General features: G+C 42.8%; 1 protein-coding gene and 1 pseudogene across 3 annotated transcripts in view; both read left to right on the top strand.

Annotated features, from left to right (window-relative positions):
* The window catches only part of LOC100453601 (golgin subfamily A member 2-like), a 10,347-nt pseudogene extending 667 nt beyond the window's left edge, over nucleotides 1–9,680 (top strand). The window contains exons 3-17 of the transcript XR_008510858.2: nucleotides 3,937–4,100; nucleotides 4,231–4,311; nucleotides 4,505–4,592; nucleotides 4,978–5,161; nucleotides 5,404–5,545; nucleotides 5,813–5,893; nucleotides 6,936–7,158; nucleotides 7,243–7,320; nucleotides 7,752–7,843; nucleotides 8,075–8,182; nucleotides 8,224–8,322; nucleotides 8,421–8,523; nucleotides 8,605–8,680; nucleotides 8,811–8,995; nucleotides 9,077–9,680. The product of XR_008510858.2 is annotated as a golgin subfamily A member 2-like (transcript). The remainder of the gene's footprint in view (nucleotides 1–3,936; nucleotides 4,101–4,230; nucleotides 4,312–4,504; nucleotides 4,593–4,977; nucleotides 5,162–5,403; nucleotides 5,546–5,812; nucleotides 5,894–6,935; nucleotides 7,159–7,242; nucleotides 7,321–7,751; nucleotides 7,844–8,074; nucleotides 8,183–8,223; nucleotides 8,323–8,420; nucleotides 8,524–8,604; nucleotides 8,681–8,810; nucleotides 8,996–9,076) is intronic.
* A 15,058-nt stretch (nucleotides 9,681–24,738) lies between these two features.
* MTPAP (mitochondrial poly(A) polymerase) lies at nucleotides 24,739–61,840 on the top strand. 2 transcript variants are annotated; one of them, XM_024254138.3, is made up of 9 exons: nucleotides 24,739–25,129; nucleotides 32,613–32,785; nucleotides 33,809–34,033; nucleotides 37,297–37,521; nucleotides 47,788–47,999; nucleotides 51,928–52,154; nucleotides 58,500–58,592; nucleotides 58,674–58,747; nucleotides 60,698–61,840. In XM_024254138.3, exons 1-9 carry the CDS (start codon nucleotides 24,913–24,915, stop codon nucleotides 61,055–61,057), a joined length of 1,806 nt encoding a protein of 601 aa, XP_024109906.3. In that variant the 5' UTR covers nucleotides 24,739–24,912; the 3' UTR covers nucleotides 61,058–61,840. The 2 variants fall into 2 exon arrangements, with proteins under 2 accessions (XP_024109906.3, XP_054378107.1); XM_054522132.2 differs by lacking the exon at nucleotides 24,739–25,129 and adding an exon at nucleotides 25,156–25,389.
* Nucleotides 61,841–71,178: the final 9,338 nt, after the last annotated feature.

Here is a 71,178-nt window from a genome sequence, read left to right as displayed (position 1 = left end):
CCCTGGGCCTCAGTTTTCTCCTCTGTAAGATGATACTGGATAAGATCAGTGTCTTTAAAACTTGTTTTTTAGCTGAAGTCCCCTTTGTTCCAATGAACCCTTACTCAGAAGTCTGTTTTTTTTAAATGGAGATGGTGGTCTGGAGCTCTACTAGATTCATTGCCCATATCCTGGGCCTGAGGAGAGGGGTCCAATGAGCAGATTAAGAGCTGCATTGGTCAGGGGACTCCACTCTGTGACTGCATTGCTCAGGAGACTCTTCTATTTGTTCCTGCCCCTGGCAAGGCAGCAGGTGGCCATTTGGAAGAATGGCACAGGCCATGGTTTTCATCTCTGCTGTTCCTCAGCATTTTGTTTCCCTGAATCCACATTTTCCTCCTTCCCTGACTTTCTTGCTTCTCTCTAAGCCACTTCTGTCTCTCCCCCTGCCCTTGTTTTTCTCTTTTTGCCTCCTGTAGATTCAGGACATTCTGAAGGTGCTGGTGTCCAGCCTTAACCATTCCAATGGGGTAGTGCTCTCCCATTGGACAAATGGAAGGTGAAGCAGTGCTGAGACCCCTCTCTGGCTTGCCCTCTCCAGCTGTGCATGCCCCTGAGGCTTCTCTGGTTTGGGGGATACTTTGGCTTATTTTATGTTGCTGCCATTAACCTTCAGCCTGTTTATGTCTGCTTCTTCACCTGCTTGATTAATTGAGTTTTTTTCTTCCCTGCATGTTTTATCATCTTGGAGAAGTGAGACATACCTTAAAGTTTAAAAGTAATTTGGGAATAATGTACAGAGCAGGCATGTGGGATCTGGGGCTTTTTGTTGTTGTCGTTGTTGAGACAGGGTCTCACTCTGTCACCCAGACTGGAGTGCCGTGGTGTGATCTCAGCTTACTTCAATCTCTGCCTCCCGGATTCAAGTGATTCTCTTGCCTTAGCCTCCTGAGTAGCTGGGATTACAGGCATCTGCCACCATGCCCGACTAATCTTTCTATTTTTAGTAGAGACAGGATTTCTCCATGTTGGCCAGGTTGGTCTTGAACTCTTGACTTCAAGTGAGCCACCTGCCCCCACCTCCCAAGGTGCTGGGATTACAGGCATGAGCCATCGTGCTTGGCCTGGGACTTGGGCTTTTGAATGCCCAGTGTGGAACTCTTAGACTAAGAGAGATGAAAAAAATAAAAATAAAAATAAACAAAAATAAAAAACGACCTTTAGGTTTTGCCCTAAAGGCAAAGGTCTATAGACCCCATAAAAGTTTGAGCTTATTTTGGATTAATTCACTTTGGTTTAAGAGTAGGGAACATAGGGTTAAGATAAAATGAGTTCACATTAAAGCTGGAAGGGTTGAAGCTATTTTTTCAGAGGAACTAACTGTAAATGATGTGAGGTTAACCAAACAGATGAGTGACTAAGACCCTCATCTCTTGAAAATCAAATGGACACTTAGCATATTTATTGGGCTTTTGACAACAAAGGCACTTTGCTAAATAAACAGTGGAGGGAATAGCTGAACAAGCTAGGGTGCAGACTGAAGGAAGCAGACTCCTCTGAAGGAGGCAAGAAAGAAGTTTGGAACATTCCAAATGCTCAGCCTAGTGGGAGGTTGGTTCTGAAAGGACTCGAGGGTGGAGGAGGTGACATTTGAGGTTGGCTGGAAGATTAAAGGTGGGTAACATTCATCCATATGGGGACTGGGGGAGGCAGGGGGAGCAGTGAGGTCATGGCCATCATTATGAACTCATAGAGCACCTTTCAGGAGCACAAAGAGCCTGGTGGGAGGCAGGGCATAGGGACACATGAGCTTGGAGACGACCTCCTCTGGCTGTGATTTGGCATTTCCTCCATGTCTAACTTGCCTGGGAGACTTCCGCCAAGCCAAAGCAGCAAGGCATGAATGGAGGCAGATCATGCTGGAGATGGGCATGGGGAGGGGCACTGACAGAGCTCCTTTGGCTGCTGTTAGAGAGTTGTTCAGTCATCACACCTGTTACCCCCAGTTGGTCAGGTCTATCCAGGTGCTGTGACTCACCTTGCTGGCTCAGAAGAGACATTGAATGATACTGTGGGGAGCACAGGCCTAGGGGAATCCTGCAGCTGTGCCCAGCCCAGGTCTCTCTGTTCTGGAAACAAAGGCCCAGATCTCCATATTTCCTTCTTGCTATTTTGTTTTTGTTTTTGAGATAGAGTCTCGCTCTCTCTCCTGGAGTGCAGTGTTGCGATTTTGACTCCCTGCAGCCTCTGCCTCCCAGGTTCAAGTGATGCTCGTGCCTCAGCCTTCCAGTAGCTCAGATTACAGACATGCACCATCATGCCTTGCAATTTTTTTTTTGTATTTTTAGTGGAGACGGGGTTTCGCCATGTTGCCCAGGCTGGTCTCAAACTCCTGGCCTCAAGTGATTCACCTGCCTCAGCCTCCCAAAGTGCTGGGATTACATGCATGAGCCACTGTGCCCAGCCCCTTGCAGTTTTTATACTTTCTCTATAGCCATAACTTTCTCCCATGTAAGTTTTGTTTATTTGAATTTCTTATCTTTATTACCCGTGCATCATCTGCTACCCTGAAGGATCCACAGGTAAGAGGCCCTGGGCCAAGGTGCAGTGACCATGTAGGCCAGCCCCCCAACCTCCTCCCACGTGGGGGCTGGGTGCCCCTCTGCCAGCTGAGACAGCTCATACACACCCCAGCCCTAATGATTATTCTCTCTACCTCTCCCCACAATCCTCCTCCAATTCCTCCTCTCTGCATGTGCCTCAGAGCCAGTACCAAGAACTAGCAGTAGCCCTGGGCTCGAGCTCCACAACAATCAGTCAACTCAATGAAAACACCGAGTCATTGCTAAGAGTCCAGTGGGGTCCCCTGATACCACGCTGCCAATCCTGGGCTTCAGTTTCCCTTTGGGGCCCTGAAGAAAGGGTCTGGGAGCCTCTGGTACCAAGGGTAAATGGGGAGCTGGGGTGCCCAGGCCTCACCTGGAGGGACCGCAGAGCATGGAGCGTGCAGCATGGCTCTTCTGTTACTGCCCTCTTTGCTGCAGGGTGGACTGTCCTGCCCAGAAGGCAGCATGGCCATTTCTTGCTGCTTTTGTGTGTGGTTGTTAGAGGCAGCCTGGGGCTGAGTCAGCTGCTGTGGGTTAGTTGGGGGGCACTGTGGGGAGTGAGCACTGGATGCAGAGCTTGGAGCCCAAATGCCCACCCTGCCGTTACCTGGCTGTGGCCTCGACCAAGTGCTAGGTGGGGGATTGAGTACTGGTACTGTGAAGGTACAGAAGAGTACCTTTAGTATGTTACCATTTGTGTAGAGAGGGGGAACGTGTGTGTGTGTGTGTGTGTGTGTGTGTGTACGTACTATGATAATATACATAAAACATGTCTGCAAGGATTTGTAAAAAATTCAGCAGAGAGCAACAGGGTGGCTGGGAGATACTTCCCGTCTGTACCTTCTGAGTTTTGGACTATGTGAATGTATCATCCTTTCAAAAAGTGAATAAAAGATTAATTTCCCCCTTCCTATCTGTGCCCCCACCCCCAGCAAGAAAAATGAGCTTAGAGAATAGGATATACCTGGGTATTCAAATCCCAGCTCTGTCTAAGTGATCTTAGGCAAGCACTTAACCTCTAATACTAATAATAGAAACTCTAATACTCTAATAGTAACTCTAATACTAGTAATAGAGGTAATCATAGTAACTGTCTCATATGGTGGTTATGAGGATTCAATGGGATCGTTAGCATGGTAACTGGTGAAGCACTCAATAAAGGTTCAAATAGTGGCAGTAATAAGAGTAATAACAACAGCAATATTATCTGATCTCTCTGGACCTCGGTTAGCCAGCTGTAAATTTAATCTTTTTCCTTGTCCCTTCCAACCTTACTGAGTTCTTTTAAAAACCAGACCACGGGCTTAGAAATGCCTTGACCTTTACTGACCGAGTTGTATATTGAGCCTAGCCCTAGCCCTTTTAAGGGGCACTGTGTGGAATGGCCCGGGCTCCCCAGATCGAAACTTCTCACTCTTCACCATCCAGTCCTCCAGCAGCTGTGAAGCAGTCCTCGAGCAGCAGTTACAGCAGTCCATAAAGGCTCGGGCACAGCTGGAAGCACACGTGACACAGGTGAGGCTTTGTAGAGGGAGGGATGTGGAAGGAAGATGACCCCAGGTGGCCAGGAGCAGGTGAGGACCAGTGACAGCCCTTCCTAACTTCTCTGCCCATTCTTGCAGATGATGGAATCACTTAAGACCAGCTAGAGAGAGATGAATATGCTCAACATCTAAAAGGAGAGAGGGCCTCGTGGCAGCAGAGGGTGTGGAAAATGTCAGAGGAGGTGAGACCTGACCCTTAAGCCCTCCACCTTAGATAGGTCACTGGATCTTTCTAGGCATCTGTAAAATGGGAATAGTACAGCCAGAGGTGGTCATGGGTCTGGGCTTTGTGGAGGTGGAGGCAGAGAGGGAGATGGTAGCCTGTCCAGCCACCAGCCCCTCTCTCCAGGGCCCTTTCCCCCGTGCTTTGGGCAGGTTTGCACATTGAAGGAGGAGAAGAAGCATGACATGCATCGGGTACAGGAGATGGAGAGGATCTTGGCTGAACTCAAAAACTAGATGGGTAAGATGGGGCTTGCATGGCCTGGGAGCAAGACTGGCATCAGAGGGCTGAGAGGGTGGCTTAGAATGCCCCAGGGAGGTGGGTAGATGGAAGGGCTTTGAGGCAGAGGGAAAGAGGTCTGTGCCAGGAGACGGCAAGTCTTGTAACCTCCATGAACCTCAGTGTCCCCATCAACAAAGAGGGAGAAGTGCTCATTGTCAGCCACCCACAGTGCTCTCTATCTGAAAGTGGCTTGGAGGATTGGCTACCATCCAAGAGTGAGGAATCGTTAGCAGTGAGGCCAAGTTTGGGGAGCCTGAGAGGAGCTGTGCACCAAGAGAAGGGCTTTTATTTGTTGTTTTGTTTTGTTAACCCAGAGGCCCTTGTTGTCTGCTTCCTTTCTCAGCTGAACCCCTGCCCCCAGAGCCCCCAGCAGGGCCCTCTGAGGTGGAACAGCAGCTACAAGCTGAGGCCGAGCACCTGAGGAAGGAGCTGGAGAGTCTGGCAGGACAGCTCCAAGCTCAGGTGCAAAACAATCAAGGCTTGAGTCACTTGAACTGGGAGCAGGAGGAGAGGCTGCTGGAACAGGAGACTCTGCGGGAGCAGGAGAGGCTGCAGGAGCTGGAGGAGAAGCTGCAGGAGCAGGAGAGGCTGGGAGAGCGGGAGGAGAGTCTGCGGGAGCGGGAGGTGAGGCTGCGGGAGCGGGAGGAGAGGCTGCGGGAGCGGGAGGAGAGGCTGCGGGAGCGGGAGGAGAGGCTGCGGGAGCGGGAGGAGAGGCTGCGGGAGTGGGAGGAGATGCTGCGGAGCGGGAGGACAAGCTGCTGGAGCTGGGGCGGAAAGCCAAGCTCTGGGAGGAGCAGGCAGAGATGCGCATGCAGACCCCGCGGAACCGCACCACCATCAACCGCGCGCTCTCTCAGAACCGGGAGCTGGACTAGCAGCTGGCTGGGCCACAGAGCTGCTTAGAGGAGCTGGTGCGTTGCCCTGCCTGGTGAGCTTGCCCTCCTCCCTTGCCCTCCAGGCCTTTGATTCCCCACCTGTAAAATGGGGCAGTGTAGCCCTCACGTGAAATGGTACTTCTAAAGGCACCTGTGAGCCAGAGCCCTGCTCTGATGGCTGTGGGAGAGAGGGGATGATTTTTCTAACCTGCCTCCACCCTTCCTGGTGCCATGGGAGGCAGACACCAAGTTCTGGGGTCTCCAGCTGCAGTGGGTGGCCACTGATTGCTTCTCTCTGTCCAGAACAATGAGAATAAGAGTGCACTGCAGTTGGAGCAGCAAGTAAAGGAGCTGCAGGAGAAGCTGGGCAAGCTGAAGGAGACCGTAACCTCTGCCCATCTAAGAAGGGCTGGGAGGTGAGCACCAGTCTCTGGGGAGGGGAGGTTTGAGGTCAAAAGCAGCTCCAGCCTGGGGGCAGGTGACCCCAGCTCCCTCCAGGGCAGTCCTGTGACTGTTTCTTGCTTCCTGCCCTCTGACTTTTAGAGGTGGGTAGCCCTGGGCTCCTCCCAGGTGTGGACATCATCATCCCAGCTAGAGGCATGGAGCCCCCCAATCACAAGGGAAGAGTCGTGGTATAAGAAGCTCCTTATGCCAGGCATGGTGGCTCACACCTATAATCCCAGCACTTTAGGAGGCTGAGGCAGGAGAATCACTTGGGGTCTAGAGTTTGAGACCAGTCTGGACAACATGGCAAAACCTCATCTCTACTAATATCTCACACACACACACACACACACACACACACACACATTAGCTGGGCATGGTGGCGCATGCCTGTAATCCCAGCTACTCAGGAGGTTAAGGTATGAGAATCGCTTGAGCCCAGGAGGTGGAGGTTGCAGTGAGCTGACATTGCACCACTGCACTCTAGTCTGGGCCACAGAGTGACACTCTGTCTCAAAACGAAACAAAACAAAATAAAAACAAAATAGGCTCCTTAGATTCAAACTAGATTCCAGCCTCAGTTCCACTGGTCACCATTCAACCACTTTGCATCTCTAAGTCTCTGTTCCTTTAACTTCAAAAGGAAGTTAGCATTTTCCTTGCAGAGGTGCTGAGGATTAAAAGAGATAATACATGGAAAGTATTAGTCATATAGCACACTTAGCAGATGGTGGTTGGCTCCCTCTGCTTTTCCACCAGCCTGTGGCCTACAGTTTAAATGGTGGGAAAAAGGGTGTAAGAATTGAGGCTGGGGAAGGAGGCATGGGGTTCTAGGAAAGGGAGGCAGTCACTTAGGCCTGGAGCAAGGGGCCAGGGGCCTGGGCGGGCAACAGAGCCCCACAGTGCCCTCAATACCCTATTAATGGGCCCAGAATCTGGAAGCCAGCCACCACATGCCCTCAAGCCCAGGGTCTTCCTGCAGGTGGAGCTGAAGAGCCAAGAGGCTTAGAGTCTGCAGCAGCAGGGAGAGCAGTCCCTGGGTCACCTGCAGCAGTAAGTGGCTCCCTATCAGCGGCTGACCTCTGAGAAGGAGGCGCAGCACAGGCAGTTACTGCTGCACACCCAGCTCATGGACCAGCTGCAGCAGCAGGAAGCTCAGGGCAAAGCAGTGGCTGAGGTGGCCCACTAAAATTTGCAGGAGACCCAGGGGAGGGAATTGCTGAGGACGGAGCCTTGAGGGGGATGACCTGGCAACCTCTGTGCCTTCTCACTCTCTTTCCTGGCCCCTTAGGAGCGCCTGGAAGGTACCAGCCAGCAGAACCAGCAGCTACAGGCCCAGTTGAGCCTCATGGCACTCCCTAGGCAAGGTACAGGAGATCTCTCAGAGGAGGAGGAGAGAGCCCCAGAAGGAAAGGGGGACTGTTAGCAGCATAGGATTGAGGAGTTGGAAGAGACCTTTTGAACAGCTGGTCAATATGCTGACCAGGTGTCTGCACTAAGTTTGACATCAGTATGGTGACCTCCTGGGGCTGGGGGGCCACCAGGTTGCCTAAGGATGGGTGAACTGGCCCAGGTCAGAAAGGGAGCAGGTCGGAACTCCTGCACCAACTGGTAGTGGGACTGTGCCTGGGCAATATAGCAAGACCTTGGTTCTCAAAAGTAAAAATAAAGAACAGCAGCTCATTCCCCTCTGGGGAGGGGCTGGCTCAGGATTACACAGTGAGGGTGAAGGCAGAGGTGGGCCTGTAGTACCTTCCTTGTTGGGTGGTCTGAGGACCCCTCTGGCCACCCCTCACAGGAGATGGAGGAGAACATCTGGACAACGAGGAAGAGGAGGTGCCTTGGCCCATGCTGAGCATCCCAGAGGACCTGGAAAGCAGGGAGGTAATGGTGAGCCTGACTCCCCCTGCCCCTGCTTTGCCACCTTCCTCTGTGGTCCCCGCCTTCTGATTTCTGTGGACCCTCACCCCTTCTGGGAGCCAGTGGTCGGACATCATTTCACCTGTGCATTTCACCAACAGGTGCACTCTCTGAGGCCCCAAGGGAAGGGGCTGCGCTCTACCTCCCTGCCCCATTTGTTCTGTATATGCCTCTATAAGAATACTCACCTCTTGCCTTCAGGTGGCATTTTTCAACTCCACTGGAGCCAGTGCCCAGGAGGAGCAGGCATGGCTATGTGGGCAGCTGAAGGAGCTGAAGGAGCCAGTGCCCAGGTGCAGGCATGGCTATGTGGTGCCAGCACCTGACTCACCCGGGTGACCTTGGCCCAGAAGGAGCCAGAGGCAGTGGAACCAGCCCCAGGGACTGGGGATGAGTCTGTGTGTGGGTAGACCCATCAGGCCCTGCAGGGGGCCATGGAGAAGTTGCAGGTGAGTGAGTCCTGGCATGCGCCAAGAAGGTTGGGGGCAGAGCAGGGCAGGGCAGGGCAGGTCGCTGTCAAGATGTGACTCCATTATTTTGGGTCCAGAGCGGCTTTATGGACCTCCTGAAGGAGAAGGTGGACCTGAAGGAGCGGGTGGAGAAACTGGAGCTTCTACCCATCCACCTCTCAGGACAGACAGACACCATCAGTGAGTGAGAGGCCAGGGAAGGCAGGGGGAGCTGCAGGGCCATCGGAGGGGCTCCGGCATCTGAGGCCTGTCCTCCCACAGGAAAGTACATCACAACATATTAGAGCCAGAAGGCAGCGCCAAAGACGCGGCACCAGGAGGAGGAGGACATCATCAGGCTGGCATCATCAGAGGACATCAGAGGACATCAGAGGACATCATCAGTACAAAGAGATGAAGGTAGGGGTGTGCAGCATCTCTGCAGGGGTGGGGGTGGGCGTGAGCATGGGCAGGGGCACTGGCACCAGCGTGGCAGCTGAGCACCCCTCCCTTCAGGTGAAACTGCTGGAGCTGCAGGAGCTGGTGTTGCAGCTTGCAGGCGATCACAACGAGGGGCATGGCAAATTCCTGGCCGCTGCCCAGAACCCTGCTGATGATCCTGCTCCAGGGGCCCCAGCCCCTCAGAAGCTTGGGGCTGCTGACAAGCAGGGTGGTGAGTAGAGCCCTCAGGTGGGGTGGGTAGGCAGGAGCAGGGGAGGCTTGCACTGTGCTCAGATCCACCCCCCCCCCAAAGATTTTTGTGAGGTGAGCCGACAGCCTGGAGCCTGCCCCAGGAGAGGCCAGGGAGGGTTGTCCCCATGACAGCCCCACTGCACAGCAGCTCATGCAGCTGCTTCCTGAGATGCGGGACCCCCAGGAGTACCCAGGCTTGCGCAGCAGCCCCTGCATGCCATTCTTTTACCAGGCTGCCAAGAACAGGGAGCTAAACACCACCGTCATCTAAGAGCTGGTCAAGAAATTAAAAAAGAAGAAAAAAAAGTTATGGGGTTAATCTCCTACACAATTCATTTACTTCATTTGAATGTTAGAGTCACTTATGATTATTTGTGTTTCTAATTTATAGTTTACATTTATTTGTAAAAAGTTAAAGGAGAATGGGTCTTTCCCTGATGTTCACTCTGGCATCCCTTAGCATTTTTCTTTTTTAATTTCATAATTGTAGGTCATTAGAATGCATATTGAGTTCGCCCTTACGTGGTGGGAATTCAAACACACAAAGACTCACTATTTGCACAAAACTATTCTTTCTGGTTTGGAGTAGGCCGCCATGCTTTTTTAATGTTCTTGCAGCATGTATATTCATTACAGAATTCAGATAAAATTTGCTTATGTTCTGCTATTATGTTTGATCCAATTCTAATCACGGTGAGCTCATTAGCTCAATATGTGGTTTGCCCTCAAGTGCACACTGTTTATTACTTTGTAATATGCCATTATGAGTACTGACATTTAGAGTTGTTTGAAGGCCAAGACTGGAAACAGCCCTGCCCTTATTTTCCATGTATTGGGGATGGGAGTAATAACATTTTGGGGAGCTTTTTAAATCTCACAGAAGAGGAAAATGGCCTGCTGTGGCAGGTGTGTGCAGAATAGAGTATGTTTCATTTGTTCCTGTGCCAAGAATGAGCACTGTACTATGGTAGTTCCCTTAGGATTTGTATGTGCTCTGGGCTCATGAAGATATTGCATCATGAGTTGTGGCCTTGTACCCTTTTTTGATTACCTAAAAAGGGATTATTTCTGAGACATGAAAGCCTCCCATCGTTGACTGAGGATGTGGAAAACCTTTTCTAGCTTAGAGCATTTATATCTATAATACATTTTAAAGTTAGAGTTCATGTTCCCTGTTTTAATCACGTGACTACATGTCCCAGTACACAAAAGGGCACTTGTTGGCATTCTTCTTAAGGTATTTAGTAAAGATCATAAGAAATCCTTTAAGAGTTTTAATGTCTGGGATGTGAGGAGCGCCTCCGCCCGGCCGCCCCGTCTGGGAGGTGTACCCAACAGCTCCAAAGAGACAGCGACCATCGAAAACGGGCCATGATGATGATGGCGGTTTTGTTGAAAAGAAAAAGGGGAAATGTGGGGAAAAGAAAGAGAGATCAGATTGTTACTGTGTCTGTGTAGAAAGAAGTAGGCATACGAGACTCCATTTTGTTCTGTACTAGGAGAAATTCTTCTGCCTCGGGATGCTGTTGATCTATGGCCTTGCCCCCAGCCCCGTGCTCTCTGAAACATGTGCTGTGTCAAGTCAGGGTTAAATGGATTAAGGGCGGTGCAAGATGTGCTTTGTTAAACAGATGCTTGAAGGCAGCATGCTCCTTGAGAGTCCTCACCACTCCCTAATCTCAAGTACCCAGGGTCACAAACACTGCAGAAGGCCACAGGGACTTCTGCCTAGGAAAACCAGAGACCTTTGCTCATGTGTTTATCTGCTGACCTTCTCTCCACTATTATCCTATGACCCTGCCATATCCCCCTCTCTGAGAAACACCCAAGAATGATCAATAAACACTTAAAAAAAAAAAAGAGTTTAAATGTCCCAGAAAGGCATACAGGCTCTAGTCAAGTATGAATTAGTGTGAAGGAAAGCTGTGTGACACCTGGTATTCTTCTCTGTTCATGGAGCTTCTTTGAGGCTAGAAGATTGATTTTACCATCTCTGGCTAATACCTGTTCTTCAACCACATTGGTTACTCTGACATAGGAATTTACTTCTTTTACTTGAATGGAAAACACTTTAAAAAATAATAACAAACATTATAAACTAATATATTTGAGAGTACTTGGTTGAAACAAAAAAGAGTTTTAGTAGACAGTATTATACTGTATTTGAAAATCAAGGAGAAGTTTATGCAACTTAAAATGTTTACAAACTGCAGTGCAATCTACTGTTTGTGAATGTTTAAGTATTATCAAGAAAAGCATCTATACAAACACAGAGTTATATTTCCTCTCAAAGTTCTTTATGAAGAGTGAAATATGTTTTCATACTTCTCATTTTCAGTTAGAGGCATATTTTGTGCAATATTTATGTTAATGTGCCTATGCATTATGAATGAATTATTTCAGTCATACATTGTCTAAATGTGTGACTTTATGATGCTTGGGAAAGAATCAACAGTTAAACTTATGAAGTTCTAATGTCTGTGTTCCAAAATACGTCACATTATTAGGATATAGGGAGATATGTATGTGTGCTCCCTGGGGTGGGGATTTCTAGTTACTAGACCATCTCCATTTTTAGCATTTGGCATCCTCATGATACTTTTATAAATATGACATTAATAGGAGAGCAATAATATGATTTTATAGATGGAATTACAGATTTGCCTGCATTCACTGAAAGAGTGCAAATATTGGGTCCTTTTGACTTCAACTGACTCTTCCAAATTATGTGAATGTATCAATGTATTAGATAAAGCCAGTTTCAGAATTATAAAGAAAAAATGTTAGACCAAATAATGTGGCCAATTAACAGTGGTGTGATTACTAGCCCAAGGGTTTAAAATGGACTTAAAGTCCTGTTCTTGCCTTTTGTTTTCTGAACTTGCCACTTTTGCATTCTTTGAGTTCAGTTTAAAGACAGTTAATTTAAGTCCATTTTAAACCCTCGGGCTGGAAATCGTACCACTGTTAATTACACATTATTTGGTCTAACATTTTTTCTTTATAATTCTGAAACTAGGTTTATCTAATACATTGATAAATTATTTCAAAGGTATTTTTATAGTTCAAATCACTTCACTTCTACCCTGATAAATATAAATGACTGGGAATGACCCTCAGATACCATTTGGCATCTGTAACCAATCTGACAATAATTTGTTCACCAGGTACCTATGGATTAAATCACATACTGGCATATTTAAGCTGGATGTCAGTGTGGAAAATAAATTTAATATATTAACAGAAATACCACTCTGTGTAGGTATTTTGTTGTATATTTAAGAAAAAGCTAAAGAGAATGAAAATCGTATGACAATAACAGGTCTTTCTTCAAAGTGCATGCAGTCTTTTGCAATACCTCATTCAGCCAAGTATTCTTTTCCTCATTCAGTATAAGGCAGATTTCAATTTCCTTAGATGGCAACATTAGAAGGTTAGAGTTCATCAGAAACATAGAATTTTAAAATGTGAGTTCAATTGAAAAAAACTGAATTTCTGTGGGAAGTAAAGAATCAAAATACCTATTTAAAGATTGCAATATGTGATAATCATTTTTAAAGTGTATGATTAAACCTGATAGGTTTTCCAGAAATGAAAAAAAATCAGTTCTAAAACCAAAGCTGATTTTTAGAAAATTTGAAAATGTAAATCAGCCCTATCCATAATATAGTTTCTCTAAAACTTTACCTTAAAGAGTCATTTTAAAATAATATAACTATTAAAAAATGTAACTGCTATCTTAATGTTTTGAAATTAAAACATTTTAAAATATGAATACTGGGTTTAAAAGAAACAAACAGGTGGGGGAGGAGGAGTAGAGAAAGAAATGCCAATTCCAGTCCAAAGCTTTATTTGCCAAGTTTTCTTAGAATGACTTTTACCAACTTACGAATTCTTGTAAACAGAATGTATAATGGAAATACTGAAAGACGTTTGCCTTAATTGGTATTATTGACTGCTGCTGTGATGCTACTGTAATATAATAAATTATTAAATTATTGCAAAGTGCTGGTTTTGCCTTAAAATTTTATTTTGTATGTCTTGAAAACTATAGTGTTAAAGGAATTGAGACTGCAAATGCTGGGCAGGCTTGGCATGAGATAATCTGTTTTTATTTTTACAAAATTGTAATATAACTATGCAAGTGTGTTTATTAAAAGAACACAAACTAAAAAACAGTTACAGGATTTAAAAACTTATGGGATGAAAAAGTTATGGGATAAAAAATGTTGTGGAAAAGTTGTGGCAAAAAAATTGTGGAAAAAAAGTAGAAAAAAGTTTTGCGAAAAGTTATAAAAAAAGTTATGAAAAAGAAGTTAAGGGATTAAAAAACAAGTCGTGGGATAAAAATAAAAATCAATAAAAGCAGGCCCCTGTCAGCAAAGCCTGGAGAAGTGGGGCTGGAGTCTCCACCCCCACCATGTCCCTAACACCCCTTCCCAGTCACCCCTTTACCATTAGGGTAGCAAGACAAGACCCCTGTTTAATGGGGGCAGACAAACAGATCCTTTGCCACCTTGACCAGGGCTGAGTCCTTAAATTTCTGGATGATGATGTTTGTTATTTACGAGCCAGAGGCTGGTGGAGTTGGTTTGTTTGGAGGAGGCCTAATGGCCTTCTTATTCACACTGAAGCAACTTTTCCCTCTGGGGGGCTCCCATCTTCCTATTCAGAGGCACAGCTGAGGCAGGTCAGTGGGTCTAACTGTAGACTAGGTGAGGGCATAGGCTGCTGGGGTGGCCCCCCTTCCCCAGTGTACATATTGTATCTGTGTAACATTTTGTATATTCTGGGGGGTAGGGCCGCCCCCCTGTATTGTACCTAGCAGAGGTTGGAGCTGGTATACAGGGAGGAAGTTCTAATAATTATTTGTGGCTGAGAAACTTATTTATTGATAGCATAGGACAGAAGAAGGAGGTGGGGATGGGGTCGTGGCTCCCTGGTGATGTGACTCCTGTTTATTTTGCTTTTTATTTTGGAATAAATGGATTTAGCCATACTGCTTGGCCTGGAGTGTTGCTGTTTCCCTCACTGGGTCCTGGAGTTTGTGCCACTGAACAAAACCCCCAGAGTGTCTGAGTATGTCCAGCTGGGCTGTTGGGACCTTCCAGGCCTGTTACCTGTATGCTGCCTGGTGACACCTGGGGGATTCCACAGGGATTACCATGACACCTATGGGGCAGAGTCCCACCCTGACAGCCAACAGGCTCAGAAGCCTGATCTAGTAGTGACTGGGAAGGCAGGTACCAGCATCCAAGGGCACTGACTTCCATCCACCCCAGGCGTCTTCCATTTTGTCCCCTTGCCTCCATCTCTTGTCTGCACCTGGTGGCCTGTCCTGTCTGTCCCTCCAGAGTGCCAGCTGCCCCACAGGCTCCCTCCAGGCTGAGTTCATGGCCCTGCCCTCTAGTGGCCAGAGCCAGCTTCACAGGATAAGAGCCAGCTAAGTTCCAGGGGCTTTCCAGGAAAAGTGTCCCTTGGAAAGGGTGTGGCCTTTTCACCACTCCCAACAGCACCCTAGAAATGGCTTGAACTTTCCCCTCCCCAGAGCTCCGCAGAGAACACAGCCAGCAGAGGACACATTCCCTGTCATCCAGAAATGGGTTTTATTCTCAGCTGAGGTAGAGACTGGTAGAACTGGTAGAGACTGTCAGGCCACACAGCTTCCTGTACAGCAACCCCATGCTTGGTGGGGGACAGGAGGGATGGTGGGGGCTGGCTGTCCACATGCCGGGCATGACAGCGAGGCTCACTGGAGGTGGTGCACTGTGGAGGGGCAATGTCAGGGGACAGCTTTCTTTTGTTGGGCCACAAGACTCCACAAGGACAGCACAGTGACTGATTCCCAGCACTAGAGGAGAGGCAGTTGGCCAAGTGTGTGTGTGTGTGTGTGTGTGTGTGTGTGTAATCTATAAATATATATATATATATGCATATGAGTATTTATAAATTTTTTCTTTTTTCTTTTTTTTTTTTTTTTGAGCCAGAGTCTCGCTCTGTTGCCCAGGCTGGAGTGCAGTGGCATGACCTCGGCTCAGTGCAACTTCTGCCTCTCGGGTTCAAGCAATTCTCCTGCCTCAGCCTGTGAGTGGCTGGGACTACAAGCACCTGCCACCATGCCCGGCTAATTTTTGTAACTTTAGTAGAGATGAGGTTTCACCATATTGGCCAGGCTCGTCTCAAACTCCTGACCTTGTGATCTGCCTGCCTCGGCCTCCCAAAGTGCTAGGATCACAGGCGTGAGCCACCGCACTCAGCCTACTTATACACATTTATAGAACAGGGCAGGGGCATACCACAGAGGGGCACAAGTTTTCAGCAACAGTCACAGCTGGATGTGTCAGCTCTCCACTACAACAGGCTAAGTCACAGATGAAGGGGGCTGGCTTTGGGGCTGGGAGAGCCACTGTCAAGTCACAGAACAGCCGCCCAGGCAGGCTTGGAAAGGGAGGTCTCTGAGAAGAGGAGGGATCTGTTTAGAGGTCGAAGTGGGGCCTGAGGCTCTCAGGATGAGATGGATTTGCCTGACCCGATCGATTGGCTGGCAGTTGGAGAGAAAGCAGAGAGAAAACAGGAGACAGAAAAGTGGGCAGAGAGCTGGTGAGGCAAGCACAGAGCAGGGGCAAGCCGCAGCAGCTGTGGGAGGGCCGGGGAGGGGAGGGCGCAGGTGTGGGTGTGGCAAGGTTCCTGGAAAAGAGGGGCTGGAAGGGAAAGGGGAGGAAGATGGAGGGAGGAGCCGGAGCTTCACAGGTAGGTCCTGGGGGCTGTGGTGGCCCTCCACACCCTACACACACTGGCCTCTCCCACGGCACCCAGGCAGTGTACCCACAGTTCAGACCAATGCTCAGCCCCCTCAGGCTTCCCTCTTCTCTGGTCACCCTGTCTTCCAACCCACTGGCCCAGGGCCGCCTCTCGCCTCGGGGAGCCCCACACAACAGCCACCAGGCCTGATAGAGAAAGAACACTGCTTGAATCAGGGTGGCGAAGCTAAAAGGGATGGATGGCTGGAGGGTGCGCCTGAGGCCCATCTGGGTGGTCAGAAAGCCCAGGACCCTCTGAAGGGACCCTGGGGGAGGCAGGGAGAGCAGGCAGCCGGATGCCACTGGCCATACACTTATAAGTCTAAGAGGGGAGCCTCAGCTGGTTGGGGGGCTGCAGGTTGATAGGTGAGGCTGGGCACTTCCTGCTGGGAAAAGCAGAAGAGGGAGAGTCCATGGCAAGGAAGGCAGGCGGGCTCACTGGGAGGAGCTCAGCTGGGCCAGCAGGTACTGTGGTCCCGTTGGCTGAACAGCATAGGCAATCTCTAGGAGCAACAGGCCAAGGTGCATGAGCCCGCTGGCTGGTGGTAGTGCTTCAGCGGGGGCCAGGGACCCTGCCTTCAGCCACATGCTAGCAGCTATGATGGTACCTGGGAGGGAGAGAAGGGGGCTGTGTGTCCCTGCCTGGCCTGTGAGGTGTGTTGTGGGAAGACCGTGTGCATGGGACTCTCAAGATTTTATCCTAGATCACCACTGGATTGCCAACAGATAGAGGAGGTGGGACCCTATCACCCCTGCTCTGCACTCCCAGGCTGGGAGTTGGATGTCCTGCCCTGCCAGCATGACTCAGACTGTACAACAGGTGTGCCCAAAATGACGTTCATAGGTCTCTGGCCACCTCAGAGTCCAGCCCCGCACATAACCCCCTCCAAGTTCCCAGCCCCTACACTATAAACCACGAGCTCTCTGCCCTCTCTGATAGTTCCAGAAAGCACCCGTGCCTGCCAGCTTGGGCACGGAGTCTGTTCCAAGAGCCCCCAGGCTCAGCCACGGAGGTTGGTGGGCTTTGGGGCTGTGGGGGCCAGCCCTGGTACCTGCGTCCAGCTGGGACGCTCTGCACCTCCAGCCAGGAGTCGTCCATGGGCCCCCATGACCGTGCTGACAGTGTTTGTGCTGATGTCACTGATGACACTGAGCGCCGCCTTCAGCACGTGGTGCATGCGCAGCATCTAGTCACGCCACCGTGCCTGCTCTGCCGACTCCTCCATCAGCGTGTTTTGGTCCCCACGCAAGTACAGGTTGGCCAGCAGCTCCGAGAACATGAACTCCTTGGTTTGAGAGTGGGCAAAAAGGTTGGGACCTGGCCGCCCAGTCAGGCCCTGCTGGGACTGTGTACTGGACTTGGAGCCCCAAGTATGGCTTTTTAGATGTAGCTTCCACATCGCTTAGACTTGAAGATCTGCCTCCCCACCGCCTTTACTCATTCAGATGGGGACACTGAGGTCCAGAGGAAAAGTCACCTGTCCAAGGTCACAGATATGGGAGGGGACCTAGGACCTATCATACCACCAGGACACCTGTCTACTCAGTTTTTCCTAAATTGTTTTTGGAGATAGGATCTCACTCTGTCGCCAGGCTGGAGTACAGTGGGTGAGATCACCACTCACTGCACCCTCAAACTCCTGGGCTCAAAGTGATCCTCCAATGTCAGCCTGTCGAGTAACTAGGAATACAGGCACATGCCACCACTGAGCCCAGCTATTTTTAAGACTTTTGTGTAGGTACCAGGTCTCACTATGTTGCCTAGGCTGGTCTCAAACTCTTGGGCTCGAGCGATCCTCCCACCTTGGCCTTCCAAAGTGCTGGGATTACAGGCATGGGCCACTGTGCCCAGTCCCATGTTATATTTCTATGGGAGCTCTAGTCTGGATGGTGCCTCCCTCCCTGGACCTGGTCCCATAGGGCTGGTCCGCATCTCCCCCAGGCCAACATGGCCACCTGCACCCCTAGTACCACAGGAGCCCCCTGCCCCCATGAGGCGGTGCATGCATGTTGTTGATCATAAGGTGCATGATGGTCTCGGGCATGAGACCAACCACGAGGTCCAGCAAGGTCTTGTTGACAATGGCCATGTAGGAGTCCACCAGGTTCTGGGTGGTCTCCATTTGCTGCTCCAGCTGTGAGTCCATGAAGTGCATGAGGCTGTCGGAGGCATTCTCCTCAGCTTTGCTGGCCTGCCGTGGAGAACACAAGGGCATCAGAGTGGCCAGGCCATGCAGCCAGGCCCCAGGAATCCCCAGGATCTCAGCCCCTCCAACGGTACCAGGAACATTGAGGCACAGAAAGAAGCAACTGGTCTGAACACACACCCAGCTCCCCACACACTCTAGAGCCCCAGCCCCACCCTAGAGATTCTGAGCTAATTGGTTGGGGGACAGCCTGGGCACCAAGAGTTTTCAGAGCTCACCTGATGATGGCAACATGTAGCCAAAGTTGAGAAACACTGCCCTTTGCTGTCTCCACATTGTGTCTGCCTTGGTTTCCCCATATTCCCCCAGGCTCCAGGCTCTGGAAAAACTACAAGAATTGAGAATTAGCCCTCCCACCCAGCCACTTTCCTCCGCTGCTGGGGAGTCTCTGAGCCCTCCTTTTGGCTATAGGCCTCGATGTAAACTCATCAGCCCAGGGATCAGGGGGCAGGAGTGGGGCTTTTGGAAGAGAGGAAAGTGTGAGCTTTACAGTTACACAGACCTGCGTTCATGTCCCAGCTCTGTGATTTTAGGAAAGGATCTGATTTGACTACCCTGCAAAGTGGGAAAATTTCCCCCTAGCAGGTGGGATCCTTTTGAGACTGAAATGAGAGAAAGCTGGGCAACAAGTGAGTCCCTTCTGCCCCACCTCTGTGAGCCTGCCCTGTAGCATCTCATTGGTCCTTTGAGTTCTCAGCTTTAGCTCTCTTGCTCCTGCTCCTTCTCCTCACACTCTCTCTCTTTTCCATCCTGGTTAAGAGCCCTGCTTCTCTCCACAGTTTAACCACCCTCCCCCGTGCCCAGTGGGTGATGAAAGTCTTCCCTGGCTGTGCCAGCATCTCCCTGATACCTCATTTCTCTCCTGCATTCAACCATGATGAAGCCCAACACAGTCTCCCTCTCTCCTGCCCCATTTCCACCACTATGTCACTGTCACGTCTTACAGAGACCTCCCCAGTAGCTTCCACTTTGGCCTCTTCCAACCACCCATTCTGGTATTGCAGCCATATTCATCTTTAAAAGCCCAATATTACTAAGTGACTCTCTTGCTACATTCTGCAATGGCCTTGACTCACCACTGGCCTGCAGGATCTGGCCCCTGCCTGCCTCTGCAGCTTCCTCTTGCTTCGTTCTCTCTCTCTCACTCACCTCAGATCCCTGAGGCACCCTTCCTCCTACTTCAGGACCTTTGCACATGCAGTTTTCTCTGCCAGAAGCATTTCTCTTTGACAGTGAACGCCCTCTCAAATAGTCCTCATTTGGCGTGCTGACTACCCACCCCATCAGATTAGGTCCTTCACTATACGCTCTTATATCTCCTTATACTTTTTAAATTAAAAAAATTTTGATCACGTGATTTATGGCCATCTCCCCAACTAGATCATAAGCCCCATGATGTCAAGGGCCAGGTTGGTTTTCGTTCACCATTGTAACCCCAATGCTTAGCACTGTGCCTGACACAAACTAGGGGCCATTTGGACCAAGTGCATAGGTTGTGTAGGCTTGCAGCCCCTGTGGAAATGTATGGATAAACATGAAAAATAGGGCTGGGTGCGGTGGCTCATGCCTGTAAATCCCAGCACTTTGGGAGGCCAAGGCTGGTGTATCACCTGAGGTCAGGAGTTCGAGACCAACCTGGCCAACATGGTGAAACCCCATCTCTACTAAAAATACAAAAAGTTAGCCAGGAATGGTGGTGGGTGCCTATAATCGCAACTACTTGGGAGGCTGAGGCAGGAGAATTGCTTGAACTCGGAAGGTGGAGGTTTCAGTGAGTCAAGATCGCACCATTGCACTCCAGCCTGGGTGAGAGAGTGAGACTCTGTCTCAAAAACAAACAACCACCACCACCAACAAAAAACCATGAGAAACAGAATGACTGCATCCCCAGCATGGCTTGAGTGCCTACTGGGTGTGTCCAGGCAGGTGTCACATGCTGGGTAAAAACAGAGGACAGCCCTGTTTTTCTTTTATACGAGAAGGAAAGATTAGAGACTATGAACAGTCAGCTGTAGGATCATACAGTGTCTGCCCTGCCCCACTCAGGTCAGGGCCCCTGGGGACCAGGGACATGGGGCAGGGTGCAGGGGGTTGGGGGAGAGGCTTTTGGAGGAACAGCAGTGAGTCAGTTCATTCTTGGCCTGTGACGCTGCCTCTGCAAGCGTGGAAGGTCATATTTCCCACTCTCATCCTCAGCCTATTGGGTGCCTCTAACTTGAGCCTGTGTCACTTGTGGCATTTGGCATGTAAAAGATGCATTCCTGGTTTTTCAGCTTGGATCTCATGGTAGGTGGAGGTTTGAGGTCTGAGGAGGATGAGTGTTTCAGTGGAGATGTCTGGAAAACTTTTAGGATAAGTATATCCCAAACATTACATAGCACATACTCATACAAAAAACTATTTGTGGTTTATCTGATACTGTAGGTTAACTGCCTATTTTATTTGCTCAATCTGGCAACCGTAATCCTGGGGCTTCCTCATTTCCCCATGTGCTGTTTTGCCCTCCCTTCATTACACCACACTCGGCTCTCGGGGTACAAAGAGGAGTGAGACCTCCCTTCCCTCAGGGAACTCAGGGTCACAGGGAGAGTTCCCATTCCTCAGGGAACTCACGGTCTAACATAAGAGATAAGAATATGAACAGAGATCACCAAAGCAATGCAAACTCTATTTCTGAGAATTTGGGAGCCCTTGTTGGAATACGGACAGCTTTAGAATTTAGAAAAGATCACAGATCATGGAAAAGAATACGAAGTCCAGAAACAAATCTGAATTTTTATAAGAACATACTTTTTAGCATGTGATAAAGGTGGAGTTAAGACCCTGTGAGCAAAGAAGAATTATTCAATAAGTTTTGTTAGGGCAATTAATTAACTTCCTGGGAAAAAATCAAGCTAAAATTACTACTGCTTTAAACTTCATGCCAGAAACTAATTCCAGTTGTTGTAAAGATGTTAACAAATAAAACTGTAAACATACTAACAAACTAAGAGATAACAAAAAAATGAATATTTACATGATCTTGGGGATTATGAAGGACTTTCTAAGCGTGATGCTCAGTACTGTACAGAAGGTATAAAGAAAAATTGTTCTATTCATTGTAAATTTTTTTTCTCAATAATTTCTTCTGTCTTTTCATTTGTTTTTCTGGTGTTTTGTAACATACAGAAGTTTCGATTTTTATATAATGAAGTATATCAGTGTGGGTATTCCCACTATGTGAAGGTACTCATCAACAAACGGGAAAAAGACAAACACAGTAATAGAAAAAAATGAGTCAAGGAAATACACCGGCAATTCGGAAAAGAAGAAATACAAATGGGCAATGAATATATAAAATAATATTCATCTAGTAATAATAAAAAAGAAAAAGCAAACTCAGAGTTAGTGAGTGTTAGTGAGTACTATAACGAAATATCTGAGACTGGGGAATTTCTAAAGAAAAGAAGTTTAACTGGCTCACAGTTCCACAGGCTGTACAGGAACCATGACGCTGGCATCTGCTCAGCTTCTGGGAAGGCCTCAGGAAACTTACAGTCACGGTGCAAGGCGAAGGGGGAGCGAGACATCTCACAAGGTGCAGGAGCCAGAGAGAGTGAGGGGGCAGATGCCACACTTTTAAATGACCAGATCTCATGAGAACTCACTCACAATCGTGTGGACAGTGCCAAGGGGATGGTACTAAACCATTCATGGGAAATCTGCCCCTGTGATCCAATTACTTCCCAGCCCCATCTCCAACATTAGGGATTAGAATTCAACATGAGATTTAGTGGGGACACATGAGATTTGGAAACCATGAATATAGTTTCCAAACCATGAGGGTTTGGAAAAATGAGACTTTTGTAACTGCTGTCTGAAGGTAAACTGGAGCAATTTTTCTAAAGAGCAATTTGTATTGAACATCTTAAATCTGACCAGTAACTTCTAGTATTTCATTATAAGGAAATAAAGTTGTATATCAGCTATGACTTAACTGGGGATATTGGCTACAATGTAGCTGATCATATTTTAAAAGCTGAAAACGATACAGATGTCTACAAATAAGGTATTAGTTGAATGCATCAAGCACCATTCCCATTGTGAAACCCCATATGCAGGAGAGCCCAGGCTTGAAGCCATAGAGTATTATTCCTCCCCTTGCTGGGCTTACAGTATCCCCCAGTTTCTGATATCCCTCAAATTTGTAATAAGGCATAAACAATATACCTTAGCTTGAAAACAAAACAAAACAGTACACCTTTGCATTAGGCCCTTCCTGCATCACTATAAAAAAATATCTGAGGCTGGGTAATTTACAAAGAAAAGAGGTTTAATTGGCTCATGGTTCTGCAGGCTGTACAGGAAGCATGGCACTGGCGTCTGCTTCTGAGGAAGCCTCAGGGAGCTTACAATCATGGCAGAAGGCAAAGGGGGAGCAGGCACACCACATGGAGCGAGCAGGAGCAAAATTGAGGGGAGGTGCCACACACTATTAAACAACCAGGTTTCCGAGAACACATCCAATTATCACCAAGGGGATGGCGCTAAGCCAGTGATAAGGGATCCACCCCCATGATCCAAACACCTCCCACCAGGCCGCACGGCCAGCACTGGGGATTATATCTCAACATGGATTTGGTGGGGACACAGATGCAAACCATATCAACCTTATAAAAATAAGCATTTATTTCATTTTAAACATTAAATGCAAAGTTTTCTTTTCTGGAAGATGCAGGCCAGTGAGCTAGAAGTAATACCTTACAACAGAATAGTTCTATAAAAATAGCTACTTTCGACTGGGTGCAGTGGCTCACGTCTGTAATCCCAACATTTTGGGAGGCCGAGGTGGGTGGATCACCTGAGTTCAGGAGGTCAAGACCAGCCTGGGCAACATGGTGAAAACCCGTCTCTACAAAAATACAAAAATTAGCCAGGCTTAATGGCAGGTGCCTGTAATCTCAACTACTTGGGAGGCTGAGGCAGGAGAATTGCTTGAATCCAGGAGAAGGAGGATGCAGTGGGCCGAGACTGCACTAATGCATTCTAGCCTGAGCGACAGAGCAAGACTCTGTCTCAAAAAAAAAAAAAAAAAAAAAGTAGCTACTGCCAAGTGGCTGGAGAACATTTTATTCTGCTAAAGGGATTAAATATCCCCCACAAAAATTAAAAAGGCTTCACATCCATCCCCAAACTCATTGCTTACGCAGGACTTTCCTTGGAAGTGTCAAAATAAAATATACTTCTATCTAACTTTGAGATTCTTCAACATCCATGTGGGAGTGGTAGGACTCTGTGTGGCCTGAGGGTGGCCTTGAGTGTGTGTCCCAGTGGAAGGCCCAGGATCTGGGGACCGACCTGGGGTCAAATGGCACAGCCAACTTTTTTTTTGAGACAGAGTCTTACTCTGTTGCCAGGCTGGAGTGCAGTGGCACAATCTTGGCTCACTGAAACCTCCGCCTCCTGGGTTCAAGTGATTCTCCTGCCTCAGCCTCCCAAGTAGCTGGGATTACAGGTGCCCACCACCACACCTGGCTAATGTTTGTATTTTTAGTAGAGACAGGGTTTCACTATGTTGGCCAGGCTGGTCTCGAACTCCTGACCTCAGGTGATCCTCCTGCCTTGGCCTCCCAAAGTTCTGGGATTACAGGCGTGAGCCACCACACCCAGCCAGCACAGCCAACTTCTAATGAGGCCACCTTAGACAAGTTACTTACTGTCTCTGAGCCTCCGTGTTCTCATCCATGAAATGGGTTTAATCACTCAGATTTGTTGAGATGATTAAAAAGGAAAATACCTGCAAGGCAATAGCACCATGCTAACACAGAGCTGGCTAGTCAGTTCCAGTGCTGGTTTGTCCTCTCTCACGCTCCGATTGCGAGGCCCCTTGCTTTACTTTCGCCTCCAGCAGCAGTGTGTCCCCCTGGGAGCCTCCCCTTGGGAGGCTACCTTCAGTTGCAGGCTTCTTTGCACTGTTTTCCTTTTCCCAGGCACCCGAGCAAGGGCCACTCGTTATGACACGGGCACTGAGGAAGAGCCTTGAATCAAGGGCAGAGCTCTGACTTTAAGCTTTGACTCCCCAGGTGTGACCTATAGCCAGTCCTTGTCTGATCTGTGCCCCACTTTCTCATGTCCAAAATGAGAAGACTGAACCAGTCCTCTCCAATGCCTTTCGTATGGCTTTAAGATGAGGTATGTACTTCTCACTTGGAGGAGGGGCTGGCAAAACCACTTGAATTTTAATTTGAATTGAGGCATATTGGCAGAGGTTGTAAAATGTCCTCACACGGTTCAAGGAAGAAGATGATGCCCTGCCTGCTCCTGGTGCCCCTTTCAGAGGTTAAAAGCCTTTCCATTATTTTAACTTTTTTTTTTTTGAGACAGGGTCACGCTCTGTTGCACAGGCTTAAGTGCAGTGGCGCGATCTCTTAAGTGCAGTGGTGTGATCTCGGCTCACTGCAACCTTCGCCTCCCGGGTTCAAGTGATTCTCGTGCCTCAGCCTCCCAAGTAGCTGGGATTACAGGCATGTCATCACGCCCAGCTAATTTTTTTGTATTTTTTAGTAGAGACAAGGTTTCGCCATGTTAGCCAGGCTGGTCTCGAACCCCTGACATCAGGAGATCCACCTGCCTCAGCCTCTCAAAGTGCTGGGATTACAGGCATGAGCCACCGCGCCCGGGCTCTGGTTCTATTTTCATGATGCTATTTACAAGAGTAGGTGGCGCGCTCCTTCTATGGAGCTTTTCATTTGGTAAACTGTGTGACTGTGGAAGTAAACCATGTCTGAAAGCTCAGGTATCTTCTTTCCGGCCTCAATTTCCTTTCTTCCTCTAAAAGCGAACTTCTTTCGCCTAGTTTGACCCTCGAGGCTTCCCATGTCTTTTGCCCCCCCACCCCCACCCCCCGACGCATGCGCGAAAACGCGCTGACCTTTCAGCTTTGCGCTAGTGCTGTTTTTTTTTTTTTAACAATGGCGGTTCCCGGCGTGGGGCTCTTGACCCGTTTGAACCTGTGTGCCCAGAGAAGAACTCGAGTCCAGCGGCCTATCGTCAGGCTTTTGAGTTGCCCAGGAACTGTGGCCAAAGACCTTAGGAGAGACGAGCAGCCTTCAGGGAGCGTGGAGACAGGTGATGGCGCCGGTTTGCCCTGTAGTTCCGTCCCACAGCGGGCGAGGAGTCTGGGATCACGGGGAAACACGTGGGCTGTGGAAATGGCTGTGGACCCTTTGGCAAGAGGGTGGGGCTGTGTCCTGTCCTCCTCTCCTCTGATCTCTGTAGGGGAACCCAGGATCGCCGCCGTTGCTGAGGCAGAAGTGAGATGTGTGATGTTTCTTTGGGGCGACTCCTGTGTACAGTAATGGAGTTGTTTAGACTTCCATGAAATTCAGGTCAGGAACCCAGTTTGCTAGCACTTTACAGTTTGACGAAATAGTGTTCCCAATGATAGTAATGCTACACACCTGAGCCAGTCGCTGCATCATGTACGTATATTTCTGATTTTGATACGTTAAGTTGTTGCTGGAGGCCGAGTTATATTGTAGCCTGATGAATCAAGGGGATTCTTGGTTCCTAGACATAGGGTTCAGCCTATGAAATGTACTGCCGTTTACTTTATTCTTTTTGGCCATTTTGAACCAAATCAATGTGGTAACAGATTTGAATTCACTGCAACAGGCTGTTGTCCAGCGTTCGTTCTACATTTATATGCTTCTTTGTGTATTGAGAAGCCAGTGTTATTGAACCTCTCTTGTGACTCAAGAGCTTGTGTATTCTATTTACAGTTCGTAAAACAGTCTTGCAAGAAATGTATCCCTGTGTCCATTTTACAGATGTAGAAAATGGCTCAAAGAGGTAAATAACTTAGGCAAGGTCACTAGCTCAGTTAATTTAGACTTTTAGTCAGATTATTAAACAAAATGTATTGATTTCTACGATTCCTTGGAGCTATTTTTTCCCTAAAATAAGCTGGTGTCTTTATCAGACTGTATAAAAGACTTACATTGGCAGGCAGTGAGAAATCTTTATGTATTTCATTCAAATATTGATTGGATTGTCTTTAGTGGAAGCTACTTCTGTTGAAAATTTCTAAGTAACGCCGAAAATTTGAGTAAGGATTCTGCCAAAAAAGCTATTGTAATTTAACATTTGTATGGGTGTTTAAATTTGAGAGTATGTTCATATGCTCTTTGATATATGAAACAACCCTGTAGCGTAGGTGTGGAAGGAAATACTGTTACTCCATTTTGTAGATGAGGGAACAGGGTGGTCCAAGGGTAGCTTGAGTAGTTCAAGCTAAACTCAGCTATTCGGTGGCAAAAATAAAAAAACCCACTGTTTTTTTTTTTTCTTCTCCGTGACGGAGTCTTGCTCTGTCACCCAGGCTGGAGTGCAATGGCACGATCTTGGCTCACGGCAACCTTGGTCTCCCAGGTTTAAGTGATTCTCCTGCCTCAGCCTCCCCAGTAGCTGGGATTACAGGCACGTGGCACTACGGCCTGGCTAATTTTTGTGTTATTAGTAGAGATGGGGTTTCACCATGTTGGCCAGGCTGATCTTGAACTCCAGACTCAGGCGATCTGCCTGCCTTGGCCTCCCAAAGTGCTGGGATTACAGGCGTGAGCCACCTCGCCCAGGCAGTAAAACCCACTTCTAATTCCAAGACTATACTCTTCATTTACTTTAGCTGTGCTGTTTTTCTTTTTTAAGGAAGTGTTTCATTTTGTGTCATTAGAATAATACGACTAAATATTCAGGGATTCTTGCAGGAAATAACAAAATCCTCATTTGGATGTCTTTACCATTTTAAAAAAGGACAGGTAAGTACACCTTATACTCACTTAGAAGCATGTGATTTTATAATTGGAAGGAACTTGAGAAATATCCAATTCAGTTTTTCATTCAGTGTGAGGCTTCATTACCAGTTTATAGCAATAAGGAACATTGTTGCATAAATCAGTCAATTCCATTTTTGGTCAGGCTCTAATTGTTGAAAAATATAGTGAGCTAAAATCTGTTAATTTCCCATTTCCACGTTGGTCTTAGTTTTGACATAGGTTTCGTGTTAGTAGTGGAAAGAGCTGTAGTAGAAAGACAATAAGAGTACGTGGTGTATTATTCGGGATTCTTTCTGATACAGGTAACAGAAACTAACTCAAAATAGCTTAAGTAGAAAAGGGAGACTATACCAATCTGTGTAACCAAACTCCAGAAAGAGACATATATCATACTTTAAGGTCAACTGGATTGACGTGGTCAGTGTGAGATATTTTCATTTTCCTTAGCTATTTTTTGGTGGCCTTATAATCTTGGGCTCTTCTACATGGGATGTTGTTGGTGGGGGTGATGGTCACCAGCAGCTCCACGTGCACATGCTTGCAGCTTCCGATTGATCACATGCCCACCCTTTGGATGAGGAGGAGGTGTCCAAAATAGCCTGATAATCCCTATCTCATGGGGTGGGGGATAAGTGTGACAGTTCCACCACAACCACATAGAGTGGTTTTTTACTAGCAGGGGTGTGCTGTTACCAGAACTGTTACCTGAACAGGTTTAGCGGTTGTTTGGATGCCAGCAGCCAAACCAACAACAGCTAAACTGCAGGAGGCTACCCAGCTTATTAGGTATTTGATGTTGGGCAGTTTTTTTCACCTGCAGTGATACCTACCCTGTCTATCTTAAAAGGTTATTGTGAGTTTCAGAAGAGTGTGTATGTGACAGTGCTTGGAAAACTATTAAGAGAAGGTGCTATATTATGTTTAAAGCCAGTGCTCAGCTCTCAGATTCTTATAGTTTTTTTTTTTTTTTTCCAGTCTGTAAATCCTCTCTTTATCTGTAGTAATTGTATATTAGAGTTTCTAGACTTTTTGTTATTCCTCTCTGGATGCTCTCTGGCTTATTAATATCTTTCATATCTATTACGTCCAGAGCAGAACATATACTCCATATGTGGCCTGATTAGTAAGTAGCAAAGAAGTGTTATTACCCCTTAAATTTGGATTTTTAAAAACATTTGTCTCAATAAGGCCTGAAGTTCTATATATGAATTCATTCTCTTCCTATCCTCAATCCAGAAGTTAAGACATTCCTATGATGCATCAGACTTTCAGGCCTCTTTTATAAAACTGTGCTAGGTTAATTTTTCCCCCATTATGTGCATGCATCTTTATTTTGTTTTTAATTCTAAATACAGGACAGTATTCTGTCATTTTTTTTTTTTTCTTTTGAGAAGGAGTCTCTCAGTCGCCCAGGCTGGAGTGCAGTGGCGCTATCTTGGCTCAGTGCAACCTCCGCCTTCAAGCGATTCTCCCGCCTCAGCCTCCTGAGTAGCTGGGATTACAGGCACGCGTTACCACACTTGGTTAATTTTTTGTATTTTTAGTAGAGATGGGATTTCACCATGTTGGCTAGGCTGGTTTCGAACTTCTGACCTCAAGCGATCCACCCTCCCTGGCCTCCCAAAGTGCTGGGATTACAGGCATGAGCCACTGCACCTGGCCTATTCAGTCATTTCTTAATGTTAGTTTGTGCTTACCATATTGTATTATCAAGACCATTGCACATTTCAATCTGTCATAAAATATTAGCACTTATTAGTTCTTCCTTTTAATTTGTTATAGATTTGATAAACCTTTGGTGAGGCAATAAATTACCTCAACTTTCTGTTCCCGCCTTCACAACTTTGTCATCGTGTCTACATCATTCTTAACCTACTGTTGTTTATGGCTTTAGATTCTACCTTTTTCATCTTCTCAAGCACATTGCTCCATTTTTTTAATCAAACTTCTCTATCTCATTCTCAAATGTAATCCCTGCTCTTTGCCAGCAGTCCACCTGCAGGGATATATTTGCATACATGTGCAAAGACATTGCATACAGATGACATTGCAGCATTGTTTGTAATAGTGAAAAAATGGTAAACCACCTAAATATTTATCAGTAGAGATTTGGCTAAACTATGATAAATACATATTTAAGAGTATATACTTTTTAAAAGAAATAAAGTAAATGTGTATCTTCTGATATGGGAAAATGTCCCCAATATATTAAATATCTTACAGCATGTTACAGAATATATAGTAAGATTTCAGTAAATTTCAGTTGTGTAAAAGAGAATATGTTTACATATACCTTGAAAATGTCTGAAAAGGTAAGAACCACAACTTAATGGTTGGCTGTTAGGGTAAGAGGACTGGGAGAGGACTTATGCTTCTACCTGAGAAAATTCTACACTGTTTGGGCCAGGCGCCATGGCTCACACTTGTAATCCCGGCACTTTGGGAGGCCGAGGCAGGAGGATCACCTGAGGTCAGGAGTTCAAGACCAGCCGGGCCAACATGGTGAAACCACTTCTCTACTAAAAATATAAAAATTAGCCTGGCGCAGTGGCAGGTCCTGTAATCCCAGCCACTCGGGAGGCTGAGCAGGAGAATTGCTTGAACCCCGGAGGTGGAGATTGCGGTGAGCCGAGATCACACCACTGCACTCCAGCCTGGGCAACAGAGTGAGACTCTGTCTGAAAAATAAAAAAGAAAATTCTATGCTGTTTGACTTTACTTTTGCAATATGCAGTTGGACACCAGTTTAGACTCAGTAAAAATCAGAGACAAGTGTGTTTAGGTGGCATTCACAACTGAAAAGATGGTAAGGTGGTCTAGGCAGAGCCTGTAGCATAAGAGAAGGAAATAAGGACCACTTGGAGGAAGGACAGTTGGTAGACTGAGATCTAATTGAAAAGAATAGCCTCTGCCCTCAATATGGAAGAAAGTATTCTTCCATATTGTTGAATAAATATAACACTATGAATTACATTCCTTCATAGTTGTTAAAGTAAGGTAATACAGAGGTGGAAGAGATTCTGCCATGGAGAGTCAGAAGTCTTCACAGACCTGAGCAAGATTTGGAGGGTGAATGGGAGTTTGCCAGACAGAAAATGAGAAGGTGGACATTCCAACCAGAAGGAAGAAGACATAGATAGTTCATAGCATGTGATAGTATTGTGTGTATACCGTACCATATGTGAAAAGTACAACAGAAAGAAATGGTATAAGTGACATGAAAGAGGAGAGATGGGACATGGTGCAAGCACTTTATACCCATGCTATGGAGTTGAGATGTGATCTTAAAGGCAGTGGGGAAGCCATTAAAGGATTTAAGCAGGCAAGCCAAAGAATAAGACTTAAAAAAAAAAGACCATTTTATAAAGAACACTTTGGCAGTTATGTGGAGGATAGCTTGAGAAAAACAAAACTAGGGTGAATGAGACTAGTTTAGGAGTCAGATTATTGTGATACAGGCCTGAAATAAGAGATTGATGTTAAAGAATTGTCATTGGGAATGGAGGCGAAGGCACATAGTTAAAAGCTGTATTTTCAGGCTTGGCATAGTGGCGTCATGCCTGTAATTTCAGCACTTTGGGAGTCCAAGGAGGGAGGATTGCTTGAGGTCAGGAGTTCAAGACCAGCCTGACCAACGTAGTGAAACCCCGTCTCTACTAAACATACAAAAATTAGCTGGGCGTGGTGGCGCACGCCTGTAATCCCAGCTACTGGGGAGGTTGAGGCTTGAGAATCGCTTGAACCTGGGAGGCAGAGATTGCAGTGAGGTAGGATTGTGCCACTGCACTCCAGCCTGGGTGACAGAGGGAGACCTTGTCTCTTAAAAAAAAAAAAAAAAAGAAAAAGAAAAAAGATAGTAAGATAGTGGGTTTGGAGTATTTCCTTGATCCATCAGTTTCATAGCCTTTTGGAAGAAAATGAGGCTAAAAGTTTCTGCTGATTTCTATACATCATTTACATTTTCTGTTCTGTTTAATTTCTTTGGAATTTTAAGTTTTTTTTCTTTTTTTTGAGACATTCTCCCTCTGTCACTCAGGTTGGAGTGCAATGGTGCCATCTCGGATCACTGCAACCTCCTGGGTTGAAGTGATTCTCCTGCCTCAGCCTCCCAAGTAACTGGGACTACAGACACATGCCACCACGCCTGGCTGATTTGGCCAGGCTGGTCTCAAACTCCTGGCCTCAGGTGATCCGCCCACCTCCGCCTCTCAAAGTGCTGGGATTACAGGTGTGAGCCACCGCGTCTGGCCTTGTTAAGGGTATTGATATCAGACTTGGTGGTTTATGATCTCTAGAGTCTACCATTCCAGACTTTTTAAAGAAACACCTTAAACTACTTAACTGGAAGTTAAAATCTTGGGGGAAAAAAATTAGTTGTTAACATTCAGGTTTGTGCTTTAATACTCTCTTAGAACTTGAATAATTTTTTTCTCTCTATACTTAGTTATTTGTTGACCTTCCCATTGTGGCTAGTGGGTTATTAATATTTAATTCTGGACTGTCACAATTCTTGTCTTGATTCCCTTGATTGTAAAACTCCTAGCCTCTTTCTTTCCTTAGTAAAATTATCAATGAGCTCTTCATGGGCAGCAACGAGGTTTTAAATTCTTTGATTTCCCTGATACAGAGCACATGATAGTTGGTAACTCATTGTTAATTGAGCCAGATCAAGACCCTTGAGAAAGAAAAATGCCTTAATAACTTACTTCAAAACACCGAATTTCCAAACTGATTGTCTCATTACACTCAGGCTTGTAATAATTTCTTTTAGGCTTTGGAATGTTACAATTTACACAATTTTGTATGTGCATATTTGTGCAAGTATTAAATAAGTGATTTTACTTTCTTGGTTTTTTTTTTTTTTTTTTTGTGGAACTCCGTTTTCAGCACTTTGCATCAAGCATAGTAAATAAAAACAGAGAAAGTGCGCAGTTTTAATAGTAGTCGTGGGAGAGTAGTCAAACGAACACTGAAAGTGCAGTAATTCCACCTCATCCATGTTTTCATTGGCCACAGTTTCAGTTCCTCACAGTCAACTGTGGTCTACAAATAGGTGAGCACAGTGCAATATGATATTTTGAGAGAGAGAGAGACCACATTCATATGACTTTCATTACAGTATATTGTTAGAATTGTTCTATTTCATTATTAGTTGTTGTTAATCTCTCTCTCTCTCTTTTTTGAGACAGAGTCTCACTCTGTTGCTCAGGCTGGAGTGCAGTGGTGTAATCTCAGCTCACTGCAACGTCTGCCGCCTGGTTTCAAGTGATTCTCCTGTTTCAGCCTCCCAAGTAGCTGGGACTGCAGGCACACGCCACCATGCCTGGCTAATTTTTGTATTTTTAGTACAGATGAGGTTTCACCATGGTCAGGCTGATCTCGAACTCCTGACCTCAGGTGATCCACCCACCTCAGCCTCCCAAAGTTCTGGTATTACAGGCATGAGCCACCAAGCCCGGCCCATTGTTGTTAATCTCTTACTATGCCTAATTTATAAATTAAGCCTTATCATAGCAATGTATGTGTAGGATAAAACATTATATATATAGGGCTTGGTAATATCTGAGGTTTTAGGCATTTACAGGCATCTTGGATCATAACCCCTGTGGGTAATGGGGAGACTACTGTAGTATAGTTTAACCCTTATAAAGGAAGAGAAAAAATAGATTAGGTGAAGTTGGTTTTAGTCATATATAAAGTCTTTAAACACCTTATCAAAATATTTTTAAAATTTTGTGTGTGTGCGTGTGGTGGAAATGTTTGTGTCTCGTTCATAGGCTTTGAAGACAAGATTCCCAAAAGGAGATTCTCTGAGATGCAAAATGAAAGACGAGAACAGGCACAGCGGACTGTTTTAATACATTGCCCAGAGAAAATCAGTGAAAACAAGTTCCTTAAATATTTATCCCAATTTGGACCTATTAATAATCATTTCTTCTATGAAAGCCTTGTAAGTATTTGAAAAACAATCTAACTTAACGTTTATGCTTTTCAAGGGTGGAGGTCTCCATTAGTTGTTTTTTGCTGTTGCTTTTTGCAATATGGTAGGTAGGTTCTCTTTGATATACTGCATCTTCCTTATCTAGATTTCTTTAATGAGTTTTGTTTTTGATATAGGACCAGAAATTCTTATAGCGGTATTTTAGGATTATAAGTCATTTATGACTGATTTCATTATTTGAATGCTTAATTTTATTTTTTAAGAGACGGGGTCCAACTATGTTGCCTATGCTGGAGTGCAGTGGCTGTTGGCAGGTATGATCACAGTGCACTACAGCCTCGACTCCTAGGCTCAGGTGATCCTTCTGCCTCTGGAGTAGCTGGGACTACAGTCCTGCAGCACCACACCCAGCTTGAATACTTTAGATAGTCCCTTTAACTTGCGGATGAAGGCCAGTGGGAGGGGATCTTTGTTTTGCCTTTGGATTTTTCTGCTTCAGCATTCTTTTCAGTCTTTTCAGCTTCTCTTAACTAACATTGTTTTAAGGTTCCGTTTCTTTTTTTTTTGACATGGAGTCTCACTCTGTTACCCAGGCTGGAGTGCAGTGGCATGATCTCAGGTCATTGCAACCTCCGTCTCCTGGGTTCAAGAGATTCTCCTGCCTCAGCCTCCCAAGTAGCTGGACTTACAGACACCCGCCACCATGCCTGTCTAGTTTTTGTATTTTTAGTAGAGGCAGGGTTTCACCATGTTGGCCAGGCTGGTCTTGAACTCTTGATCTCAGGTGATCTGCTCATCTCCACGTCCCAAAGTGCTGGGATTACAGGCGTGAGCCACTGCGCCCGGCCCAGTGTTCCTTTTCTTAATCTACTTAAATTGAATAAAATTAATGCTATGTTAGAATCATATCATTTGTAAATTTTAAAAACTTGATATTTTGTAGCATTATGACAATTGTTTTAATATATGAGCTAAACTAGTATGTTAGATATATTGTGAAATGTGTTCTGTTTTTTCTTGTTTTTGGTATAGGGTCTCTATGCTGTCGTAGAATTTTGCCAAAAGGAAAGCATAGGTTCACTGCAGAATGGGACTCATACTCCAAGGACGGCCATGGAGGCTGCAATTCCATTCAGATCACGTTTCTTCAATCTGAAGTTGAAAAACCAGACTTCTGAACGGTCACGCATACGGTCAAGTAATCAGTTGCCACGTTCAAACAAGCAGCTTTTTGAATTACTTTGTTATACAGAAAGTGTAAGTTTTTAGGTGTACTTCAACTTTTAGAACTATGTATTTTTTTATGAACAATAAAGATTCCTCTAAAATGTTCAAGCTACATTATTGTTTAATGGGTATAGGTCTTCAGTTTTACAAGGTGAAAAGAGTTATGGAGATGAATCGTGGTGGATGCATAATGAGATGAAGGAAAGTTTTTTTCTATTTCTAGCTTTCTAAGAATGTCATCATGCTCAACACATTGAGTAGATGTTGAGTTTTGACATTTGAGATTGTATTGATGACTGGCATATGATCTTGACATTGTATATGGTTTTTCTCCTAATGTCTTTTTCTTTCCCCTCCTAATGTCTTAATGTAGTGAATTGTAGATTCATTGTAGATTTCCTCATGTCAAGTCATTCTTGCATTCACAGAATAAACCCTACTTAGTCAAGGTGTATTTACAAAAATGCATTATTACATTTGTTGTGCTAATATTTTTATTACAATTTTAGTATCTCTATAAATAAATGGGATTGCTTTTAAAAAATTCAAACTACAGGATATGTTGAATGAAAAGTGATAGTAATCCTTGTCTACTCCTTCCCTGCCATGCCCCATTTGTACTTACAGGTAACCACATTCTTCTGAAGTTTTCGGCCTTTTGAACAATTTAGGTTTTCTTTCTCTTTCCAGCATAATGACATAAAATTTTACATGGTTTTCTGTCAATTTTAAAATGTCTTCTTTCTGATTCTATCTCTCTCTCTTTTCTTTTTTTTTTGAGATGGAGTCTCGCTCTTGCCCAGGCTGGAGTGCAGTGGCATGATCTTGGCTTACTGCAACCGCTCCCCGATTCAAGCCATTCTCATGCCTCAGCTGCCCAAGTAGCTGGGACTATAGGTGTGCACCATCATGGCCAGCTAACTTTCATATTTTTAGTAGTGACGGAGTTTCGCCACTTTGGCCAGGCTGGTCTCGAACTCCTGACCTCAGGTGATGTGCCCACTAGGGCCTTCCAAAGTGCTGGGATTATAGGTGTGAGCCACCACGCCCGGCCCAAGATTCTGTCTCTTCTGTGTTCAAATATTGTTTGTATTTGTCTTGCTGGTTTGTTTGTTTGTTTTTGTTTTTTTTTTTGAGACGGACTCTTGCTCTGTCGCCCAGGCTGGAGTGCAGTGGCGTGATCTCAGCTTACTTCAAGCTCCACCTCCTGGGTTCACGCCATTCTCTTGCCTCAGCCTCCCAAGTAGCTGGGACTACAGGCGCCCACCACCATGCCCGGCTAATTTTTTGTGTTTTTATTAGAGACGGGGTTTCACTGAGTTAGCCAGGATGGTCTCGATCTCCTGACCTTGTGATCCGCCCGCCTCGGCCTCCCAAAGTGCTGGGATTATAGGCGTGAGCCACCGCACGTGGCCTGTCTTGGTGTTTCTTACTCAGACTTGCCAGACCTTGCTAGTCTTTCCAAAGAATCAACTCATGGCTTTATTTATCAAAATACTATTTTCAAGGTTTAATTTTCTAATAAGAAAATTTTTGCTTCTAATCTATTTCCTTTACTTTTATTATTATTATTATTATTTTGAGACAGAGTTTCGCTCTTGTTCCGCAGGCTGGAGTGCAATGGCCTGATCGTGGCTCGCTGCAACCTCCGCCTCCCAGGTTCAAGCAATTCCCCTGCCTCAGCCTCCCAAGTAGCAGGGATTACAGGCATGTGCCACCACACCTGGCTAATTTTTTGTATTTTTAGTAGATTCGGGGTTTCACCATGTTGGCCAGGCTGGCCTCTAACTCCTGATCTCATGTGATCTGCCTGCCTTGGCCTCCCAAAGTGCTGGGATTACAGGCATGAGCCACCAAGCCCGGCCTCTTTTATTATTTTTGAGTTGAATGCTTAGTTCAGTTATGTTGTGTTGTGTTGTGTTGTGTTGTGATGTGATGTGATGTGATGTGATGTGATGTGATGTGATGTGATGTGATGATGTGATGTGATGTGATGTGATGTGATGTGATGTGATGTGATGATGTGATGTGATGTGATGTGATGTGATTTTTTGAGATGGAGTCTTGCTCTGTTGCCCAGGCTGGAGTGCAGTGGTGCAATCTCAGCTCACTGTAGCTGCAAACTCCTGGACTCAAGTGACCCACCTCAGCCTCCTGAGTAGCTGGGACTACAGATGCATTCCACCATGCCCAGTTAGTTTTTGTATTTTTTTTTTTTTGGTAGAATCAGGGTTTCATCACGTTGCCCAGGCTGGTCTCACTCCTGAGCTCAAGCGATCCTCCCGCCTTGGCCTCCCAATAGTTTACAGGTGTGAGCCACTGTGCCCAGCCAGTTGATATTTTCAATGTTGGTTTCAAATAAGAGCATTTGAAGTTATGATTTTTTTTCACTTCAGATACTCCAGTACACAATTTCAGTATGTGATCATTTTAATGCCAGTCTTCTAGTGGATAGACAGGATTGTTATTCTGAGAAACTGAGAGGTCTTGGGCCTTCATTACTTGAGTATTTCTAGTTTTTCTTGCCCTTTAACAATTGGTCTTTCATCCCTTTGAGTTTAAAATGTCTAACGTGGTTGTTTTAACCTCTTCTGGAGTACTTTACTACTTTCATTTTCTTAAAACAATACTTTATACTCATTGCTTACAAAGTTTTAATTCTAGCCAACTTTCATTTTGCTAGTGGCATGCCTCAGAGCTTTTTAAAAATTTTAAAATATTATATAATTTATTTCTTTAGTGAAATAGAGACGAGGTCCTGCTGTGTTGTTGCTCAGACTGGTCTCAAACTCCTGGCCTCATGTGATCTGCCTTGGCCTCCCAAAGTATTGGGATTACAGGCATGAGCCACCATGCCTGGCCTCCTCAGTGGTTTTTAAAGAATATTTTTTTTTTGAGACGGAGTCTTGTTCTTGTTGCTCAGGCTGGAGTGCAATGGTGCGATCTTGGCTCACCACAACCTCTGCCTCCTGGGTTCAAGCGATTCTCCTGCCTCAGCCTCCTGAGTAGCTGGGATTACAGGCATGCGTCACCACGCCCGGCTTATTTTGTATTTTTAGTAGAGATTGGGTTTCTCCATGTTGGTCAGGCTGGTCGTGAAATTCCGGCCTCAGGTGATCCACCTGCCTCGGCCTCCCAAAGTGCTGGGATTACAGGCGTGAGCCACCGCGCCAGGCTTTGCATATTTCTAAGGTAGGTCTCCAAAGCCACCAAATCTTTGAAAGTAAAATGGTAATTCTTTTATATGACCTGTACTTTTTCTCTATTTTGTTGGTTTTGTTTCGGCTAGCTAGATAGACGATCAGCTGAACACTCTCTTGAAGGAGTTCCAGCTAACAGAGGAGAACACTAAGCTCCGATATCTCACCTGTTCTCTTATTGAAGACATAGCCGCTGCATATTTTCCGGACTGCATAATCAGACCCTTTGGCTCCTCGGTCAACACTTTTGGGAAGTTAGGATGTGATTTGGACATGTTTTTGGATCTAGATGAAACCAGAAACCTCGGCGCTCACAAGGTAAGTCTATTTCTTTTGACCACTATAATCATTTAAAGTTAAGAAAGTATAAAAAGAAAAATCTTTGAACTTAATAAAATAAAACTGTTGATTTCTAAACTTATTAAACATTGTGGTTAAAGCATAAGGTATATTTGTTATTGATTCTCTGGTGAAGTCTTTCTTTGTATTATTCTACTGCTGATCATTTTTGTGAATATTCTGTACATATGCAATCAAATAGTTAATTGTTTTCGAGCGTTCAGAAATTTTTCAGTTAAGTGAAAGTTGCCTATTGTGTTATTCGAATTATGTATCAACTGATTTTTTGTTTTTAACCTTGTGATCTAGTTACTGAGATGTTTTTACATCTCATGATTCTTGGTTTTGTTAATTTCTCTTTAAAAAATTCTCTTTAAAATTCTTTAGATTTTTGTTTTATCCAAAGGCTATATTAGCTACATATAGGTATATGATCATTGTATTTCCTTATTAGATTGTTTTATTATTATATCCCTCATACATGCTTTATTCATCTCTATAAAAACGTTTTTCTTAAGTTCTATTTTATTTGTTAATATGGCCGCTTGATAGTTGTCTTACATGTCTTCTGTTTCTTTATTTTCAGCCTTTATATATGTTATTTTAGTTTGGGTGTATCTCTTATAAATAGCAGTATGCTTTTACTCCAGTCTATCAGTCTTTGAGTTCAATATGTTTATTGTTACTGCTGATAATTCTTGGACTAATTTCTCCTGTTTTTTTTATTTCTTATTTTCTGTGCTTTTGCTTTTCACTTTCTTTTTTTTTTTTTTTTTTTTTTTTTTTTGAGGCTGAGTCTCGCTCTGTCGCCCGGGCTGGAGTACAATGGTGCAATCTCGGCTCACTGCAACCTCCGCCTCCCGGGTTCAAGTGATTTCTCCTGCCTCAGCCTCCTGAGTAGCTGGGATTACAGGAGCCTGCTACCATGCCCAGCTGATTTTTGTGTTTTAGTAGAGACGGGGTTTTACCTCCTTGGTCAGGCTGGTTTCGAACTCCTGACCTCAGGTGATCCACACCCCTCGGCCTCCTAAAGTGCTGGGATTACAGGCATGGGCCACTGCCCGGCAGCTTTTCACTTTCTTTCTTCCTTTTATTGGATTACTCCTACTTTATTCCTGTACTTCCTCCTTACCCTTTTTTTCTCTTTCAAGTTTGGATATTATTTCTTCCATTTATGTTCTCTTTAACATGATGTCTAACAGTAAAATTAACCAGTGTCTCTTCCATCCTCCCAAACAATATAAATGATGTCTTAATTTAATTACAGTGTTGAAAAGGCTATTTATTTTTATTTTTTTTTTTTGTTGGAGACAGAGTCTCTTGCTCTGTTGCCCAGTCTGGAGTACAGTGACGTGATCTCGGCTCACTGCAACTTCTGCCTCCCGAGTTCAAACAATTCTCCTGTCTCAGCCTCCCAAGTAGCTGGGACTGCAGGCAGGGGCCACCATGCCCGGCTAATTTTTTTGTTTTAGTAGAGACAGGGTTTCACGTATTGGTCAGGCTGGTCTTGAACTCCTGACCTCAGGTGATCCACCCACCTCAGCCTCCCAAAAGTGCTGGGATTACAGGCATGCGTCACCATACCCGGCCAAGGCTATGTGTTTTTATAAAATGTTTAGTTTCTATGGCTGTATCTTTCCTTACATCTTTCAGACTAGTAATGAACATCAGTCTTTATGTGGATGTCCAGTTGATACTTCAAACAATATTTTGAGACAACTTATATTCATCTTCCTACAAATGTTCTTTCTAAGTTCTTACAAAAGTTCTATATGTTTCACTTGTTAATTAGTGGCATTTTAGCTTTGCTAACCATCTTTTAATTCTGCTTCTAAGTTGTTATCTTTTGTATTCATAGTTTCACAGTCCCTTATAAACTCTCACTTAGATTATTGTAACTACATTCTGTTTCCACTTCTTATTCCTTGTGTCATGCATTGGTATTTTAACCTTCAGTCTTTGTTGGAGTTAACCTTCACTCACAGTTTGAATTTTCCCGCAACCTTAGAATGCTTCTTTTCTTTAGCATAGTATTGAAATCCTCTGTCTCTTAATTAATTTTAGTCATCATTTCCCATTATATATTGTTACATACCCAGTTTTCCAACTATATTGTTTTTATTTTTCTTTTTTTAAGACGGAGCCTCGCTCTGTCACCTAGGCTGGAGTGCAGTGGCATGATCTTGGCCTGCTGCAGCCTCAGCCTCCTGGGTTCAAGTGATTCTCCTGCCTCAGCCTCCTGTGTAGCTGGGACTTCAGTCACGCCCCACCACGCCCGGCTAATTTTTGTGTTTTTGATAGAGATGGGGTTTCGCCATTTTGGCCAGGCTGGTCTGGAACTCCTGACCTCAGGTGATCCACACACCTTGGCCTCCCAGAGTGCTGGGATTACAGGCTTGAGCCCCCATGCCCAGCCCCAACCACATTGTTTAATTACCATTTCCAGTAATAGAAGACACTTGTAAATATCATAATGATCAAACAGTTGTTCTGTGCCTTCACTCAGGAGTGCACTTTCCCTCCATTCCTCGACTCATTCCTAACGCAGCTTTCAAGGTCTGGTTCTAATTCTACCTTCTTGAAACCACTCTTGATTTTTTTCTCCACTCTAGCCAAAATTAATCACTCCTTTTTTGTAGTATCTTGCTGGTATTTCTATCTGTCTCCAAATTTCTTCCGTCATGTTTAGTGAGTAGCTGATGTGTGTATCTCCTACTATATAATAAACTTGGGCAGATAGGAATCATGTCTGTTCATATACTTATTCCACAGTACTGTGTACTTAATTTGCTCTCCATATGCTTATTGAATTGAAGCTAGCCAGGCATAGGAAACAGATAAAAATTAAATGGGTCAGTTTTATTATAATTATTATTATTATTATTACTATTTTGAGATGAGGTCTCACTTTTTCACCCAGGCTAGAGTGCAATGGTACGATCTCAGCTCACTGTAACCTCTGCCTCCTGGGCTCAAGCAATTCTCCTGCCTCACCCGAGTAATTGAGACTTCAGGCTTACACCGCTGCTTCTGGCTAATTTTTTTAGAGATAGTGTTTCACCATGTTGCCCAGGGTGGTCTCGAACTCCTGAGTTCAGGTGATCCACCCACCTCAGCCTCCCCGAGTGCTGGGATTACAGGCGTAAGCCACCGCATCTGGCCTGGATCAGTTTTATTAAGACTAACATGTACTTGAAAATGTATTAAGTTCCTGGCAATGGCACTTAAATTACATTAGGCTGTCTTCAATAAAGGATTGTAACTGAATAATCAAGGAGCATAACAGTGTGTTGTAATGGTTTAAAAAGCCTGGGCTCTGGCACCAAGCTGCAGAATTTTAATTCTACTTACTAGTAATGTGATCCCAGGCAAGTTATTTACCTTCTCTCTGCCTCAATTGTCCTGACTATAAAATTGGAATGGTGTTATAGCACATATCTCATACAATGTTTGAGAGGATTTATTGAGTTAATATGTGTGAAACATTTAGAACAGTGCTTATGGCACATAGTAAGTGTTCAAATGTTGGCCACCATCAACAGCAATATAATTTTACTGTTATGTAAGTGGGAGGCAAAATTTTTTTCTTTGGTGGAAACAGGGAGGAGTTAGAAACTTTCTTCTTCTTTTTTTGAAATTTATTTTTAATTAATTAATTTTTTTTTTTTTTTTTGAGACAGAGTCTCGCTCTGTCTCCCAGGCTGGAGTGCAGTGGTGGCATCTCGGCTCACTGCGAGCTCTGCCTCCCGGGTTCACACCATTCTCCTGCCTCAGCCTCCCGAGTAGCTGGGATTACAGGCACCCGCCACCACGCCCGGCTAATTTTTTGTATTTTTAGTAGAGATGGGGTTTCACCGTGTTAGCCAAGATGGTCTCGATCTCCTGACCTCGTGATCTGCCTGCCTCTGCCTCCCAAAGTGCTGGGATTACAGGCATGAGCCACTGCGCCCGGCCATTTTTAATTTTTGTTTTTTTGTTGACATGTTGTTTCACCACGGTACCCAGGATAGTCTTGAACACCTGGGCTAACAATCCTCCTGCCTCAGCCTCCCAAAGTGCTGAGATTATAGGTGTGAGCCACTGCACCTGGCCTAGAAACTTCTAGTTGAGTCTTACTCTTAGATTTCTGAGGTATAGAGATATTTAGAAAAAGATGTTTTAAAGACAGTGCTCCAGTCTTACTAAACAATTTGGCATTTTGGGCCCGGCACAGTGGCCAAAGCCTGTAATCCTAGCACTTTGGGAGGCCAAGGCAGGTGGATCACTTGAGGTCAGGAGTTCGAGACCAGCCTGGCCAATGTGGTGAAACCCCGTCTCTACTAAAAATACAAAAATTAGCTGGGTGTGGTGGTGGGAGCCTGTAATCCCAGCTACTCGGAAGGCTGAGACAGGAGAATTGCTTGAATCCGGTGGGGCAGAGGTTACAGTGAGCCGAGATCACGCCACCTCACTCCAGCCTGGGCGAAATAGCAAGACTCTGTCATACATACACAGAAATAACCAGAACTTGGCATTTTGTATGTCAGTTTAAATTAGGAAAGTGTTGTTATAAACATACATGTGCTTATTTAAGGTTTTTTTGGAAATATGTTTTTGTTCAAGATTATAATAGCTTTGCTAGTAAAAATATTAAAAATAAAATACAATAAAAAATATAAGCACTCTGACATTCATCAGATTCATAAAACCTTCTTTGACTACTTTCTGCATTCATGAGCTCTTCTCTTACCTTTTGGTTCTTTGATATCTTTTCGCACTACACCTTGCTTTATAATTCTTTGTGTGTGTGTTTTATTCCTCAGCTCAATCTGAGAGGAGTTAGGAAGAGTGTGTTAGACTTTTTTGCGTGTCCTATGGCACTGTGTATGATATCCTATGCATGATAGGGACTAAAATTATTTGCTAATGAATAAATAAAAGTTACTTACGGCTAGGCGTGGTGGCTCACGCCTGTAATCCCAGCACTTTGGGAGGCCAAGGTGGGTGGATCACCTGAGGTCAGGAGTTCAAGGCCAGCCTGGCCAACATGGTGAAACCCCGTCTCTACGAAGATACAAAAATTAGCCGGGCATGATGGCGGGTGCCTGTAATCCCAGCTGTTCAGGAGGCTGAGGCAGGAGAATCGCTTGAACCCAGGAGGCGGAGGTTGTAGTGAGCCGAGATTGCGCCACTACACTCCAGCCTGGGCGACAGAGCAGGACTAAAAAAGAAGGAAAGTTATTTACTAACTGAAATAGTAGATTTTAATATTCATAAATTTTTTAGTGTGTGTAAAAGTTGGTTACATGTGAAATATGTCACCTGACTTATCACAAAGATCATGTTAGCACAAAATCCTAAACTAAAATCTGCCTTTGGTCTTTCCTTCAGTTTTGCTTTTTCTTACAGGGTTGTGTATCTTAGAGGACTTAGGTAATAAAAGTAAGAATTAGTGGCTAAGTCTTGAGTACTGCTTTCTGTTATCTGAATGATTGCTGTGGATAGTGTGCTTAACTTCTGTTTTTTCTTTATTAGATGATTTGCTAATAAATAGATAGTGCTATAGGAATAGCACACATTAATAGGAAGTATTTATGGATCTAACTATCTCTGAAGAGTTTTTTAGTTTTTATTTATTTAATAGAGGACAGTCATTTTTGAGAATATCTTTCCTTTGCTCATAATAAGTATAATTTTCATCTAAATTTTCCCTAAAAGCAGTGTTTTATTTCTGTACTGAGTCCATTGTGATTCTTCATGGCTTGCATTTTTGGTCAGTCAGGTTAGGCTAGGTGATGCTTTGGTAACAAACAACCCCCATATCTCAAAGATCTCAGTGGCTTAACGCATCACCTGTTTATCTGTTGCTGAGGTTATGTGTCACAGCAGGTCAGCAGGGGCACTCTAAACATTGTAGTAGCTCAAGCACCCAGGCTGACCGGTGTTTCATCTCCACTTGCGCTACCGTCACTGAATAGTGGAAAGGCAAAGTGAAGAATTGAGCATCGGCTCTTGAAGTTTCTGCCTGGAAGTGACACTTAAAACCTCTGCTCACATTTCACTGGCCAAAGCAAATCACATGAGTTTGCTTAACCTTAGAGGGGCAAGAACATGAGATCTTCCAAATGCCAGAAAGGTGATACAGAACATTTGGTGAGCAGCTTCAATAACTACCACACTCCTGCTCATGGTTCACAGTTCACCAGTTTCCTGCACCCAGTTGCATTAATCAGAGCTATTTTTTATTGTCATTTTCACTTCTGTTACCTCAAGGATTTTATTCTCTCATTTATAGTACTTAATTTAAAAAATCTCTATCACCTTTCTTCTGGGTGATTCTAATCCTTCTGTTGCTTCTGAGATTGAGTCCACCATGACTCCTCCCTGATGTACTCTAATACTGCTTTCTCACTTGACCTCTTTTTGCCATCCTGAGATAGACCCCCAATCTGTCTGCTTTTGTTTGGATTCCTATTCCTAACATAAATTGTGTGTGTTTGTATTTTAAAAGAGAATGGACAGAGAAATAGGTTATGAAGGTAAATTATAACAAAATGGCTAAGGAAGAATCTTGAAATTTTAATTTTTTAAAGTAAATTTAATTTTAGTCCTTTTAATATAAAAATATCTAAATGACAGATCAGTAGAGAAAATGCCACATGTTTATTTGTAGGGATTGTATACAGTGATTTATTTAATCTATTTTTTTCTGATTATAAAATGATAGATATACAAATACATAACGTAAGTATCTCTGGTGGTCCCACTGCCTCCAGAGATAACCCGGTGAATAATTTAATATATTCTGGATTTTTTTTCCTGTGCGTATAGAAATGCTTTTTTTTTAAAAAGAAAAAACCCAGAACATAATCTTTACAGATAATAGCTTTAATTATAACTCATTTTTTTCCCCGTTAGTAGTGTCTTGGCAGTTCAATCTACTGTATTGCCGTCAGTGGCTGCAAAATACTCCATTGAATGGATGTACCATAATTTATTTAACCAGTCCTCTTTTTGTTGGATAATGAGAGTGGTATCTTTTTTTTTTTCCTCTTTCAGTGAAAGTGCCAAATCCTAGGCACTGGACCACTAGGGAACTTTTCCCCTCTTTATTGCCAGCTATATATTAGTTAATATTCTTTGATTATACATAAGAGAAATAACACGAACTAGCTTAAACAATTAAAGAAGTAGAGGAGGCATCATAGAACCCAGGGCCAGGAATATGGATGAGTCTTAGGAAAGGACTAGAAGTAAGAAGTGTAAACCATCAAGAACCCAGGAAGTAGCTGGGCCCAGTGCTTCATGCCTGTAATGACAGCACTTTGGGAGGCTGCAGCGGGAGGATCACTTGAGCTCAGGAGTTCGAGACCAGCCTGGGCAACATAGGCTTGGGGAGACCGCATCTCTAATAAAAATAAAAAAATTAGCGAGGTGTGGTGGTATGTACCTGTAGTTCCAGCTACTCTGAAGGTCAAGGCTGGAGGATTGCTTGAGTCTAGGAGGTTGAGGCTGCAGTGAGCTATGGTTGCACCACTGCACTCCAGCCTGGGTGGCAGAGTGATACCTTCTTTTTTTTTTTTTTTTTTTTTTTGGATTCTCACTCTGTCACCCAGGCTGGAGTGCAGGGGCACAATCTCTGCTCACTGCAACCTTGGCCTCCTGGGTTCAAGCTATTCTCCTGCTTCAGCCTCCTGAGTAGCTGGGATTACAGGCTTGCACCACCATACCTGGCTAATTTTTTTTGTATTTTTAGTAGAGATGGGGTTTCACCATGTTGGCCAGGCTGGTCTCAAACTCCTGACCTCAAGTGATCCGCCTGCCTCGGCCTCCCAAAGAGTTGGGATTACAGCCACCACAGGCAGCCTGTGATACCCTGTTTCAAAAACAACAACAAAACAACCTAGGACGTGTTCTGTTTCTGTCTACATGTTTTTCCTTCATTTATTGCGCTCTCTCTCTGTCCTTAACTCCTTCCTCCCTACCCCCACTGATTTCTTTTATTTTTCATGCTTATATAAATATGGCTGCCCCAAAGCTTCTGAGTTAGATATTTTAGCCACATAGTTGCCTCTGAACCTTACTTAGTTCCTGTTCCCAGTAACCAGTTCCCAGTAGAGATCTCCAAATAAATGTGGGGTACACTCCTACAGTGCTTAGATCAGCTGTCTTTGCCCAGTCCATTCAGCTGAAAGGAAGGGGGTAGATGTCCATGATAAACATTGTTGGAGCCTTCATCCTTTTAGGAGGAATGAATTCTAGAAGAGGGAATAGTTGTTGATAGGGAACCTTATTAAACTAGATACAGCTCCCAAAAAGTGTATACCACATGAATAGTACTGCAGTGAGTAAACATCTTTGTAAATTGGCTCATTTATGCAAATATTCCTTTGACATAGTTTCTAACCATTTTAATAGTTAGCCAACGTATACAAGTTTCAGTAGATATGGACAAGTTCTACAAGAAGTATGTCCCTTGTTTACACTCCTGTCAACAGTGTATACATGTTTTCCCATACTCTTTAGTTCTGGTCACCAACCTGTTTGTCTTTACCAGGCTGAAAAATAAAAAATCTCATTGCTGTTTTAATTTCTGTTTAGTTTCTAGAAAACATGCACAACTTTTACCATGGTTTTTAGCCATTTTTATTTTTTCTGTTAATTTTTTTGTCTTTTTTGCCCATTTTTAGAATTTGATGGGTTTCTCTCTTTCATTTGCCTAAAACTGTAATAAATTACCCGTTTGTATGATGTGTGTTATTTGCTTTGTTCTTTAGTAGTGAATGGATGCTTTGCCCTAAGGTGGTTTTAATTTTTTATGCAATCATATTCTTTTGTGTTTTCTCTAATTTTATGTCATGCTTACAGAATCCTTCGCTATTCTAAGATCGTAAAAGCATTCACTCATTGTCTTGTAGTACTTTACTGATGCACCTTTTACATTTTAGTCTTTGATCCATCTTGAATTTACTTCAGTTTTTTTTTTTTTTTTTTTTTGAGATGGAGTCTTGCTTTGTCACCCAGGCTGGAGTGCAATGGTGTGATCTCGACTCACTGCAACCTCCACCTTCCGGGTTCAGGTGATTCTCCTGCCTCAGCCTCCCAAGTAGCTTGGTTTACAGGTGCATGCCACCATGCCTGGCTAATTTTTGTATTTTTAGTAGAGACGGGGTTTCCCCGTGTTGGCCAGGCTGGTCTAGAACTCCTGACCTCAAGTTATCTGCCTGTTTCCGCTTCCCAAAGTGCTGGGATTGCAGGCATGAGCCACCATGCCCAGAGAATTTACTTGACTTTAGTAATTTGGTAATAAATTAGTAAAATAAATTTAGTGATTGATTTAGTAATTTAGTATTTATTTAGTAATTTATTTAGTAATTTAGTAATTTATTTATTTATTTATTTTGAAATGGAGTCTCGCTCAGTTGCCCAGGCTGGAGTGCAGTAGTGTGATCTTGGCTCACTGCAACCTCCACCTCCTGGGTTCAAGTAATTCTCCTGCCTCAGCCTCCCAGGTAGCTGGGATTACAGGCATCTGCCACCACACTCGGCTAATTTTTTTTTTGTTATTTTTAATAGAGATGAGGTTTCACCATGTTGGCCAGGCTGGTTTTGAACTCCTGACCTCAAGTGATCCACCCGCCTTGGCCTTCCAAAATGCTAGGATTACAGGCATGAGCCACTGCACCTGGCGAGTTTTAGTATTAAACAAAGGATCTGGTTTATTTTTTTTTGATGGCCACTTAACTCATTTGTTGAATAGAAATTTTCCCCTAGTAATATGCGGCCTTAAATATTAAATTCCTATGTACAAGCCTGTTTACACCATCTAGTTTACTTTCTTCTACTGATAAGCTCTTCTTGTGCCTGTACTTCCCTACTACTGTTGGTTTATGTAGATTAAAATATAATGGTCAACTAGGAAGGGGCAAGTATATGTTCACTGAATTTATAGAGTGAATGGTTCTATGCATAGTATTACTTTATGATTCATATTATACTGTAGTTCATAAGTTAATTACAAAAATCAGTGATCGTTCAAGTTAGTGCTTTGTATTTCTCTATATTCTGGAGAAACAAAAGGCAGCTGGGGATCTTTTAAGTTTGCTTTTGGCTGTGATTTCTTGAAGAGTTTTTATTTTGTGGGTTGTTTTTTTCTTATTTTGTTTTGCTTTGCCAGCAGTGATTTAGAGCATCCTTTTACAAAAGCTTATTAAAAAATTGTTTTTTTACCAAAAGCTCCAATTTAGAAATGTGTTTATTTTTCAGACCTCAGGAAATTTTCTGATGGAATTTCAAGTGAAAACTGTTCCTTCAGAAAGAATTGCAACTCAGAAGATCCTGTCTGTGTTAGGAGAGTGCCTTGACCACTTAGGCCCTGGTTGTGTGGGTGTGCAAAAAATATTAAATGCCCGGTGTCCACTCGTGAGGTTCTCACACCAGGCCTCTGGATTTCAGTGTGATTTGACTACGAACAATAGGTATGATCTCTTACATTTATTATTTTAAATATGAATATTCTGATGTATTAGCTTAGTTTTTCTCACACAGAAACAGTGGCTTTGTAATCTTAAACATGCTTGAATAATAATTTTTAAAAAATTTATCACTTGGATTGTAAAGTAAGTAATCTTTTCTCTTACATTATACCTGTTGATAATTTGGTGTTCCTAAACAGTGTTAGGATATTGTGTTAAAATGTTCACATATCTAACCTCTGAGAAGAAATGTATTTCATTATTCTTACTTGTGCAGCCTGGTAGTGTGTAGTGTGAAAGATGCCTATTTTTTAGGAGAAATTTCTGATGGCAAAAATAGAAAAAAGTAAAATAAGAAAGAAAGATGCCTATTTATAGTACAAGTCTTCTAAGAATACTTAGAAAATAAAATACCAACTTGAAGTTGACCTTTGAATTGCCTCCAGATATATAGTCAACTTTGTGTACTAGACAAATGTCCTCTTTACTTAGGTCCAAAAGTGGTTGGAAGAGCTTAAGACTGGATGGCTTTTGTTCAGCCTACGTGCATTGTATTATCCTAGTGATTTGTTTGCTTAAAAAGTGGGGTGGGAAAAGTTCTTTTGTAATGATGACTTTTCCTGGTTTCACAACAGGGAAAATTTCTTTATTTCATTTTTTTATTATTATTACTTTTGAGACGGAATCTTGCTCTGTTGCCTAGGCTGGAGTGCAGTGTGGCTCACGATCTCGGCTCACTGCAACCTCCACCTACTGGGTTCAAGCGATTCTTGTGCCTCAGCCTCCCAAGTAGCTGGGATTATAGATGCATGCCATCACACTGGCTAATTTTTGTTTTTTTAGTGGAGACGGGGTTTCACCCTGTTGGCCAGACTGGTCTTGAACTCCTGACCTGAAGTGATCTGCCTGCTTTGGCCTCCTAGAGTGCTGGGATTACAGGCGTGAGCCACTGACCCTGGCCCACAGTAGGGAAAATTTCTTAATTGAGAAGTTTATTTCTTAACTTCTCATTGCATGAGTTCAGTTTCACTATGTTATTTGTTAGCTAAATAATCATTACTGAAAATAGATTCAGAAAATCAAGGCTAGAGCAGTTTTGATTAAACTCGAATCTTCACCCACAAGCCAATCCTAAGTACTTGCGGCTTTCTCTCAAGTAAAACTCATGGAGTAAAGTCTGTGATTTCTTGCCAAATTTTAATATAAAAATATAATACTGTACTTTCTATCATTATTATATTTTCTTTATAGTATGTAAAATAGGACAAAATTACATTTATCTTTGTAATTATGTTATTTTCTTTATATCAGATACCTTATACTTTTTGATATTTATTTTTAGCTTAATTTAGCTTCATTTTCATACATAAAACACTTAATCACCATGAATTTCTAAGTTGCTGTTTCTTCTTTTTCTTTTTCTTTTTTTTTTTTTTTTTTTGAGACGTAGTCTTGCTCTGTCGCATAGGCTAGAGTACAGTGCCGCGATGTTGGCTCACTGCAATGCAACCTCCACCTCCTGGCTTCAATCAATTCTCCTGCCTCAGACTTCTGAGCTGGGACAGACACATGTGATCATGCTGGCTAATTTTTGTAGAGACAGGGTTTCATCATGTTGGCCAGGCTGGTCTTGAACTCCAGACCTCAGGTGATCTGACCACCTCGGCCTCCCAAGTGCTAGATTACAGGTGTAAGCCACCACGCCTGGCCTTGTTTCTTCTATTCTTTTTAAAGACAGTTTTAGAGACAGTTTTAACTTGATGCTGTTAAATATTTTTTTTGTGCCATCTGTTGGTTCTTGTAGAAATTACAAGACACGTTTTGATCAGTAGGAACTTAATATTTTTAATTTAATTTAATTCTATTTTTACTTTTTTAGAGACAGTGTCTCTCTCTGTTGCCCAGGCTGAAGTGCAGTGGTGTGATCATAGCTCACTGTAGCCTCGAACTCTTGGGCTCAAACAATCCTCCTTTTTCAACCTCCTGAGTAGCTAGGATTACAGGTGCGTGCCACCACGCCTGACTATTTTTTTAAATTAAATTTTTAAAATTTTGTTTTTTTTCTATATATACATTTTTTATTTTTATAGAGACAGGGTCTTACTATGTTACCTAGGGTGGTCTCAAACTCTTGGGCTCAAGTCATCCTCCTGCTTTGAAATGCTGGGACTACAGGCGTGAGCCACAGTGCCCAGCCAATAAAAGCCTTTTTGTCTTTATCGATTTTATATATATATATGTGTGTGTATGTGTTTGAGATGATGCCTTACTCTGTTGCCGAGACTGAAGCCCAGTGGCTTAATTTTGGCACACTGCAGCCTCGACCTCCCTGGGCTTAGGTGATCCTCCCACGTCAGCCTCCCAAGTAGCTAGGCCTACAGGTGTGCGACACCACACCCAGCTAACTTTTGTATTTTTTGTAGAGACAGGGTCTTGTCATGTTTCCCAGGCCGGTCTTGAACTCCTCGGCTCAAGCTATCTGCCCATCTCAGCTTCCCAAAGTTCTGAGATCACAGGTGTGAGCTACTGTGCCCAGCCATTTATTAATAATTATAAAGAGCCTTTGTATGTTTTACATATTATTTAAATCATGTTTAGAAACTTTGATTTAAAAATTCTAAGTTCTAGGCTGGGCGCAGTGGCTCACACCTGTAATCCCAGAATTTTGGGAGGCCGAGGCGAGTGGATCACGAGGTCAGGAGATTGAGACCATCCTGGCTAACACGGTGAAATCCCGTCTCTACTAAAAATACAAAAAAATTAGCCGGGCGTGGTAGTGGGCGCCTGTAGTCGCAGCTACTTGGGAGGCTGAGGCAGGAGAATGGCGTGAACCCGGGAGGCGGAGCTTGCAGTGAGCCAAGATCGCGCCATTGAGCTCTAGCCTGGGCGACAGAGCGAGACTCCGTCTCAAATAAATAAATAAATAAATAAATAAATAATCTAAGTTCTAGATCTACATTGTCTTTCTTTCTTTCTGTCTTTCTTTCTTTCCTTTCTTTCCTTTCTTTCTTTCTTTCTTTCTTTCTTTGTTTCTTTCTTTCTTTCTTTTCTTTCTTTTCTTCTTTCTTCTTTTTTTTTGTTTTTTTTGAGGCAGGGTCTTGCTCTGACACCCAGGCTGGAGTGCAATAAAGCTTTCTCGGCTGACTGCAGCCTCCACCTCCCGGGTTCAAGTGACTCTCCTGCCTCAGCCCCCCAAGTAGCTAGAATTACAGGCATGCGCCACCACGCCCAGCTAATTTTTGTATTTTTGTTTAAGACAGGGTTTCACCATGTTGGCCAGGCTGGTCTCGAATCCTGACCTCAGGTGATCCGCCCGCCTCGGCCTTCCAAAGTGCTGGGATTACAGGCATGAGCCACTACGCCTGGCCCTAGAGCTATGTTTTCTTTTTGTTTTTTGTTTTTTGTTTTTTTTTTTTTGAAACAGAGTCTTGCTCTGTCTCCCAGACTGGATTACAGTGGCGTGATCTCGGCTCACTGCAACCTCTGCCTCCCGGGTTCAAGCAATTCTCATGCCTCAGCCTCCTGAGTAGCTGGGATTACAGGGGCACGCCACTACGCCCAGCTGAATTATTGTATTTTTAGTAGAGAAGGGGTTTCACCTAGTTGTCCTTGAACTCCTGGTCTCAAGTGATCCGCCCACCTCGGCCTCCCAGAGTGCTAGGATTACAGGCATGAGCCACCGAGCCCGGCTTACATTTTAATTATCAATTTTAAGAGTATGTTTTAATGGGAATGAATGTATTTGATATTCAGCCATTCATATTAAATTTTATATTGCAAATTCATAATGCTTTTGATTACCTAATCATGATGTTCTGAATACATTCAGATATAGTAGGATATTTAGATATGTTTCTTGGTATAAGTTTAATTTTATCCTTGGTTTATAATTTGGGGATTTGAAAATTTTTCTTATTTTTATTTTTTGAAGGATTGCCTTGACAAGTTCCGAACTCCTTTATATATATGGTGCCCTAGACTCAAGAGTGAGAGCCTTGGTGTTCAGTATACGGTGCTGGGCTCGAGCACATTCACTAACAAGTAGTATTCCTGGTGCATGGATTACAAATTTCTCCCTTACAATGATGGTCATCTTTTTTCTCCAGAGAAGATCACCCCCTATTCTTCCAACACTAGATTCCTTAAAAACCCTAGCAGGTAAGACTAGAAAGAAACTTCTCCATTTTCTTTTTCCGATGTTATGAGTAAATATAATTACCATGTGTTACCAAAGTCCTGTCTATTTGTTTATTAGTCATAAAATTTGTCTTGACTTTTTCTTAAAGCCTACTGGAGTCACGAGAGCAGATGATTTGGGAAGCTAGGGCCTTTAGCATTTTTTGAGAGTTCTGTTTTCTTTGTATCAGTTGGCAAGGTTGTTTACAGCAGTTGTGAGATAGCTGGAGCTTCTCCCCTAGTTGACCAAGTCTAGAATGACCTTTTTCAGATACAACTTGTTCAGATACAACTTTTGATTGGATCACAGTCTCAGAGATGACTTTCAAATCTGAACTTATGTTTAGACTTGTATTAGAGATACTAAAACTGTTTCGTGATGTTTCAAAGATTCTAAATGTGTTTTTAATGAAAAGCATATAAGCAGTCTTAGGTGCATTATTTTAAATTTGACATACTATATTGTTTGTATTATAAATGATTTTATAAATGCCTCCCAGGTTCAAGTGATTCTTGTGCCCCAGCCTTGCTGAGGTCTGCTGGAGAAGTTATGTTATAAAATCTTGAAATTGTAAATGCTAAAGGGAAGATAATTAAGGGGTACATACACACAAATGCACACTCTGTCTTCTACCCATCTTACATAATTGCTGCCTGATAATTCAATTAAGTGCTTTCTTGAATCTTCCTGTTTAAAATGACCTTAAAAGCTACATAAAAAATGACTATTTATGTAGCTTGGTGTTTAAAATCTTTAGCTCTCTAGACATGGCCCGGTTTTCCATCCTCTTCCCTGCTCCTCTTTATGTGTCCCACATTCCAGCCAGTGCTGTGATTACCCTTGGAACATTTCATCTTAGCTCTTTGTTCACACTGTTTTTCTGCCTGGAATCTGCTTTCTCTTCTCTCAGTCTAAATTATTTCTTCCATGCTACCTTCCCTTATCCATATTAGAAGTGATCTCTTCCTGTTAACACTGTAAGTGTTGATAGTTTGAAATTGACTTTAAAAAAAGCTTGATTTGTGTTTACAACTAATTGATCACAACCAGTTACAAATTTCTCTGTTCCTTCTCCACTCTCACTGCTTCACTTGACTAGCCTAGAGAAATAAAGTAAAATGAAATAAAATAAAATAAAGCTAGATTTGATAGGTTGAGGGAAAATGGGAAGTTTTCAGTGCAGTAGAGTGGTGGTCACTTATCTCACTTTTGAGATTAAAATAAAGGGCAGCGTCAATATCTGTGCTCATTTCATCCCTTAGTGTCATTCATTCAGTATTTACTGATTACTTCCTACGCGTCAGGTGTTACTGGAGTAGTGGGGGTATGAACAGTGTCCCAGATAACTCACAATCTAATGGAGAGGTAAGCCATACATAAGATATGGGCAGATCTTCACCACTAAACTACCTGTAAGTAGCACTTCCTTTTCCACTCCTGCTGTGTGCAGTGATGCTTAATGCTACTCTCATAGAAACCATTGTGGGGAAAAATCACGGAACTTTGGGAGTTCAGAAACTAAGAAACAGTAGAAGCTGTAAAAGGAGGAGCAGAAAAAAGTTGAACTTTCTTCTGCTAAGAAAGTAGACTACTTTCTAAGCATCTTAGACTACTCCTAAGCATCTTGATTGCTCCCTTCAGTCTTACAAGTACTGGTACCCCTGCCCATGTTAAGGCCCTGTTGTCCTCTGCCTGGGAAGGCTTATATTGTCTTTCCTCCTTATCTCCAGTTTGGTTCCCACCAATCTATTCTTAGTTAAGAGAGTGATTTTCACAAATACATATGATAGTATTACCCTCTTTTGTAGTCCTTCAGTAACTTTCTATTATCTTTTTTAAAAATGGCCACTATTTTTTTTTTTAATTTTATTTATTATTTATTTATTTATTTTAAGACAGAGTCTTGCTCTGTTGCCCAGGCTGGATTACAGTGGCACAATCTCGGCTCACTATAGCCTCGACCTCCCGGGCCCACGTAATCTCACTTCAGCCTCCTGAGTAGCTGGGACTATAGGCATGCACCACCATACCTGGCTAATTTTTTAATTTTTTGTTGAAACGGGGTCTCACCATGTTTCCCAGACTGTACTTGAACTGGGCTCAGGGGATCCTCCCACCTTGGTCTCCCAAAGTGTTGGGATTACAGGCGTGAGCCACTGTGCTCTACCTTGTAGGCAGGCTGGAGTGCAGTGGTGCAATCTTGGCTCACTGCAACCTCTGCCTCCCAGGCTTAAGTGATCCTCCCACCTCAGCCTCCTCAATAGCTGGGATATACAGGCTTGTGCCACCACTCACTCAGCTAATTTTTTAAAAAACTTTTTGTAGACATGGTGTCTTACTGTATTGCCCAGGCTGGTCTCAAACTCCTAGGCTCAAGCGATCCTTCTCAGCCTCCCAAAGTGCTGGGATTATAGATGAAAGCCACTGTGCCTAGCCTCCACTAATTATTTTAGGAAAAGAATACAGTATGTGGACAAATTTTAAATGACCTGTTGAGTTTTTAATTCCAAATCTACATTAAAATACATTTAAATATGTTCACATCGTATAGCATCAAAACAGGCAAAACTAGCTTGGAATTCCTTAATATTTCACTTGAAACATCAAATTTGGTTGTTTTAAAATTTTTGCAGTAGTTTTTAAATATGGTAAAAGAATTTTTCAGGCTAGTTTTTGCAATTGCTTCTCGGCATATAGCACACCGTAGATGCGAATTGCCAATAAATGCCAAGCAAAATTTGATACACTTTTTGCCTTCCATCACCTATATGGTTTTTGAAGTTGCTATAAAAGAACTTGTCTTAGATTAATGTATATTAAGAATTTGGTGAAGATCATTTTGAGGAGAATTTATCAGTATTTTCCTTTTCCTTTTTTTTTCCCCCCCAAAATCCATGGTTTTTATGCTTTCTAATTTTGACGAGTAGTTCAACTTTGGTGGACATTAAACCTAAGGAAGAAAACAATTTTAAACTGTGAAAGAAACAAAACCATCTTGAGTACTCGGTGTTTAATCATCTAAGTGACTTGAATCTTGTGTACAATCATTTCATTTCTTCTAAATTTCTTCTAAGCTGTACCTCTCATTTGATACACAAATAAAGTATCAATTTGTTCTTTTTTAAAAGAAAATATTTTGTTTGCTTCCTTGCTTGTTTATTAATAGAAGGCAACGTGAATTCCTAGAATACCTTCCAGAACTTCTAGGATTTTGTAAACTACTATTTAGAACCTAAGCTAAGGTAAAGACCAAACTTTTTCACATTGTATGCAGAGCCCTTTATCAGCTTCCTTTTTATCCTCTTCTCTTACGTTGATTCCTGTATACCAGTCGTTGATTCCTGTATACCAGTTGGGAGCTTTAGCCACTCTTGAACTCCTTGATGATCCCTGATGTTTTGTGTTTTTTTCATTGCTCCATGCTTTTGCCTGAAATGGCCTTCTCCTGGCCTCCCCCTCCCCCACCACCCTGCTTTTTTTAATGGAGAATCTCAAGATTAAGCCAGAGAAGACAGACAAACCTAGTACAGGATCTCATTTGTTAGGTCTTTTCTTGCCATCCTCTCTGCCTCCCAGTGGGTAGTGCTTTGTTGGTTTCCAAGCTCTTGGTACACACTTGTATTGTAACAACTGTTAGATTGTTGTAGTTCTTTTATGTGCCTGCCTCAGCACTGTCAAGCTTTTCTAGGGCTGGCTGTTTTTGTTTCATCTCTGCATCTTCTGTTCCTGGCATAGTATTGGGTTCATAGTAGGAGTTCACTATGTAGATTTCAAAATGATTAGATAACATTTTAAAGTTGAGGGCTGTTTGTACTGGGCAAGATGGACCATATATTAACTTTCATATTTGGTTCCTCTTGAATTGCCCTGTTTCTTTGTGTTTTCTTATAATCGCCACTGTGTTCTCTCATATGTCTCATTTTCTTGTGTTTTCCATGCTTTCTGGCTTTGTTACTTTTGTTACATTTACTTCTGTGCTTAGTGCTTTAATTGAAGAGTCATTCCTGAAAAAAGACACAGCAGCTAAAAGAGCATCAATATATGTGACTGACACTGCAACACAAAAAAACATAAACTGTTAATTACTTGAAATAGTAAAACATGTGCCCAGGTTCCTTAAAAATAGATCTAAGTAGAAATATATATACATACATACATTTTATATAGCTCCTTCAACATATTATAAATTGTATAGTAGAGCACGTAAAATGTGCTATTAAAATGTTAAAACCTAGAATAATTTTTGAGAAATGATGCAAGTAACTAGGTCTTGACAAAAAAATAACAAAAAAAACCACAAAAAATGGGAGATAAATTTATAGGAGGCTTATTTATCTCTCTGGTGATTATAGGCATTTAAAATCAAATATCAGGGCCGGGCACGGTGGCTCACGCCTGTAATCCTAGCATTTTGGGAGGCCGAGGTGGGTGGATCACTTAAGGTCAGGAGTTTGAGACCAGCCTGGCCAACATAGTGAAACCCTGTCTCTAACTAAAAATATAAAAATTAGCCGGGTGTGGTGGTGTTCGCCTGTAGTTCCGGCTACTCAGGAGGCTGGGGCAGGAGAATCACTTGAAGCCGGGAGGCGGAAGTTGCAGTGAGCCAAGATCACGCCACTGCACTTCCGCCTGGGTGACAGAGCCAGATTCCATCTCAAAAAAAAAAAAAAAAATTAAAATAAAAAATTAAAATATCAGCAATCATCCAGATTATTGATTATATACCTGCTATATGCTAGATGCTCATTGGGGACAGGTTGGTGGTGGGGAGTTGGGCAATAATGAATAGGACAGTGGCCTTTGTAATTCCTGACCAGGGCAGAGGAGTGGACAGCATACAAACAGTCACAATGCAGTCAGATAAGTCAAATGGTGAATGGAACAAAAAGGATGGAGAACCAGTTTGGAATTATGAAATGCTTTCAGATAGGAAGTAGCCATTGATGAGATTTCTGAAGAGTGGGAATTTGCTCTTGAAAACAGCGTATTATCTGTTGCAGATAGTGTGGGCCAGGGATTTCACGGTGGTTGTATATTTATAAAAATGATTACCTCTTAAGTTATAAATACTTGTAGAAAAGGTGAATATCCGAGTCTAACGTGCTGTTATTGAGTTTGTTTTGCTGAATTACTGAATTCCAGTTAGTCTAGAGTGCTACATTTTAGAAATTACCTGAAGCTTTTTTAGTTAGCATTCAGTTTGTGTCATGTATGAAGATGGTAAGAATGGAATTGGAGATGTAATAGAGGTAGTGCTGAAATTTCGTTTGGTGAAAGATGGGGGAACTCCCTACATTTCCATCTACTATTAGAAAACTGATTACCTCAAAAATTGATTAGGAATCATTGGGTTGTTGAAAGACAATGATTCTAGTATGCTAAATTAAATGTAATGTTAATTTCACTGTGGCATAACTAGTCTCAAATCTTTTTTTAAAATTTAACTCCATTAAAAGAAGATAAAAAGAATTGAGATTAGTTATACCATAGTGAAATTAACATCATTAAATCATAGACAAGAAATTATGGATTAAATCGTTATTAAATCGTTCAATCATAATTATTCAATCATTTATAAAATCTATGATTTAAATAAAGAATAGAGTAGAAATTTACTTAAATTTATTTGTTTTGTTTTGTTTTGTTTTTTGAGATGGAGTCTTGCTCTGTTGCCCAGGTTGGAGTGTGGTGATGTGATCTCAGCTCATTGCAACCTCCGCCTCCTGGGTTCAAGCAATTCTTGTGCCTTAGCCTCTTCAGTAGCTATGATTACAGGAGCAAGCCACCATGCCTGGCTAATTTTTGTATTTTTAGTAGAGACGGGGTTTCACCAAGTTGGCCAAGCTGGTCTCGAACTCCTGACCTCAGGTGATCTGCCCACCTCAGCCTTCCAAAGTGCTGGAATTACAGGTGTGAGCCACCATGCCTGGCCTTAAATTTATTTAAATCGTAGATTTGTATTCTGAGGTAGGGAATATCTTTGAAATATGTGAAGTAGGCCGGGCGCGGTGGCTCACGCCTGTAATCCCCGCACTTTGGGAGGATGAGGTGGGTGGGTCACCTGAGGTCAGGAGTTCGAGACCAGCCTGGCCAACATGGTAAAACCCCATCCCTATTAAAAATACAAAAATGAGCTGAGCGTGGGGGCATGTGCCTATGATCCCAGCTACCCGGGAGGCTGAGGCAGGAGAATTGCTGGAACCTGGGAGGTGGAGGCTGCATTGAGCTGAGATCATGCTGCTACACTCTAGCCTGGATGACAGAGCGCGACTCCATCTCAGGCAAAAAAAAAAAAAAATGTGAAATATTTTTTGTTTGTGTTTAAGATGCAGAAGATAAATGTATAATAGAAGGCAACAACTGCACATTTGTTCGTGACTTGAATAGAATTAAACCTTCACGGAACACAGAAACATTAGGTAAGTGTCTTTCTGTTTGCTTGATCCTTTCGGGATTGAAACAGGCTTCCCTCTGATTGTCCTTGTTTTATTTTGTTACAGAATTACTACTGAAGGAATTTTTTGAGTATTTCGGCAATTTTGCTTTTGATAAAAATTCCATAAATATTCGACAGGTAAATAATGTTTTACTATTTAGTTATTAGTATCTGGTCTTCCACTGTACTAATATTTAATTAACTGTTTTCAAAACACTCTAATAAATGTTATTTATTTCTTTTCTATAGTAATTTGTAGTAACAAGGAGGTTGATGTCCAGAGAAGTTACATGACTTGACTAAGATCAGTCATCCCTTTACGCCAAATAGCAAAAGCTAGCTCTTTAGCATCTGCCTTGTTATTATGTCATGGGACTTCTGTCCTCACTTAGTGTAATACTGTATCCCTCACGATATGGAATATATTCCAGAAAGTTTCTTGAAAAATATTATTTACATACAGCTGTTTTTAAACTGGGTTTGTGTCTATGGAATAAACTGAAGTCCCAAAGATAGATTTCAGTGATTCCCTCAATTTGAGCCCTTAGGATTTAGTTTTTTTTTTTTTTTTTTTTTTTTGAGCAAATGAACTTATGATTTGGATTCCCCTGAGCAGCTGGGATGAAAGACATTTTTTCTTTTCAAGAAGAAACTCAGGCAGAAGTCTAGACAAAATTTGTTTACAAGTGGGAGATAACTTGGGATAGCCCTCTGTTTGGGTTTATTCTGTTTAGCATTTGGCTACTTGATTACAAACCTTACAAGATTGGCTTCATAAAACACAAACCCAGATATACTTTCTCCTTATTTCTTCACCTCTCCTTTTTTCATCCTTCCGTCTTACCCTGCTCATGGACTCTTTGTTAAAATAAAAGATTGGGGAGAGGAGAGAGAAAGGATTCATTCAGAAAGCTTTGCAAATGCAATCTAGAAGGAAAAAGTCATAAGCATACAAAGTTCGTCACCTTTTTTGTACTCCAAAGCTCAGAGATGCCAAGCATGAAATAAGTTAGGGAATATAACAGCTGCTGCTCACATCGGGGAATTTTGACCGTTGGCTTTGTAATAGTTAATTAAGTAAATTTATGGTATCATTTGAAAGAAGAAAAGATATATAGACTAATGGCTTATGTTGGTCATATGATTCATAGCTTTAGCTTTTCTTTTTTTCTTTTCTTTTTTTTTTTGTTTTTTGAGACAGAGTCTCACTGTATTGCCCAGATTGGAGTGCAGTGGCATGATCTTGGCTCACTGCAGCCTCTGCCTCCTGGGTTCAAGTGATTCTCCTGCCTCAGCCTCCTGAGTAGCTGGGATTACAGGCATGCGCCACCATACCTGGCTAATTTTGTATTTTTAGTAGAGATGGGATTTCACCATGTTGGTCAGGCCTGTCTTGAACTCCTGACCTCAGGTGTTCCACCTGCCTCGGCCTCCCAAAATGCTTGGATTACAGGTATCTTTTTTATTTCTGTGAGATACTGTCTTATGTGGCAGAGCCCTTTTGTTGGATCTATAGGAAGATAATGGAAACTTTTTAGTGTTTTAAATAATGAATAATCCTTTGTTCCTTCTCTTTTTTCCTCATCTCATACTTGGGAAACATTAATTAATATATTTAATTTAAGGGTTCTAATTTTGTGTGTTCCTGTTTCTACCATAATAGGTATGCTTTTAGCAAGTCTCAGAAATAAACATATCTGCATCTTACTTTCTGCGTTTTTAATCATTTTCTCCCCTTTCATGCTCTACCTTGTTAGGTAAAAGTTATATTTTAAAAATACTTTTGTCGGTTGACTTAGTCCAGATACCTCTTCTCTGAGCAATGACATCATCATCCATAGATGATAAGCCCTAAGTTATTTCTCCAAAGAACACTCATAAAACTTACAACAGGGGAAAAAAAAACAAAAAATGAGAAGTACACACACCCACTGTGCATACATACTCAATCCCCTGAGAAAGAAATTCTTTGCTGTTGAAAGTTAATGCTGGTGTTTTATGTGTTTTGACATTTTATTGAGTTAACTGTTTTTATATTTAAGCCCTTCATGTACTTACTCATTTTTTCTTCTGTGTAATAATCTATAGGGAAGTGAGCAAAACAAACCTGATTCTTCTCCTCTGTACATTCAGAATCCATTTGAAACTTCTCTCAACATAAGCAAAAATGTAAGTCAAAGCCAGCTGCAAAAATTTGTAGATTTGGCCCGACAAAGTGCCTGGATTTTACAACAGGAAGATAGAGATCGACCTTCCATATCAAGTAATCGGCCCTGGGGGCTGGCATCCCTATTGCTACCATCTGTAAACAGAAAGTCCTTTACCAAGAAGAAAAGCAATAAGTTTGCAATTGAAACAGTCAAAAACTTGTTAGAATCTTTAAAAGGTAACGGAACAGAAAATTTCACAAAAACCAGTGGGAAGAGAACAATTAGTACTCAGGCATGATGGCTGCTACATTGTGTAAAGAACTGGGCTTACCCTATCAAATGGTCTGTGGACTTACTTGGAAAAACTGGTTTGAAACTTTCACAGATCTCAGCTTTCATCTGATGTCACTTTTCATGATTTTCTCATTGGCCCCCTTAACCTGGTCTGAAGTTCTGGGATGTTTTCAGTCTGATCAGTCTGATAGTCAGTGGGACTTTATTAAAACATCAGCTGTGGAGTGTGGCAGTGCACACCTGTAGTCCCAACTGCTCAGGAGGCTGAGGCAGGAGGATCTCTTGAGCCCAGGATTTTGAATCCATCGTGGACAACATAGCAGGATTCCCTCTCTGAAAAAAATGAAAATAAACATAAGCCACAAGGAATGGGTGAAAGATTATTGTAATGTGCTTTAACTAAATAGGTAAATATACTATACAAATGCTAAAACTCAGTTTTAGGATGAAACCATTTTTGATATCCACATCAGTCCCTGTTTAGAAAACATTTAAAATGACTTTTAGTTATGTACAATACGTTGGCAATGAATACATTAAGCTTCAGAATTTGGTAGTGCTCTTGAATATGTATATTTGTATTTTTCAAGCGAAGTTCTCTTATTCACACATAAATTAAAGTGGGTTGGTACTGATATCAAAAAATGTTTATGTTTTTAGAACAGATATTTCAGTCACTGCATTCTTAGGTATTCCAAACCAAATATGATGACATCAATAGATTGCATTTTAAAAATATTGTTTGATTTTTCTATTTTCAAAAATAAAATTCTGTTTCTAACTAAAATGTGATATTCCCAGTATTCGTTCGCATCTCTTTTGAGAACTCTCCTCTTCCTGCAGGAAAGAGACATACTTGTCTCTCAGTATATGCAGAAAATTGGTTCCAGGACCATCCACGTACACCCAAATCTTCACACACTGAACTCCTTCAGTCCTGTGGAGCCCGTGCATGGGAGAATTCCACCTTGCACATAAGCAGATTTTGCTTCCTGTGAAAATACTGTATTTTCTTTTTTCTTTTTCTTTTTCTTTTTTTTTTTTTTTGAGACAGAGTCTCACTCTGTTGCCCAGGCTGGAGTGCAGTGTTGCGATCTTGGCTCACTGCAAGCTCTGCCTCCCAGGTTCACGCCATTCTCCTGCCTCAGCCTCTCTGAGTAGCTGGGACTACAGGCGCCCGCCACCACGCCTGGACAATTTTTTTGTATTTTTAGTAGAGACAGGGTTTCACCATGGTCTCGATCTCCCAACCTCATGATCAGCCCGCCTCAACCTCCCAAAGTGCTGCGGTTACAAGCGTGAGCCACTGCGCCTGGCCGAGAATACTGTATTTTCAATCCAAGTTTGGTTGGAAAAAATCTGTGTGTAAATGGACTTCGCAGTTGAAACCCATGTTGTTCAATGGGCAACTGTATATTGAAACTTAATTTCCATTACATTCTCTGTGGAGCAACCTTATTGCTTTGTTTCGTTTTGTTTTTGAGATGGAGTTTCACTCATGTTGCCCAGGCTGGGGTGCAATGGCACAATCTCAGCTCACTGCAACCTCCGCCTCCTGGATTCAAGCGATTCTCCTGCCTCAGCTGGTATTATAGGCGCCCACCACCATGCCCAGCTAATTTTTGTAGTTTTAGTAGAGACAGGGTTTCACCGTGTTGGCCAGACTGGTCTCGAACTCCTGACCTCAGGTGATCGCCCACCTTGGCCTTCCAAAGTGTTGGGATTACAGGCGTGAGCCACTGCACCTGGCTTCTATGGAGTAACTTTCTATTTAAGAAGCAAGTAAGGCCTGGGCATAGCGACACACGCCTGTAGTCCCAGCTACTTGGGAGGCCGAGGCACAAGGACTGCTTGAACCTGGGAGGCAGAGGCTGCAGTGAGCTGAGATCACAGCACTGTACTCCATTCTGGGCGACAGAGTGAGACTCTCAAAAGGAAAAGAAGCAAGTAGTATAGTGTTTAAAAACAGACTTGAGCGAGACTGGCTCGATGACAAGTTACTCAGTCTCCTGGGGCCCCTGTTTGATCTGTAAAATGGGGATCATGATCAGATCAACGTGAGGATTAAGCAAGGGATGTAGGAAAATGCTAGGTCAGTGCATTTTCCTGGCGGGAAGTAAATGTTACTTCTCTTTAACTGTTGCCTTTTGGTGTTTGTGGTATGTAATTACCTTTTTTGCTACTCAAAATTCAGATTTAGAGTTTGTAGTACTTTAAAAATTTTTCCCACTTAAATTTTATGTCAGAAATTCTAATGGGTTCTACATGGGATATTTTAAGAAACTCAGCATTGTTATGAAGCAAGTGAATTCTGTGTCCTTGTGTCTATGCTATTGGATTGCACATTTGACACCAACAAATATCTGTTCTGTACAGGCAATGTCTTTAAAAGCCATTTTTCATTTGTTCTTTATTTTGTTGGGCTAGAAATCCATATTGATTTAAAAAGCTTAAAAAGCATAAACCACTTAAGGGTTTCTAAATGAAATTTTTTTTTTCTGTTCACAGATATTTAGTCAGATATTTTCTTTTTTAGGTTGGTGCTAGGTGTAAAATGGTTATTTAAGCACATAAAGTATGTGTATGGGTTAGCATTTTCTTTTCTTTTTGGTAATTTGTAGGACAGCCTTGACACTAGGCTGTTTTACTTTTCAGAATCAGATTTAATTATGTGATTAATTTTAAATCTACAAAGACTTTTCTTTTTTTGAGAGCAAATCTTGCTCTGTCACCCAGGCTAGAGTGCAGTGGTGCGATCTCGGCTCACTGCAACCTCTGCCTCCTGGGTTCAAGCGATACTCCTGCCCCAGCCTCCCAAGTAACTGGGATTACAGGCGCCTGCCACCATGCCTAGCTAATTTTTGTATGTTAGTAGAGATGGGGTTTCACCATGTTGGCCAGGCTGGTCTTGAATTCCTGACCTCAAGTGATCTACCCGTCTCAGCCTCTCAAAGTGCTGGGATTACAGGTTACAGGTGTGAGCCACCGCACCTGGCCTACAAAGACCCTTTTTTTTTTTTTTGAGATGGGTCTCACTCTGTCACCCAGGCTGGAGAGTGCAGTGGAGTGATCTTGGCTCACTGAAACCTCCACTTCCCGGGTTCAGGTGATTCTTCTGCTTCAGCCTCCTGAGTAGCTGGGATTACAGGTGCATGCCACCACACCTGGCTAAGTTTTCTATTTTTAGTAGAGATGGGGTTTTACTCTGTTGGCCAGGCTGGTCTTGAACTCCTGACCTCAGGTGACCTGCCCACCTCTCCCTCCCAAAATGCTGGGATTACAGGCATGAGCCACCACGCCTGGCTGCAAAGACCTTTTAATACACAGTTTTAAAGTCTGTTCAACTGAATATAGACTACAGACAAATATATTTTCTCATAACTTTAGTGTATCACACCCCAGATTTTTAGAATATTTTTATTGCGTGATAGTGATAACTAGCAATTATTTGTCATTGATGTTTCTTAATCAAAAATAATTGCAATGATAAGGAAAACTTTTTTCAAGTTTTTTTTTTTTATAACTATTACTAGGCTTTCATTCAGTAGCTTTCACCTATAATGAGTTTTACTAAGTATGTGAAAGTAATTTTGATACGAGACTACCCAGATCAAAACGATTTCAGCTATAGCCCACTAGTATAATTCCTGGAGCTATTATCCATCTTTAGAAAATTTGAGAATTGGCCAGAGACTTTCTAGGAAATAACGATTAGCCTGAAACATTATAGGAAAACTGTGTGTAATTATCTCATTCACCAAGCCTTCAGTTACCATAAAGGAGAAGGGAAAATAAAGTTGAGTTGAAATAAGACTTTTTTCTGCTGTCATTTCCTACTGGCGTTTTTCTTTTGCTGTAGTCAGGTGTAGAGTTCTAGTCAGGTGGCTTACGCTGTAGTCAGATGAGAGCAGAATTAGATTGTTCCACCTCATTTCATTCTCCTAGAATTTCCTTGGCCTTCCAAGTACAGCCATATTCAGCCCTTTAGAGCCTCCTGGTGCCATGGTAGGGAAATGCTACATTTGCCTGTGTAAATAAGCAAACACTGAATATCTGCAGCAAAGCCAGAAGGAGCATCCAAGCAGATGCATCTTGTTGAAGTAGCAACTCCACTTTCCAGAGTTTGACATTCAGTTGGTGAGTAGCTGTCATACGTTTGGAGAACTAGGGGTCCAGATTGGCTAGGATGTAGTTTTTAATGTGATACTCAGAAGTTAAGGTTGAGCAAGATGGGGAAGAACTGCCAATTTCAAGTTAAGGAGGTTGAGCATGTCTTCATTGGTAAATCATTGATGATTTGTTGTTGTTGTTGTTTTTGAGGCAGAGTCTAGCTCTGTTGCCCAGGCTGGAGTGCAGTGGTGCTATCTCAGCTCACTGCAACCTCTGCCTCCTGGGTTCAAGCAATTCTCAGGCCGAAGCCTCCTGAATAGCTGGGATTACAGGCACACACCACCTCACCCAGCTAATTTTTGTATTTCTAGTGGAGATGGGGTTTTGCCATGCAGGCCAGGCTGGTCTCAAACTCCTGACCTCAGGTGATCTGCCTGCCTTAGCCCCCCAAAATGCTGGGATTACAGGCGTGAGCCACCACGCCCGGCCCATTGATGGTTTTCATGCAGAGGGATAATAAAAAAGCAATGCTTTTAGATGATTAATCTGTTGATACCTAGTAGTTTTAGATCATGGCTTTTTTTCGTTGTTGTTGTTGAGACACGGTCTCAGTTTGTTGCCCAGGCTGCGCTGGACTGCAGTGGTACAATCTCAGCCTCACTGCAACCTCCACCTCCCAGGCTCAAGCGATCCTCCCACCTCAGCCTCCTGGGTAGCTGGGACTACAAGTGTGCCCCACTACTCTCAGCTAATTTTTGTATTTTGTTGTAGAGACAGGGACAGGGTTTCACCATGTTGCTCAGGCTGGTCTTGAACTCCTGGACTCAAGTAATCTGCCTACCTCAGCTTCCCAAAGTGCTGGGATTACAGGTGTGAGCCACCATGCCCAGCCATGATTCCTTTCTTTTAAAAATAACAAATTTGGCCAGGCACAGTGGCTTACGCCTGTGATCCCAGCACTTTGGGAGGCCGAGGCGGGCAGATCATGAGGTCAGGAGTTCAAGACCAGCCGGGTCAACATGGTGAAACCCTGTCTCTACTAAAAATACAAAAACTAGCCAGGCATGCTGGTGAGTGCCTGTAGTCCCAGCTACTGAGGAGGCTGAGGCAGGAGAATTGCTTGAACCCAGGAGATGGAGGTTGCAGTGAGCCGAGATCGCGCCACTGTACTCCAGCCTGGGCAACAGAGCAAGACTCCATCTCGGCAAAAAAAAGTAATAATACTAACAAATTTGAGTACTTGAGTATAGGTTTTATCATTAAGTTAGATAAAATTTGGCTGTTAAATTTTCCACAAAATGCCAGAAGGTGACTGTCCCTCATATGCCTCAGAAGAGTCTTTCTCCTTAGTGTTTAATAAGAAGGTAAAGCTTAAGTAGTTTAAAGCTATCAGCAGGAAGTAACAGCTCATGGCTTACATATGATTATATGTAAAGCCTTATTAATGAAAAATTCTTTACATATATACTTGGAAAGGAATGAAAACATGACCAGAAATCACTTTTCATCTTGGCAAATTTATTTTAAATACTTGAAAGACTTACTTGGGTTTCCACAATGAATTCAATTGCTTGTGGATACGGATTCCAAAGAATATAAACATTACAATGTTCCTCTGGAATTCCCATGTAGCAACTCTCAGAAAGAACTGTAGATAGAATCTTTAATCTATAGTATCTGGGATAAAGGATATATCAAATCACCACAAATTATTAAAAAATGTACTTTATCTTTTAAATGTGATTGCTCGTGTTTTATGTTATCTGTGTGTGTATCCACCCCCTTTCAGTACTCAGTGGAGTCAAAGCTAGATTAAAAGCATTATGCATGTTTCTAAGATGAATATGTTGCAAAAATTTTCCCCCATAGCAGAGTTTCTAAGCTTCTAGAATGTGGTGCTAAGGCATATTTTAAAGAGAGTATTAAAAAGGTCTAACTTGGCCGGGCGCAGTGGCTCACGCCTGTCATCCTAACACTTTGGGAGGCCGAAGCGGGTGGATCAGTTGAGGTCAGGAGTTTGAGACAAGCCTGGCCAACATGGCAAAACCCCGTTTCTACAAATACAAAAATTAGCTGGACATGGTGGCAGGCACCTGTAATCCCAGCTACTCGGGAGGCTGAGGCAGGAGAATCGCTTGAACCTGGGAGGCGGAGGTTGCAGTGAGCTGAGATTGTGCCACTGCACTCCAGCCTGGGTGACATCAAGACTCTACCTCAAAAAAAAAAAAAAAAAAGAAAAAAGAAAAAATCTAACTTGAAACTCGATACTATACTATGATGAATACATGGTATGGGGAAAATACCTAATTTGGAACAGGCCAAGTCTAAATTAATGAAAAGTAGGCCAGGCCCAGTGGCTCACTCCTGTAATCCCAGTACTTTGGGAGGCCAAGGCAGGTGGATCACTTGAGGTCAGGAGTTCAAGACCAGCCTGGCCAACATGGTGAAACTCTGTCTCTTCTAAAAATACAAAACTTAGCTGGGCGTGGTGGCACATGCCCAATCCCAGCTACTCGAGAGGCTGAGGCAGGAGAATCATTTGAACCTGAGGGTTGGAGGTTGCAGTAAGATGAGATCACTCGACTGCACTCCAGCTTGGATGACAGAGTGAGACTCTGTCTCAAAAATAAATTAATTAATTATTAGTGAAAAATAAAATTATAGGTTGTTACTTTTGCCTGGGTTTATTTTGAAGTGTGGCACATTGAAAAGTTACTGTAATGGATGCTGTCAAATAAAATGGAGCAAACTAATGAAAAGATTCCACATTAAGCCTGCATCATGCTCCATGTCACTAAAATTCTTTAACATGTTAAACTTGTTAGGTACAATGGAAGTCTTACATTTCTGAAGCTTTTCCTCTTATAAAATTAAAGCATATTGACATTTCTCTCTAGTTCTACCCTGTCTTGAAAACTGGAGTAAAAGGGGTGGGTTATGAAACTGGCTGATTAGCAAGGAAAGCAAGCTCACTAATAATTGTATGAAACTTTACTATGGAGAATTTTGAACACAGGCAAAAGTAAATGGAAAAGCATAAGGAACTTGGCACACATCCATCACCTCTTTCAACAATTAATTCATGGCAAATTGCCTTTAATTTATAACCCCATTAACTTACCACTTCTGTATTATTTTAAGCAAATTCCATTCTGCCATTTCATCTGTAAATATGTAATATTTCTAAAAGATAACTTTTGTTCTAATATAATCACAAAATCATTGTCAGACCAAAATGGAACAAACAAAAACAGTAATTCTCTAATAATATCATCGTATTTGATTACTGTTCAAGCTCCCCCTTGTCTTGTGGATATCACGATGGCTTTTTCCTAGTGCAATTGTTTGAATCAGTATCCAATTAGAGTCCATATATTGTGATTGGATGGTCTGTTTCTTAACTCTCTTAGATTCCAGGTTTCTACTTCATCTCTTTTTTCGCTTGCAATTTATTGAAGTTAGGGGATTGTCTTAGGGAGTTCCTACAACATAGATTATGCTGATGATGTCAGCACATATGATTGTTCAACATTGTTCACATGAGCTGTTCAACATTACTTAATGACTTGAAAATATTTTTTATTAGTTTTAGAAAACTCAACAATTTTCAAATATTGCTTTGGCTACATTCGCCTTCATTCCTCTGAGATTCCACTTAACATTTATTAGGTCTTTTTGCTTAATTCCCTATGTCTCTTCTATACTTTCCTGTATTTTCTACTCTTGTGTCTCCCTTCCCTCCAAGAATTTACTTCTTTTTTGTTTGTTTGTTTTTGAGACAGGGTCTCGCTCTGACACCCAGGCTGGAGTGCAGTGGCATGATCTTAGCTCACTGCAACCTCCACCTCCGGGGTTCAAGCAATTCTTCTGCCTCAGCCTCCTGAGTAGCTGGGATTACAGGCGCCCACCACCACACCCAGCTAATTTTTGTATTTTTAGTGGAGATGGGGTTTCACCATGTTGTTCAGGCTGGTCTTGAACACTTGACCTCAGGTGATCCACCCCCTTCGGCCTCCCTAAGTGCTGGGATTACAGGCATGAGCCACTGTGTTTGGCCAGAATTCTGACCTATATAACAGTTTATCAATTTTTTTCATCTGTGTCTAATTTTAAAAATCCATTTATTGAATTCTCAATTTCAGTATTTTTTTTCAGGTTGACACAGTTATTTTAAAGCCTGTGCCTGATAAGTTGATCATGTGGTTCCCCTGTGGGTCTGTTTCTGTTTTTCATGATGTTGACTTCTCTCCTGGTATAGCTGGTGGTGGCAGTGGTGGCTTTCTATGTTGATACTGGATGGGAGAAATAGTAGGAATTACTTCGAGCGAGGATGATGTTTTCTCTTCCTTCAGAAAGGATTTACTTTTGTTTCTGGGGGATGGGTAGGGGTATTTATGATCCTGGATCACTTTAATCCAGAAAGGGTTTGAGATTTTGAAGTTGGATTCAATTCCAGATTCTAGTTCATCGTTAACTCGCGCTGTGGTGGGGAATATCAGTCCAAAACCTGGAGTGCTGACCGGGGTCCCTTTTCCTTGGTGGGCCCTGAAGTCCTTTTTGTCTCCCATCCCTGCAAGTTTTTTTAAACCTCTGCTCCCCTCTGATCTACTTCATCAGCAGATGTCCCTAGTGGGTAGCAACCCTAAATGCTAGGCTCACCTGTTTAAGTCTACTTCTTCACAATTTTGTAATTTTTCACTCCTTTGTTAGCAGTCTGATGCTTTCAAGCAGCTGTTTTTGTTTTTCCAAGCTTCTTTCTCTCTCTTTCCTTCCTTCCTTCCTTCTTCCTTTCCTTTTCCTTTTCCTTTCCTTTCCTTTTCCCCACCCCCAGTCTCTCTCTCTCCAAGCAGCTGTTTTTGTTTTTCCAAGCTTCTTTCTCTCTCTCTTTCTCTTTCTTTATTTCTCTGTCTCCCTCTGTCTTTTCCTTTTCTTTTCTGTTGAGATGGAGACTCACTCTGTCGGCACATACCACCACACCCAGCTAAATTTTTATATTTTTAGTGGAGACAGGGTTTCGCCATGTTAGCTGGGTTAGTCTCGAACTCCTGACCTTAGGTGATCCACCCACCTCGGCCTCCCAAAGTGCTGGGATTACAGGCATGAGCCACTGCGCCCAGCCTGTTTTGCCAAGCTTTTCTGGTTGTTTTCATTCAGTGAGAGAGGTGATGGATATTACCTCGTCTGCCATTACTGGACATTATTCTTTTTTACTCCAGCTTCTGATCCTTATATATATTTTATCTTATAGGAATGTGTACTATTTAGTTTGCTTCCTTGTAAGAAGCTTTCAAATGTCTCATTTGCTGGTGCCTGTTCAATTAAGCTTTGGATAACAGTACAAAATTTGGCCGACATGAATGCCTAGTTCACCGCTGATGAAAGTTGGGCACTGCAAATGTTCTGCTATACTTCAGAAATCAGAAGTTGCCAGCTTTTATATCTAGACTGTGATTTCCTCATAGAGGATTTTGTACATGCCAATTCAAAGTTTAAATTCGTGCCATGTGTGAGTAAGTGCACAAGATGCTCAAATAAGAATGAGAAAAATATCTCCTTTTCCCATCCACATTGAGATACCTGAAACAACTATGAGATACAATTTTTCTTCCAGTTTTCCAAAATACTTATCTGGGTTGAGACCAAGAATGGAGCATTTTAGGCCAAAATGCTTTTTAAAATTTTATGATTTATGAGTTTAGAAAAAATCTCTTTTGGACTTTAAGCATATGTTATTTTTAGGATATCTTATTCATGAATGAAACAAATTTTTTACGTAGGTGAAATAATTTAGGTGTTTGTATATTATGAGTCAGTTATTTCTATAATATATGACTATTTTATATTTGTAGTTTTTCAGTTACATTCAGTAGCCCACATGTGTTTAGTAACAGAATTAACAAAAATTACTGTCATTATTTTGAGTTAATTTTCAACTCGTATTTTTAATTTGCTAAATACATTCTAGCACTATTATATTGTCAGAGACCTTAATTCTAATCTTTAAATATTTAATAA

This window comes from Pongo abelii, chromosome 8 (genome assembly GCF_028885655.2).
Source record: "Pongo abelii isolate AG06213 chromosome 8, NHGRI_mPonAbe1-v2.0_pri, whole genome shotgun sequence".
NCBI classification, from domain to species: domain Eukaryota; kingdom Metazoa; phylum Chordata; class Mammalia; order Primates; family Hominidae; genus Pongo; species Pongo abelii.
This window is presented reverse-complemented; position numbering and strand designations above follow the sequence as displayed.

Coding starts and splice junctions, on each gene's coding strand:
- MTPAP (XM_024254138.3), top strand. CDS start 24,913: ATGCGCGAAAACGCGCTGACCTTTCAGCTTTGCGCTAGTGCTGTTTTT. Junction 37,522..47,787: donor GAAACCTCGGCGCTCACAAG/GTAAGTCTATTT, acceptor TTTATTTTTCAG/ACCTCAGGAAATTTTCTGAT. Junction 48,000..51,927: donor GATTTGACTACGAACAATAG/GTATGATCTCTT, acceptor TATTTTTTGAAG/GATTGCCTTGACAAGTTCCG.